We start from the raw sequence: 72,089 nt of genomic DNA on the forward strand, positions 1-72,089 counted from the left end.
AACCTGTAGCGAACAAGTGAATTAGGCATGATTGATCGAGCACCAAGGCAAGCCGACTAGAAGCAACGGACATTGCCGGACCCCTGCCAGGGAGACGTGGGGCTAAGGAGGACAACAGAGGACCAACGGTTCTTATCCCACAGTGGCTTGCCCTCAGGCAGGTGTCTCAAACCAAGGGGGAGGAGGGGCAGTGCAGGGGGAAGGGGAGTGGAGAGAAGCCTACTCGGTGCAGAATTGGGACTTGGAGGAGTGCATGGAGGCCCCTTAAAGCCAGAGGTGAGCGGACGGAGAGACATGGTGATTCCTGAGGGCAATTCCTGAGAAAGGGGGCCGGGTCGAGATCCTTAAGCTAGGTACACTGAATGTTAAAGGCCTCAACTCACCCCCAAAATGCTCTCTTTTGTGGAAGGAGATGAGAAACTCAGGGTTGGATGTCCTCCTGGTGCAAGAAACTAGAACGGTGGCGGGAGAAGAGGCAGATCCGTGTGGGCCAGGTATTCTGGGCTTCTGGCCCCTCCAAGAAAAGGGGGAGTTGGGATCTTAATCCACAGAAAACGCAGGCTCTCGGAGCCGACAGTATGGAGCAGAGCAGATGGAAGGGTCTTAGTGGTCTCAGGGAACCTGGACAATAACAGGATAACAATAGTGACTCCCTACTGCCCAAATGGGGGCCACATACAATTCTTAAAGGAGGCAATGAGTGAGATCCTGGACAGAGTGAAAGGGCTCCTTATTCTGGGAGGGGACTTTAACATTTGGACGGACTGGGGAATGGACCACAGCAGTGACCCCAACCCCACAAATAGTAGGCAGCCGAACTGTGGGTTCATGGACTATATGTAGGACCAAGGGCTGGTTGACATTTGGAGGGAAGCACACCCGGCAATATGGGGTAACACGTTCCATTCAGCAGTCCATGGTTCTAGGACAAGGATAGATTACATTTTCATGGAAAATCAACATGCCAGTAGAGTAGACAACTGTGAGCATCGCCCTATCAGCTGGTTGGACCACGACTTGGTTGGTGTTGGGCAGAATCCTGTGCAGTTCCCTTGGGGACCACTGCAAGAAGATTAAGACTACATGAGTAAGCAGTAAACCCAATTGGTAGCAGTCTGTACCACCCAGATTTACCTTGTAGCTGTAGCTGAGCAGTCAGACTTCTCTCGGGTATAGTAGGGCAGTATAAAGAGGATACATAATAGGGCTAAAAACACAGTAGAGCGAGCAAACACTGACCAGAGCTTGGTATCAAAAGTATATCATTATTTAACACACACTTAAGGAAATACACTAGCACTATAAATCAAAGCAAGTTCAAACGCAATCAGAAAAGTATACACACCTCCCTTAAGAATTATTAGACAAGTCTAAGTCAAAGCCCCACTATTTGTAAAAACAGATGTGAGCGCGTAACTTAGATGGCACTCCAATAATTAAGTTAAAGGGAGAGAACAAGGCAGGTGTCATGATCTCTGCTTCCAAAAGGTCAGGGTTTTCCCAACTCCCTTGGAAGCAGATCCATAACCCAGGTTCCGAGTGCCAACCAGTCCCAATTGGGACCTTTTGGACCCAGTCCTGGCGCCAGTGGCACCAGGCTCATAAATATGCCCAGTCCCAGCGCTGGAAGCGCTGGGCTCATAATGCTTGGGTGGACTTACCTTCAGCAGACCATGCTGCTTACTTGCCTGCCAGTTGAGCCTCTGATCCTCTTCTGTTTGGAACTACTTTTCCTGTTGGGTGGGGCTGGAGCCACTCCCTAGATTCAGAACACGAACTCTTCTGGAAGGCAGGAACTCTTTTCTTACCAGGAACTCTTTTCTTACTTAGGCGTGGCTGTGGAAGGAGACACCTAAGCACTACAGGAGGCTATTTAAACCACACCCGGTGGATGAATCTTGCTTTGCGTTATTCTGCAACCTCTGCAGCAGAACGCTCATCGTGTCTTCTGCATCCGGTCCTGGGCCTAAGGAAAAAGGCTTACCATCCTGAATCCAGTCTTCAGCAACACCTATAAAGACATGAAAGAACAGGTTAGCATTCCGGCATCTGAAAGGCAAAGGCTTACCTACTCTTCGTGCGCTCCGGAGGTCTTCACACTGCATTCCGGCATCTGAAAGACAAAAGTTTACCAACTCTTCGCACGCTCCGGAGGCCTTCGGCGCTGCATCCCGCATCTGAAAGACAAAACAAGGTGCGTTTAAAGACATTGGGGAACTTTAATACTCACGTGCCATTACTCCTTTCCACATCTAATCCAGTGGGTATTCCGGCACCCTGCAGCCGCTCCGAACTCGTACCTGCAAAATAAAAAGACAGAGCGCATAGTGAAGCAGGCAACAAGCGCTTACTTAAGTGCTTCCAGGCGCTTCTATTCATCACACGGGCTCCATCTTCAACTCACTTCAGCCCGTCATCCGCCATCGCCGGAACCCTGCAAAACAAGAGACATCATTACTAAAGACTTTAAAGACATTTGAATGACTCGAAACTTACCGTTCGTGCAGTAAACGACGGACAGCAGTCCTCTGAAGTCAAGAGGCCTGCGCTACCTATCCAGTGAAGAAAGTGGTTACAGCACCCTGCCCCGAGGCAGATGGAGAGCTCGGCATTCACTTACCTAAGGTGAGAGCGTTAACCTTTGGGGGTCTACAGGAGAGGAGAAGAGGAAAGAGATAGGGACACCCCAATAACCCCAGTTCATTAACCCCATATTTTCTATCTGCAGACATCTTACTCTACACGTCAGGCATACAGTGCACAGAGGTCCAGCCCAAAGAGCCAACCGGGTGCTACACATCACCTTCGAAGATACGGTAGTCGCCCAGTCAAGACCGGCGCCTCTGCGAGAATCAGGTGAGTGTTACAGCAGGTCATGAAAATACAACAGTTCCCCACACTTTTCTAAGACCAAAACAAGTTAGTGAAGGCAGAGTCTACTGTAGAGCCGAAGTTCATTGGCCAGGCCCACATTAAATGGAGCAAGGTGAAATGTGCCCAAGATCACACAGTTTAGAAATGCATTCAAGTCTTTGTAAAAATGTTCAAAAGAGGCTGGGTTAATTCAGAAGGTAAAGTTAGAAGGTCTGGGGGTCAACCCAGTTGGAAAGCCAAGGATTTAAGTGTCACCTTTAGCAAACCATAGAAAGGGAAGCCAGGTGGAACACAGTACCTTTAAAGTTGAGGAAGCTCCAGCGGTGGCAGTTGTTCCTGGCAGCGGGTGCAGTTCGTGGTTTCGACCAGGGGAAGAGAAGATCTCGTCGAGCAGGAAACTTGGCCAAAGCGGCTCACCACTGGGCCAATCAGAACAGAGTGCGACTTGAGTTGCTAAGGCAACGCAGTCCAGGGTTCCAATACCCCCACCCACACATCCTGTGGAACCCAGACAGAGTGGCACCAGTTGGAGGGCTTCTGTGGAGAAGCCCGCCAAAAAGTGAAACAAAGGGCCCGACCTTGGTTGGAGTTACAGAGACGGACACAAACGGCATTTTTGAAAAGAGTTCTGGTGAAAAGACCCAACTGGTGATTTTTTATTAAACAAATAAACCGGCGGTATCTTTAACATTGCACCAAAAAGTGGTGCGTTTAAAATCAATGGGAAAATCCCATAGGAAATATTCTGGTGGAATATTTTGCATGGTAACCACTGCCACCAGCCAGAAACTCGACAAGGTGGGACTGGACAGTGCCCCCTTGGAAACAGACCCAGGGGCAATCTAATTAACCCCTTCCAGTACTGCCACAATATGATGGTTTGTACTGGTTCTGTTCACAATTTTGGACTAGTAAAGTCAATAGTGACTTTACATGCCCTGGGAGACAGTAGTCAGTCCCAGGGTATGGAGTCTATGTTTGGGGGGTCACTATGACGCCCCTGTGTTACTGCACTGAGGGTGCTTTATAACACATACACTAAAATAGATGATACCCTTTGGAGTAAAAGAGCCCATAAGCACACAATAAGTCAAAGACATACCTCAAATCATGCCTAAGAGTGGGAGGAAAAAGAGTCTCGCTCTTAGCAGGAGAAAAAAACAAACCCCAAAAATCCAGCAAAGCTGCTGGGGGACTCACTAGGTTTGGGAAATTAGCCTTATAAGAGAATTCTCCCTAACAGTGGGAGCGGACATTACTATGTTCGGGCTCAAACCTAGGGAATCCTTGTGGCGTTGTAATGACCTGCTTCTGAGGGATGTGTTTTTTAGAGAAGAAATGAGAGAGGCCATCAAGGAATATTTTGAAATAAATGATATGGGCGAAGTAGGACTGGGGATGATATGGGACGCAGCTGAAGCAACCTGGATGGACACGCTGATCAGGGAGGGGGCAGCGAAGAAGAGAACCAGGGCCCTCCTGGCCTGGAACCTTGGGGGAGAGATATGCCTCCTGGAGAGGGTGGAGGGGAAAGGGGAGAAAGTGAAGGAAAGGGACCTGGGGATAGCTAGGGAAAAGCGACAGGAATTGAAAGAAATCGAGATGGGCAAAGTTATATCCAGTCTCCAATATTTGAGACAAAAATACTGTGAAAAAGGGGATAAGGCGGATGCCATGCTGGCGGCTAAGTTTCAGGTCCAAAGGGCGGAGAGGTTGGTGGACAGGGTTAATGGGGAGGGGAATAGTATTAAATCAGAACCAGGGGCAATAGCATGGGAATTTGCCAACTTCTACGAGACCCTATATGGGAACGAGGGGGTTCTAGACAGGGTGGCAATGGACTCCTACCTTGAGGGGGTGACCCTACTGACACTTAGATATAGCAAGGCCTCCACGTTAGATGGGCCTATTACGAAAGAAGAGAGCCTCATAGCAATATCTGGCCTGAAACTGGGGAAGGCCCCGGGAGAAGACGGATTTACAGCAGGCTTTTACAAGACCTTTGCAGGCCCACTGGCTGGGTTCCTGGCATGACTATTCTCGAACATCATGGCAACTGGGAGAGCTCCCCAGTCTTTCGGAAGGGCATTAATCACAGTAATTCCCAAGGAAGGGAAGGACCCGGGAGATTGCCGGTCCTATAGGCCCATCTCCCTACTTTACGTTGACGTGAAGTTGTTCACTAGGAGACTGGAAAGTCTTGCCGAAACTCATCCACTCTGATCAGGTGGGATTTATACAAGGGAGACGGGGAGCGGACACCATGAGAAAGACCCTACACCTCATGAGGGAGGCAGTAGCCGCAGGGGGCAACTCGGTCCTAGTGGCCATAGATGCCGAAAAGGCATTTGACCGGGTTGACTGGGGGTTCCTAAACCGGGTACTAGAGAAATTTGGTTTGGGCGAAGGACTCAGCGAGCCATCCAGGCCCTATATGCGAACCCACCAGCCAGGGTCAAGCAATTAACGACAATACTGAAATTTCATACCAGATTAAAAAACTTTTTTTTAATGTTTAACACAGATACCATATATTTTTCAAAAAGGCTGTTGCACGTATAATCAAAGTTATTGAATTCTCATGCATCATTCTGTACCAAATTAATTCTCTATTAACGGAGCAAGTTGATCTTACAAATTGTGCAAAATAGAGATTGAAGGCCACATTCATATCTTATAAGTTCAATTGGGATGCATTTGGGGAGAAAAAACAAAATACTTCTCCATATTCTACCCTCCAACACCTTCAAATGATCCATGAAATCGGAAGCAAAGAATTCCAAACCATATAACAGCCTTGGCAAAACTTTCATAGTGTAAAATTCCCTCACTGGTGTCATAGAGAACTTTCCACATTTTTTATCAATAGAGCACAATTGCCGAATTGCAACTTCCGCTTTTAACTTCAGTTGGTTTTTAATTAAAACAATGAAACCCATACCAGAGAAGCAGGAGCCCAAATATTTGAGGGCACTTTGATATTTAAAATGTTTGCCCTCGCAATACCACGTATAGGCACTTTGTTGCTTGTTAGGTTTGCCCAACCAGATGATGATTGTTTTTGTGGGATTCATTTTTAAATGTAGCTCAGGAATGAATTTTTCGAATTCATTAATCAAGCGTTGTAAACCCACCTTAGTATTGTCCAATAACAAAAATTCATCCGCGCATGTGAGCCACGCAATGTGGACATTACGTTTGTGAGAAACTAAGCCTTTATTAGCCAGAGCTCCTTTGGCTCTGCTAACGAAGAGATTGAAAATCGTGGGAGCTAACATACAAACTTGACGTAGGCCATTGGTAAGTAATATCTCAGATGATACCCGCCCCTCGGAATTTAAGCGAACCTTTAATCTTGTGTCAATATATAAGGCTATTACGATCTCCAATACATGTTTTGGCATACCAAGATAACTCGACTTTCTCCATAAAATGGACCTATCAACAAGGTCGAAAGCCATACTGAGGTCCATTGATGCAATGAAGGTAGGCCTCGCTCCCTTTTTCATAGCTTTATCTTGAAGACTTTGTAAAATCAAACCCCCACAGTCGGTGCCAACATTTCTTTTAAAACTGATTTGTTTTAAGTCCAGAATTTGCTTAGCAATAATCCATTTCTGAATATCCACTAGCACCATAGACACAAACATGTTGGACTCTGGGTCAGCGATTGCGATTGGTCTATAACTCGCAGGGCTTAAACAAGAACCTTTTTTGATAATTGGTAAAACAATAGACACCCTCCCGGAGTGAGTAAAGGTCTTGGTTGTCAAAACATTATTGAAAAGAATGTGCAGTATCTTAGCCCAAAACCCGGGATTTAAATTCAGAATTTTATTGGACAGATTGTTAGGTCCTGGGGCTCCAGAAATTTTTGATCTCTTAATTAGACCCTCTGCCGTTTCAACTGTGTTGTCCAGTGCACATTCTGCTTTGGCGTCGAAGACTATATTGTTGGACTGCACTCCTACTTTGTAGATGCTAGCGAAGTGTCCCGACCATACGTCTTCAGAAATCGGATTTAAGCTCAAGTCTTTCTGTGACCGATCTATGTCATTAATAATATTCCAGAAATTCGATGAGTTGAAGCCCTTCAAGGCTTTCAACATCCCTTCACCATCCCTTCACCATTGCTCCATTTCACTGGAACCGCCTCCCCCTACCCATCCGCTATTCTACACCTACCCTTCCTTACGCTCTTCTCTAAAATCTTATCTTTTCCATTCCCCCCTAACACCTCTCACTTCCTCTTCTACTTCTCTCCGCCCATACCACACCTCCCACTTCTCCTCCTCTACACCCTCTCCTCCTCTCTACTCCCATTTTAACCTACCTCCTGCTCTTACTTAGTCTTATTCTTCCCTCTCTTCTTCCTCACACCCTCTTGCCTCCCTTCTTACTTCCGCTAAAAGCTCCTCTCATCCCTCCTATTCCTTGTCCCTCTACACTCCCTCCTCATCTCAGCAATAATGTAAATTGTTCCTTATTCCGTTGAGTTGTGATTCAATCACCATCTTATATTTGTTGTATCTCCCACTCCCTCTTATTCCTTTGTCCCTCTCCACTCCCTCCTCACCAATAATGTTAATTGTTCCTTATACTGTTTTCGATTTGTTTCATTTATCATCTTCTGCTTATTGTATCTCCCCTCCCCCTTATTCCTTTGTCCCTCTCCACTCACTCCTTACCTCAGCAATAATGTAAATTGTTCCTTATACTGTTTCTAGTTGTGATTCAATGAGTGATACTTTCTGGAGGGACATTGACCGCTATTTCCTACTATGATCACTGAAGGAAGAATCTTTAACCTCAAACTTCTGAAGACATTTACTCAATTCTCCAGAAAGAAAAATATAGTCGATTATTAATACGTTGCCCCTTGCTTTCCAGGTATGTAGCTCATTTCGAACAAATTCAAGTCCCCATAGATCCCCAAAGTGTATCCATAAAATGCCTCTTAGTTTCGGGGTTCCCCCCACTGTAATAGAAGAATCCGTATTAGCTTGTAAAACATCCCAACAACCCAATCAACGGAACAGTCTGCATTCAGGTCCCCCGCTATAATAATTTGCCCTCCCAAGTTGTCGTAGAGCCACATATTAATTTTAACCCCAAGATTGATTAACTCGGTCTCCATCTGGTGGTCTGTGTGCACCCTATGGTTCCAATATACGTTCACTATTAGTAAGGGAAAACCTCCATCTCCAGCCCCGACCCTAAAGGTTACGGCCAGAAATGATTGTAGAATGCACCAGTCCCCTGTTTTAACAATTTGCCTTGAATCCTTAAATGCCTCAATCAATCCTCCCTTGGGGCATCCCTTTAAACCACCCAATGCACAAATTTCAGACATTGAATAACCGTCCCAGCCCAAGTCTCTTGAATTAGGACATAAGTTACCAACTCCTCCGTAAGGCTCTCATTATTCAGTAAATGGTAGCAGCCACAAGAGTTCTAACTAGCTTCAATTTATTCAGAATGCTAGAGAGGCTTTCCCATCTGTTTTAGGGTGTTAATTGATTCTCTTAAGGAGAGGGCTAACCACCTCCAGTCTTGTTTTTCCGGATTGCCACCTTGACTATGATTCGATACTACCTCTTTAGAATCCTGAGTCCCCCAATCACCATTCCTTGGCCCGCCTTCATATATATCCCCTAAAGGTGTCAATATTTTATAAGGAAAAATATTGAAACCTCTACACTGCAGTGCTTCAGCTTTTTTCAATAACAAGGACCTCACCAAAGGAGATGGTATAACCAAACGCACAAAATCATATCTATGTTTTTGAATGAAGTCTACCAGATGTACATCTGCTGAGGCAATTGGACTCAATTCAGGGATTGTTTCAAATAGTGACAAAATGTATGATCTATTCAGTGATAATACCCACCGTCATTAAATAGTGATCAAAGTAGTAAACCAGGTAGTTCAGGTTAAGCAGGCTTTCTTTAATCATAATCAGAATTCACATTCCCTACCTGCGTCTCAGCACCCATTACGTAATTCGTTTAACAATGCAGATGAGGGTTGTTGTACATAAAATCAACTTGCCCTTTCTCATTTATTAGGTGACCTTTATTCGATATCTTTTGATAATCATTTTGAGTCCCAACTGGTTCGTTCTCAGTTGATAGTTGGCTTTCAGCCAAAACCTTTTGTACAATGCGTAACAATACATCTTTGCTGCATTGGGGAATCACTTTGGCCTTTTCTGCTAGGTCATTATTACCTGTAATTGTCATATTGGCCTGACCATTAGGATCGTAGTGTGGCTCTGATTCCGGAGCCACACTGTAGTTAATATAGGGGACAGTGAAAACCTTTTTCGGATCCTTGTCCTAAACCTGTATTCACTGATTGAACCACACCTCTCGTATTGAGGCTTGTTGGTTCAATAGTTGTGGAGGGGACTTGCTCCATCATGGCTTCAGCTACAGGAACAAAAAATGATGCTTTTGTACCAGATGCCCCTCTGTCATTGATCGAGTCCAAAGTATGACCGGTCCTTAAGGTCATTACCGGATTTTTAAAAATCTCAAATATGTCATTCGATCCAGACTCTAATGATTTCATTTGTTTTTCAGGGATGGCTAGGTCTTTATTTTTTCATGGCATCTGACAGGGCATCTTCCCCTTCCAGGTATTCACTCTGTGTAGTCTGGTCATTCGTATGTGGTGCCATCAGGGACCCCACAGACTTTGTACTCGCCTTAGAGGATTTTGAAGGGGGAGCATTCTGTAGCGCCATTTCCCTACTTTCTTCTTCAATTAAATGTTTAAAATCCGAATCCCTAAGAAATTTCATAGATGAATTATTTTTTAAATCAATTTTTCTTTTATGTTTTACCAATTTGTTTCTTTTTTTGGGAAATGTTTGTGTTACCGTTTACCCCCGAGTCAGCAGGCGCCACAGAGCCCCCCTCAATATCATCATTGGTCCAATCCTCCTTATTCCCTTCGTTCCCTGAGCCCTCAGGCCTATCTGCCCCACTTAAAGAATCAGGGATTGTAATTACCTCCCTAGTTTACTAACGATGCACTAGTGGAGTTAGAATTAACAGCAACTAACCCTGACATCATTGTTAGCAGGCTGTCTCTCCAAATCGACCATTTCTAACATGGGCTGGAGTACATCACCGATTTTAGATGGTAGTACCTCAAAATCATTTGAAATTTTTAAGAGCACATCAGTCAAGCAGGATTAATCTGGTGAAAATGCTCAGCGTAGTTGAAAGATCAGACCCCCGGCTGGTGGAATGCACCTCATCTGTTATTGAGTCAGTATTACTGTCTAAGTGAAGATCTTCAGTCAGAAATGTTTTTGGAGTATCAATAAACGAATCATCATGCGGAAAAAAGCAACATACAGGTTTGTCTTTTGTCAGACCAGTATAGAGACCCTCCATAAACAGGGATTGGGAAACGTCAACAGTGCCAATACTATTTTTTAGTGCGTTCGAGCAGTCCTGGGGCACTGTAAAAATTCCTCCTCCTCTGCACCAGGTAAAGGAAGAGTGAGTGCGGCAGCCCGCGCCAGACTCACACGTCTAGTATTTAATGCAGCAAAGAAGTCTGGCCCAGGCTCCTTCCTAAATGGCAGAATTGTATTCCTCCTCATTGTGAAAGGAAGATTTAGCACGGCTGATACAATAATAACAGGCAAACACTATCTTGCTCGCACAACGTTCAAAAAGAGACTGCTGACCTTCAATTTCTGTTAATCAAGAGAGTGTTCCCAAAAAGCTCCACCCACAAACACAACCAGCAAGCATACGTGTGTTGATATTTACCGGCCAGTCCCAATCCCGAGCCACCCGAACAGCCTAACAGCCAACACACTTGCGGTGCACACTTCCAGTCAGGTTTTGTCATGTATTTTCAAGGGTCCTTCATAAAGGGGCTATGGAGCTAATGTGAAAATCCCTTGCTGGCCTGTGCTGAAGGGGAGGGCCAGGACGTTCTCCCCATACCGCTCTCGGGTACATATCATATAACATATACTGAGTTATTCCCAGAAAGGCAGCTAGCGCTGGGCAGGGGGCATAGGACCTAGTTACGAGTTTGGTGGTAATTCCGTGGTAAATCTGCTGGATTACCGACAAACCTATTTACCAATACTGCCACTTAGTCCTGTAGGTTTACCAAAGGATTACACAATGTGGTAGGGCAGTGTAAATCCCCATTTTTGGAGTCCATAGGACTCCATGGGACTTTGGCAGAATAACTAGGAGATAATTCTCTACAGTAATTTCGCCGCTTTTTTTGGTTTCTTTTGTCCATGAAAGTGGCTGATTTAACTCCAGTATGATGCTGGGGGAAAATGTTGCACTTCAAAGTCAAACGTAATGTTTGGCAGTAACTGCACAACTGTGGTAATTCCGTTGCTGCCAAAAAAAGTGGCAGTAACAGAATGACCACCCATTTTTCCCCACACCACCGAACTGTAAGGCCCATAGTCCAACCCCTGAAATAGATGGTGCTGGATGTCTTTGTTTATAATATTTTATAGTGATTCATCAACCTTGGGACATTCTGTGTTTGCCAGAAGCTTTTTCAGGAATGGCTAAGCCAAGAATGTAAAAAGGAGAATGTGTATGGTGCAGCACCAACGAAAATTGCAAGGTCCCCCAGATTTCCAAGATCACTGGTACTTTGGGGATGCTGAGATCTACCCCAAAGTAACAGTGACCTTGGAAATCCGGGGGGGATTAATCTCTGCGGAAAGTAGCAATAGTCCCCGGACCTCCAGAGGAGGTATGCATCGGTACTGACTTCTCTAAATTTAGTCTGCTTCAGTCGGGAGGTCTACTCCCCAATATCCCCCTGGGAGGAGTTCCTGGAAGAACGCTTATGTTCTGAATGGGTTTGTCAGGAAGGCATCCTAACGAGAATTGCTGATCCACCAGAGGAGGGCCTGAATCAAACAGTAGAGAATCCAAGGCATTTGTTACCTCTCCCCAAAAGGGAACCTCCCCCTTTGGGACTAGGGAGGTGGGCCTGCCATGCTTAACACCTCCTAGGGGAAACAGTGAGTGGGATCCCTTTGAAGGGGACTCCTGTTTAGGGAACCAGAAAAGACCAGAGAGGGATTTAAGTCACCATCCATTTTCCCTAAACACTAACGCTGTTGTAAGGTATATTGGGGGTAAGGGCTATGATAATCCTAGGGCTCCTTTAATGGCTAGCATGGCTTCTGACCTTATACTTTGTTCAATCCTTATGGGAAGCCAAAGAAAAGTGGGAAGAACAGTCTCCTGGAAAAACGTTAGTGAAGGGACCAATCAAAGCAAATAATCTGCCAAACCCGCAGAGTTCAAAAAGCTGCAGTGCACTGAGGGGTGTGGCCAATAGGATATGGCGAACGCCAGATGAGGCTCCACAGGCCGCGTTAAGCACCTGGCGAGTGCAGCAGGGCCTCAGAGTGGTGGTAGGTGGCCTACATCGCAAGATGAGTGAGAACTTTGAGTACTGGAGGGCAGAGGAAAGGGCCCGCAGAGGTCCTGATCCGTGGTCCTGATGCAAATGCCAGACAGGAGGCAATGCCGACTCCAGCAGGGGAGGTGCATACACAGCTCCACAGAGAGAGGAGCACTGCTGAGCACAAACAGGTAGGCCCGGGCTACCCGGAACAGAAGGTGGGCGATACTGCTAAAGTGATTGAGAGAAGCCCCAGAGTGGGGAGAAGAGCAACAAGCCCCAGAGTGGGGAGAGAGGATGAGAAAAGCCACAGAGCAGGAAGAGAGCCGAGAAGCCCCAGAGCGGGGAAGAAGAGTGAGAGAAACCCTGGAGAGGGGAAAACACAGAGAGTCCTCAAAGAGGGGAGAGAAAGTGCGAAAACCCCACAACAGGGAGAAACCAGAGAAACACCAGGGTGGTGAGGAAAGCACAGACAGAATAAAGTCCTGTATCGGGGAGAGATTAGAGAAACCCCAGAGTGACAAAAGAGAAACAAACCCTGAACCAAGTAAAGAACTGAGAAACCTCAGGTTGGGGAGAAAGACAGAGAGAGAAAACCCCGAGTGGGGAGAATAACAAGATGCCCCAGAGAGAGAAGAGAGGAAGAGGAAAGCCCCCAATTAGGGAAAACACGAGGATCGAGAGTGGCAACCAGGAAAGAGACAATCCCTTGTATTGGGGAAGCACCAAGCGTTAGGGAGAATTCTCATCTATGGCTAATTTCCCTCACCTGGTGAGTCCCCCAGCAGCTTTGCTGGACTTCTGGAGTTTATTTTTTTCCACTTGGTAAGAGTGAGAGCTTTTTCCCCCCACTCATAGCTGTGTTTTGCTATGTGTTTCTATCTGTTTTTGTGATTGTGGACTCTGAAGTACACCACTTCACTAGCCCCCTTCTTTTTGTGTGTCACACAGCACCGTCAGTGCCGTGGCACAGGGTTGTCTTTAAGACTTCCCTCGACTCCATTTCTGAGGCGACTACCGTCCCCCGAAAAGGGTAAAGTTACCATTAACTTTACTTAGTCTATCTACCACAGATCCAGTACACCCCATCTTCCATGGAGTACTGGAAAGGGTTAACTCGTATCCCTTTTTATCTGTACCTCCTAGAGCATTGTTTCGCTCTTTTAACATTTAGACTTGGCTGGTGGGAATGGTATCTACCCTAACCTTTCTACCGCGATTATATTAGATAAACGTGGTACTGTTCTTGGCTATTATATTAGTCTAGAACATAAACCTGCTTTACCAAATCATCTTTCTTTTGGCTCCGGTTGGGTTTATTCGCCATTTCTTTTTGTTAAAGTCCTTCTTGTGTTTTACTTTGCGCTGCAAATTAGGTTTGCCTTCTTTGTTCACCGTCTTTTTGGTGGGCTTCTGCAGAGAAGCCCTCCTCAAGGCGCCTGGGTGTCTAGGTGGGCTGAATGTGGGGGAGGGGCGTAGTCACCCCCTGCACAGGGTATCCTAGGAAACCCAAGTCACACTTTGTCATGATTGGCCAGGGTAGTTGTCCGGGCTGGACAACCCCCCTGCTGGGTGATTGACAGCCAGTCAGTGTGAATGGGGTTTTTTCGCATAAAAGGCAGGTCTCTTGGGCTAGAAGTCAGAGAGTTGCCACTGGAACTACAAGGAACCAAAGAGAAGCGGAGAGAACGACAGCTGCTGCAACTACCCTGTCCCGGTGAAGCCCTGCTGCAGTCCTGAGCTATCTTCCCTTTAACGACTTAGAGAAGATCCAATCCGGAGTCGTCTTCCCTTGAGCTTTGTGGGGATATCCAGCTCATCTTCTACAGCCAGAGGATCCTCTTCCTTGGTCGAAATCGCTGCACGCTGCTGTAGTGGTCCGGATAGCCACCTGAAGAGCCTCTCCTAGTTTTAAGGAGTGCACCTTTCATTCCTCGTCGCTGCTGCCGGCTTCATCCCTATGTGGTGCAGACCCCCTTCAGACATCCTCCTTCAAAACGAAGCTCTAGGAATCGTGGGTCTGCGGGAAAACAGGAACAACTACCAGGGCACCAGCTGCACCATTGGAACAAGGTACTGTGTTCTGCTTGAGGAAACTGGGTGAATCCCTTTTTCTTCATTTCCAAGGCTTGCCCTTGTCTTCCCTCCTTCTTATAACTTTTGCTTCCGAACATTGACAATATCGAAGTACTTTTGGCTACGTTGAATCGTGAACTGTCTGACTGTGTGATCTTTGGCAACAGGCCCCGGTGTCTTTTGACCCTGGCTCCGGCCCTTTGACTTTTGAACTCCTGTCTCTGAGTGTTTCTTGATTCTACCTGCCTAACCAAAATATTGCCTGTGATTTTTGCCTCCAACTCCCTCTAGGTATCTCAGGTGCTAAGTGTGTTTTTGCCCCGGTAGCATTTCATGTCATCGATACGCGTTTATTTAGTAGACCGAACTGTCAAAAAGTCATCACAATTGTATTCGCGGTAACGTGTTTTGTTCATAACACCGGTTCATTCAAACACAGGGTACTTACCTTGAGACTTACTGTACAAAGTGAATTGGTTAGTTGTAGTATATTTAACATGTGGTTTTTATTGAAGTTTAATAGAAGTGTTGTGTTTATAACGAATGGTTTAAAAATAAATGTACTTATATTTTTCTACCTGAAACCTTGAGTCAGTGTTTGCTCGAGTCACAGTAATCATGGTCCCTTTGTGTAATCTCTGCTACTGCTCACATACTCTTGAGATAAGCCTGGCTGCTCCGCCACTGCTACCACTCTGACATAGTAGTACAGGCTTGTACCAAAGGTAAAACTTGTATTGCCACCTGTAGTCTTAATTGTGTGTAGTGGTCCCTCAGGGCACTGCACAGGATTCTGGCTAACACCAAGGAACCTCAGAGTGGGGAGAGAGACTGAGACAATTCCCGGTGCAGGGGGAGTACAATGGAACACCAGAGTGTGGAGAGAGACACACCCTAGTGTGGGGGAAAAAAAACAAGGAATCCCAGAGTGGAGAGAGAGACTGTGGACTTTAAACATAGACAAGGACCTGTGGTAAAGACACACAGGGATAGGTGGTTGGACTCAGACTCAGAAGTATGTTTTGGTTGTTTTGTGGGGTTTTTTCTTTTGAAGAGTAGGGAGAGAAAGGAGGTTAGAATAGGATTTCAGGACATAGGACCTAATTTATGTTATGACATCTTGACAAGTACCCTTTTGACCTTTCCTTGTATAGAGTAGGACTATATAGTACAGGTTTAGAGAAGGATTAGGTCTTTAGAGTCTGAAGAGAGAATAAAGTGTATGAAAATCATGCCTCCTTGTTTGTATCCTGATTCTGATCTACCACAATTGGTGTTAGGGGTGGGATGTTCATGACCAAATCCAGAGTCAGAGCCATCACTTTGATCAATTACCCCAAATAGGTCAGTGGGACATAAAACCCTCTTTAACTACCTAAAGGAAGTCTGTATTACCCTGGTATGAATCGGCCAGCAACCAGGCCCTACAGTCTTGTCCCTGACTTGCATGTTACGTAGTGGCTCAGACAAGGAGGAAGAGCTCGGATGTCCTGAGCCCCAATTTGTTTCACCTACCACTGAACTGTTTGTGGAAGCCTTAGAACAGGGTTTTTAAAAATTAAAATGACTATTTCCCCATCCTTTGAGACCCTCCTGGAGAGTATCATTGATAGCCAGGAGAAGGCTAATGGGGGAGTTATCAAGAGACTTTAGATAGGATAGGTGGATTTCCTGGTGGTTGTCATCTCCCACACAGGGTGCTGCAGCCCTACTGTAGGCGATTTTCTGGGAACGTTTTACATTTATTTTGAACACCTGGCCACCCAGTTTTATTGGGATATCATGCTGAAAACCGATTTCCTAGTGCCAGTACTTAAGGGGGAGCTGCAATTGGCTTGCTAAACCAATAATGCCAATGGAACAACACCTTTTCATGAGATTATGAAGTCCCTCTTAAGTAAGATGGGTCAGACAATATCTTTTTTCCAACATAGATTACGGGCAACCCATTTACTCCCCAACGAAAATGGAGTTAGCTGGAAGGATTCAAAATCTCAAAATCTCACACACAAATGGCTGGGGAAAAGAGTCTATCAGAGGGTTTTGAGAAATTGGCACTTGAGCAGATTGTAAACTCACTCCCAACCCCCTCTCCAGAGAGCGATCTTAGAGATTTTTCAACTGACCCTGGAGACAGCAATTCAAATTGCTCAAGCACAATCCGAAACCTTTCAGTTTTTTAAACATAATATACTGAAGGCTTCTAAGCCCAGGAAAAAGGCTCAACCTTTTTCAAAAGAAACCCTTCCCTCAAAATGCAGGGACATTCCACCATTCATTCCCTTGCCCATTGGCAAACCACATGGGATAAGGAATCAAGTGGAATTAGGGGGAAAACCCTTCCACCTATCCCACCCTCCTGTTTTTTCATGCATAGAAAAGGGACATTTTGTCCAGGTTTGTCCAAATAACCAAATGGGAAGAACCCATGGAGAATAGGGTGTTTGGACATGGACGAATGGAGAGAATGGGAGGAAAGAGACTTGGAACCATCTAATGGAAAGAATGTCTTTGTATATAAAACGGACTCCTATAAGGCCCAAGAAGAGGTTAAAGTCAACCAGACCTTGGCCAACGCCTTAACTCGGACAGTATGCAGACTGATGTCTGACTGGGCCTTGTCTACCCTAACGTCCTAGACTTGAGGGAGGCCGTACAGATCCCATGCACACACAGGGATGTTCAGATCTACCACAAAGGACTAGTGACCTTGGAAGTCGTGAGATTCAACTCTGCTAAAAGTAGCATTAGTCCCCAGACTCCCAGAGAAGGTAATAATCGGTACTGAGTTCCCCAATGTTCACAGTCTGCTTCAGTCCTCTGCCAGGATACAGAGAGTAGGGATGTCTACTCCCCACCATTATCATGGCAGGAGTTCCCAGAGGATTGCTTAACTTCAGAATGGGTTTGGTCGGAAGGCATCCTAACCGAAATAGCTGACCTACCAGAGGAGGGCCTGACTCAAACTGTAGAGTTATGTGACAAATTTAAGGAGTTTGATGTTCCTCAAGGTCCTGTCCTCAGTCCTTTACATTGAAACGTTATAATATTACTCTTGCATCTCTTATTCAGTAATTTAGGTTTCAAATTCACTTTTATGCTGAGGATACACATTTTCTGTTCATTCCCGACTTTCTCTGGTTCCTTTACATCAGCAATTTTCTCAGGGTCTTTCTGCTGTCGAAACTTGGATGGCATCTCCGTTTCTATGATTAACAGGGACGTCATTTCACTAAAATGCCAGGGGTAGCGGAAGTGACATCACAAGACCCTTGACCCCCCAGATGACATTGCAGGAAGTGATGTCATTTGATCCCACCCAGAAGTGATATCGCGGGAAGCGATTCAACACAACCTTTCACCCATTAACAAAACAGGAAGTGGCATCACATAGCATTGGTCCTAAGTACAGTATGAACAATATGGTTACAATATCACAACAATGTGATGTACACTTCATACAAGAATGGATCACCATATGTATCATTAAGATCAGTGTGTATAGGCCCATATTACCAAATTACTGTGAATGCAAGCAGACGTCCATGACCAAATGATAATGATGTGTTATTATATAGCACATACGCTTAAGCGCTTTATATAGAAAAAATATACACCCAATATCACCCAACCTGTGTTGATACTCATTTATCGACCTCAGAAGGATGAAAGGCTGAGTTAATGCATTTAAGAACAGACTAAATCAGTGACTCACCCCCTGAAGTGTGCCTGAAACAAACCTTTAATGAGTCTAGCAATTATTGTATAGAATTCCAGAAAGACACATTATTTGGTATTCCTATTCTTTCTTATTTAGGGTCAGTGCTGAAAGTGTTACAAATGGTGGCACTCCTGTTCATATTTTTCTTTTCTTTTTAAGGGGCCTGAACAAGAAAGCCAGCCACCACAGAAGTAAAGAGCCACATGGGCTGGCTACAGCCCCAGAAGATTGCATTACAAAAAAAATAGAGGTCGCAAGGGAGACCGCAGAGGTCGCAAGGGAGATCTCAGAGGTCGCAATTGTGACCTCTGGCGACCCCTAAATGACATTCCTGATGATTAAACCCCAAAAAACAGAGATCTTGTTTTTTCCACCTATCCCAAATATTGCATGCCCTGTACGGTGGATCAGAAGGAGGACACTGACTCTTTGAGGACTTTTCAAAGATGTATTCATTAAAGAATAAATATAACACCTAGCTATCCCTATCTCTATGGGTTGTGCCCTCCCTATTAAACTAAGATGCTCTTCAGTTGTCTTGTGATGGTCCACATCTAAACTAAGTCTAACTGACCCTACCACTATTCTAACAACTAAAGATAGGATAATACCTCCCTTCTCCTTGCGTCCTGCGGGTTTCATCTTCTTAGTTTTCTTTATTACAATATTTTCAGGTGGTCTCTTGTGACTCCTCTAATCAGTTCATATTGTGTCTTCAAGACTTTATTACACTCCTTTCCCTTCTCCGAGGATGGCTTCTTGAGCCTTGAACAACTACTTTGCTCATATAGGGTTGCTTTCTCCTTTTCCGGGTTAGAAATAATGCACAGTCTTTGTAAATTTCTCATTTTATATCCCCTTCCCTTTTCCTTAGGTCACAGTATTCTTTCTCTTTAGGTTCTCTGTCTTTTGACAGATATTCCAGTTTGCCGTTTTCCTCAGGTGTGGCTCTCTCACTCTTAGTGTGCCTTAAAGTTTTTTTTGCGTTGGTATTTCTCTACATTAAATACTCTGCTTTTCTCCTCCGGTGGTTTGTTTCTTAACTTCAGTGTCTCTTTCCAGGTTTATTATATTAAGACTTCTCTTGTCATTCCATGTTCTTACTCTCATATATACCTCACTGGGACAGGTAGGAACAGTCCCATAATGATTACTCTTAATGTATTCAGTGTTTCTTTCACAGTTTATTGGATTCAGGCTTCTCTTGTCACAATCATTTTATTTTCTTACTTTTTCATGTATATCACTGGGACGAGTATGAATAGTCCAATAACGATTCCCCTTAGGCCTCCTGGGTCTCTGGTTTTTCTCCTTTACCTTGGCTTGCCTGGGATAATGTTACTGGGGCGTTTGAATGTTTGGGGTTTGCTGCTTTTGTCGTTTTCTCTACCTCTTGTTCCTCTCTGGTATCGCAAGCTCTGTATTCTCCCTCGTTACGGACTGACAGCTCCACAGGTAACTGGATGGTAGTCAGTCAGTGCCACCTAGTGGTCTGAGCATAGTTCGAGGGACCACCCGTCCACCACAGGATCTCTGTTGTCATGCCACCTCTCTTCTTTGTTCTTGCTGGATGCTTGGAATCCCGTGCCCAGCTCTCGGCTTCAGTTAATTTTTCATAATCATGGGCTTTGCCATTGGCAGAGTCTCCTCCCCGCTCAGGTGCTGCATTGGCCTGGGGCTTCCCTGGACGACGTACATGTCTCTCAGCCTTCGCTTGCTGCAGCGTCTCCTTCCACTTCAGTTTCTTCATCCCAGTGAAATGGGAATTCCTACTTAAAGGGAAGAAAAAGCTATTTACCAAATGTAACGTTCTTTCGATTGGATGTTCCTCCCACGTATTCTTCATCTTATATATTCGTATCATCAGCTTTGCTGCTTCAGAAAAAAAAATTCCACACCAGAGGGCGCTGTGCTCGATGTAATGGCGTTGATGCCCCTCGAGGGCTGCCATACAGTGTCGACGTCATCCGTAGTATAAATGGCTCGAGCCACGCCCGTTGGCTTCAGTTCTGTTTTTTCAATATTTTCAACTGATGAGTTGATAAGGCATACCCTTAGACCGTAAGCTCTCAAGGAACATTGAGTGTAAAATACGTAAACTGTACGGTGGGGTAGGTTGGGAGGTTCGATGAGGAATACGTGGGAGGAACATCCAATCGAAAAAACGTTACAGTTGGTAAGTAACTTGTTCTTCGAATGGATTGTGTCCTCCAACGTATTTCTCATCTTAGGTAGACTCCCAAAGCAGTGAAAATTTGGAGGCGGGAGTGCTAATTAATTCTACTCATGGACAAATGCAAAAAGACCCTTTTGGGATGAGGTGGAATCTAAACAATAGTGTTTCACAAAAGTGTGCATTGACGACCAGGTGGCTGCTGCACAAACATCTTGCACCGGGACACCCCTCTGAAGAGCTGTCGAAGTCGCCATGCCCTTAGTAGAATGAGCCCTTAGCCCATCTGGGGGTTCTTTACCTGCCAGCTTGTAACACTCTCCAATTGATAGAATTATCCATCTGGATAAGGTCTGTTTTGTTAATGCCAGGCCCTACTTTTGGCAGGTGTATCCAATGAAAAGTTAGTCACTTTGCCGAAATGTTGCCAGTCTAGAAATGTAAAAGCTGAGAGCTCTTTTTGGGTACAGCCTGTGGAGCCTTTCTTCCTCCTTACTTACATGAGGGGGAGGATAGAAAGATGGCAATGCGATCTTCTGAGACAAGTGAAAGTCAGAAACAAATCCCTGGGCACTGATGGTTACCCATCTGCCTTTTACCAAAAGTTCCGAACAAAATTGAGCCCCATATTGGCAAGACTCTACAACACATTCATCAACTATGGCAGAGTGACCCCACTCATTATCAGAGGCTAAAGTTATTGTGCTGAGCAAACCCAATAAAGACTTGATGCTGTGTGGATTGAATCGTCCCATAGCACTATTAATCCTAGACATCAAGATTTACAAGGGGGTGTTAACGGCGCGATTGGCGCCTCTCTTACCAGGCCTAGTCGGAATGGACCAGGCCAATTTTATAAGGGGAAGGCACACAATCGGGGAACTCTATACAATTATCCTGGGGACAAGACAGGGTGCCCCTTGTCGCCCCTTGTTAGGGAGAATTCTCTGTAAGGCTAATTTCCCAAACCTTCTGAGTCCCCCAGCAGCTTTGCTGGAGTTTTGGGGTTTATTTTTTTCTCTCCTGCTAAGAGTGAGATTCTTTTTGCTCCCACTCTTAGACATGATTTGAGGTGTTCCTTTAACTTTCCATGTGTTTTATGGGCTATGGGGTCTTTTACTCCATAGGGTCTCATGTGTTTTTTTGATGTGGGTTACACAGCACCCTCCATGCCGTAAACCAGGGGTGTCGTAGCGACCCCCCCAACATAGACTCCATACCCTGGGACGGACTGACTGTCTCCCAGGGCATGTAAAGTCACCATTGGCTTTGCTAGTCCCAAATTATGAACAGAAGCCAGTACAAACCATCCTATTGTGGACGTACTGGTCGGGGCAAATCGATTGCCCTGGGGTCTGTTGTTCGAGGGGCATGTCTCCGTCCCCCCTGATCAGGTTTTGGCTGGTGGCAGTGGATACTACTTTTTATATTCGACCGTGAATATATTCCTATGGGATTTTCCCATTGTTCGAGGCTACCAACTTTAATTATTTAATTCTTATAGCCTCGAACATACCGCCGGTTTATTTATTTAATATGAATTCGCCGGTTGGTATTTTTTGCCAGAACTCGATTCGAAAATGGCGTTTGTGTTCTCTTCTGTGACTCCAACCCAAGTCGAGCCCTTTGTTCCACTTTTTGGTGGGCTTCTCCACCGAAGCCTCCAAATGTGGTGCCACTCTGTCTGGGTACCACAGGGAGTGTGGGAAGGGGTTTAGGCACCCTGGACTGAGTTACCTTGGCAACTCAAGTCGCACTCTTGTGTGATTGGCCCAAGTGGTGAGCCGGCCGGCTCACCACTTAGCATGTTTGAATGCCAGCTAGGCTGAGTGAATGGGGGTGTGCTGCATAAAAGCAGGGCTTTGGGGACTGGAACTTCAGAAGTCGCCACAGGACCTAAGAATCCGAGGAGGGAGAAGCTGAGCCAGCCTGCAACGACGACACCACCGGTGGAGCCCTGCTGAACCGTCTCAACACTTTTCCCAACGACAGAGGAGATCTCCAGCCCGGAGAGTCTTCTTCCTTCGACTGGCGGGGATAACCAGTCTACCTTCTTTTCGCCTTCCTGGAGCATCTCATGGCTGCCTTGCCTGTGCCAAGCACCCCTGCAACCGGGATACCACGTTTTCACCACTACCGCGAACCGAAAGGGTAGTACCTTTGTACCGGAGAACTCTGCGGCTGGTTTCTTCCCTGGCAGTGCAACGACCTTCATCTTTCCTCCCTGACGAGATCTTCTCTTCCTCTGGACGACGCTGTGACTTGCACCCGCTGCCAGGAACAACTGCCCCCGCTGGAGGATCCTCTCCATTTAAGGTACCGTGTTCCGCCTGGCTTCCCTTGCAACCGATTGAACGGGGTGTATTAAATCCTCATCTTTCGAACCTGGGATAGCCTGGGACACCCTAGCTAACTTTTCTGAACTGAACTAAACCTTTTTCGAACTACCTCCACAAACTTCGAAGACTCTGTGTAACTGTCTGATCTTGGGCATCTTCCAGACCTAACTTGCTGTGGTTCTTTAAAAAGTGTTTAGTGTGTATGCTTCCATAATTCTGCTTTTCCCTCCCTTTTTATTTAACTTGTTGGAGTGCCATCGAATGTTAAGCGCTCACCTCTGTCTAGAAATATGTGGTGTTAACTAAGACTTTTCCAACAAGTAATCAGGGATGTACATATGATAATAGTGATTGTGTTTTGAACTGATCTTACCAATTTAGTGCTAGTGTGTTAAATAAATAATTATATACTTTTACAACCAAGCCCTGGCCAGTGTTCGCTTGTGCTACTGTACTTCTGTACCTATTTTGTATGCTCTGTATACTGTCTAACTCTTCTTGAGGGAAGTCTGACTGCTCAGCCACAGCTACCAAGTGAATCTGTGTGGTACAGACTGCTACCAAGTGGGTTTACTGCCAAACACCTGTAGTGTTACATCTTTTGCAGTGGTCCCTAAGGGAACTGCACAGGTTTCTGCCTAACACCCCTATGATATGCTATATATCTGGAACCATTCCTCAGATTCATTAGACTAAACCAGGACATACAGGGAATTCCCTTTGGGACGGAGGAACACAGAGTCTCTGCCTTCGCGGATGACATGCTAAAAACATCGATCCACGCATTAATGCAGGAACTGACGGAAATGGAGAAGGTCTCTGGTCTAAAAGTTAACATGGCCAAATCGGAAAACATAAATTTAGGGCTGACAAGGAACCAGATGTCAATAGTGGAGAAGACCACCCCGTTTAAAATGGCAACAAACTCAATTCCTTACTTAGGAGTGAAATTAACAAGGCCATTCTCAACAATATATGAAGCAAATTTCCCAGATATTCTCTCTTCAATTAAAGCAGATCTAAATATATGGACACCACTCCGTATATCCTGGCTAGTGAGGATAGCCTCAGCCTCAATAAAATGAGTGGTTCTCCCCAAGTTGCTATATCTCTTTCAAGCGCTTCCCGTAAGGATCCCACACTCATTTTTCAAGACCCTGAATACAATAATCTCACAGTACATCTGGCAGAGGAAAGCTCAGAGAATAGCGATGGCCACCTTGAGGGCTCCTAGGAAAAAGGGAGGGTTCAACCTTCCTAACTTCGGAAACTACTATGCTGCAGCCCAGCTAAGGGTCCTAAAGAAATGGTGCTCCAAGGAGGACACCAATCCATGGGTTCGAATGGACCAGGCGGTGGTCCCCCTGGTCCGGTTGTTATGGCTGGAAAAGGTAGCTAGGCCTAAAAATGTAGGTTTGAGCCACATACTGATGGTGGTGTGTGATATCTGGGATAGGTGGATTAGGAAAGGACACCTCTCCACCATTCCATCATAAAGTTCGGAGAAAATTGCGATTATAATGCGATGGTATGTCACTTTTATATTGAAATGCCAATAAAAATAAAAAAAATTAAAAGTATATGAAAATACTGAAGCGAACACAGCGAGGCTAAAATGCTTGCATTTCTTAAATAGCTTTTTTTTTTTGTATATATCTGCCCCGCTCCCTATGTTTGCCATTATTGGATTCAGAATGTTCTACTACCCCGAATGCTGCACAGACGTGCATGCGTAATGCGTATTTTTTTTCTCAATCATTTCTTCCGAAACAAGAGCAAATGTCAATTTTGTACCTGATAGCAGCTATCGGTACAGATTTCGGGACCCTTAAGCCTCTCCTCCAGATCAGTGCCTCCAAATAGGGCATACCATATACAATTTTGGGGACAATTTTGCCCTCATAACATTTTAGGATAGGAACCATATTTGGCATCTAACCAGTTTAACTGGTTAGACAAGGATGTTGCAAGATTTTTCAACCACTCCTTAATTTGAGATTTCTGTGGTTTGGAAGTGATTGGGAACTCAAAGTAAATAATGCTGTCAACCAACACTTCAGACCCATCTCGCCATTGAAACAAGGTACTTTTCCTCTTCTTTGTGCAGTGCATTATTTTAGTTTTAGCAGAATTTATTTTAAGCGAATGGGACAAAGCAACATTTGAAAAGGCTGTAATTAAATGTTGCAGGCCTATCTGGGTGCAGTCGAAGATTAAGAAATCATTGGCATAAGCCATCGATATAGGTTTCAAATTACATATTTTAGGAGTCGTAAAAGCAGCTGGTTCCAAATAATCTCCTATGTCTGATATGTAGAGATTAAAAAGGCAAGGTGCAAGAATGCAGTCCTGCCCCCTGCCTGACCCCTCTAAAAGTGGAGATTTTGACAGCAAAGATACCCATTTTGATTTAGCCGAACCTGGACATTAGAGTTTTCGTGTAAACCAGTTATCAAGCACAGACGTCCATATGGGATTCCCCAATTGTTCAATTTAGGTCACAAAAGACCTCCATCAACCGCATCAAAAGCGGCCGAGAGGTCAATTGTCGCCAAGAAGATCCCGACCAGGTCAGGCTTTGGATGCATTTCAACATAAAACCATTCATGGATTTTCCCAAGTGTCTCCGGAGCCCCGTCTGCCATTTCTTTATCCTGCCGGATTATTTTTCCCAGCATTGAAGGTGCTGCAGCAAAATTGACACACACACCTTGCTATTGGCGTCAAGTATGGCAATAAGCTGATAGATTGTGGGCTCTGATCATGCTCCTTTCTTATATATCGGCACTATGTGTGCATTAGACCAGGACTTTGGAAAAATATAAGAATCAGCCACATGCTTAAACAAGAAAGTCAGTGCCGGGGCCCATGCAGCAGAATCACCCTTTAAATAAAAAAAATGGAACAACTTTATTGGGGCCCGATGCACATGAGGTACTGATTTTCTTAAGCGCTTCCAGTACCAAATCACAGACCACAGTCCAAAGTACAGCCATCTTCTCTAACAGCTACTTCAAAACAGGATATAACTGCTAATGCTTCCGGTACAGAATACAGTACCTTGAAGTGAGACACCCAATCTTGCTCGGGTGCAGAATTTAGCTGTTGAACAGGCTCTATGGCATTCATGTCAATGATCAGCCTCCAAAAGACCTGAGAATTTGTATTGTGCTAGGTCAACAATATACATTCGGCATCCCTTTGGCTCCTTTTAGCCCGATTTTCCCGCAACCAGTTCTTCCAACTTTACTTTTTTATAATAAGACTAATTTCAATGGTGGATAAACCCCCACCCCTTACATTTTAGGGATCTCATCTGGGGTCTCATCTCTTTTTTGTTAATGGCAACTTCAACATCAAAAGCATGAAGTTGTTTCTTTGTTCTACCTCGAGTGCAGAATTTAGCAGCAGTCAGACTAAAATCGAACACCTCCAAAAAACTCTCAGAATAATCCACTGTGAACGTCTCATACTTTCAGTATAATTAGGTTGATCTAAGACGAGAAGCCAAGGTCTCACTGATCTGGCTCACACAACCCAAGTTCCAGGTCACACTATTCCCAGCTACAATTAGGTCACAAGGGCCAAAGTCCTCCTCATGGCCATAAATAACTCATAACTGAAACGTTACTGATAATGTACATTGATCACTGTATTCTGTTGGTTCGATTTTAAGAGATTTGCATTTGTCAGAAAGCCATTTCCCTGTAAGAAATATAGTCTATTGTTGAAAAAGCGGCTCTGTTAGACCATGTATAATTACTAGGGATGTCATCCGAAATGGAACCATTCAAAAAGGCTACCCTAACCCACCAAGACACTTTAACCAGTGCCATCCGTAATGTTGCTTTGTGGCTTGCAACGCTAAATCAGGGATCAAGCCCTGTGAAGATTCTATATTTATACATGCAGCATTTATGTCTCCATAAAAAATAATCTGACCTCTTAAATGCTTATCATTCCAGTCATTAGCATACAAAAAAATGTTATCTAGAAAAACGCCTTGATAGCTAATTCCAGCATCCCAATAGACATTTAGTATCAAGGGGTCCAGTACATGCTGCAACTTGTTTTTACTGTTTCTTTAAAGTCTGGCCAGCTAACGGGATAGATCTTTGCCCAGAATTTGAGGGACACAATGCTCCTGATAACCAAGACCAGTCTTTTGTCTGCTCAGACACTTGAAGGCTACTCTTAAACACCTGGATCTCTTTCACATGCCTCCCGCGCTCTAATGAAATCAGTCTCCTTCAGCAAGGGCATACTCATTTCATCATCCTTTAACAAACAACTTCAACCCATCACTATATTAAGGAATAGGTCAAAACCAAATGCTTGCAGGGATTGTTGTTCTTTCATAATAGAATCTAAAACTATTTTCAATTTAACATAAATTACAGCTCGATCCGTCCTATGTAAATCTACAAAATCCACTCGCTCAATATCTCTCGTGAAGATTGCTCGCAAATTCAGAATTTCACCCAAAAGACAAAGGATATATGAGCGATTTAACACCAAATGCTTGTTATCTGGCAAGACACATTCTATTAACATTTTTAAAATGTGTACACCATTACTCTCTTTATAACCCGCCTGACTACCTGGGTTACCAAAGTTCAAAACTGTGCTAGGACCAACCGGAAAGCGTTAAATGGGGACACTAATTTGGATTTCCACTCTTCTAGAACCTTTTAGAACACTATAGACTTGATTTGTTGACATCACTCTACACCCCTCATCCTTTTGCCAAGTATTATGGTTAATATCGCTTTATGGCTGTATGCAAATATGTGTGCGGGCATTCAAATAGAACTTGTCACATGCCAAAGGGTGCGGGGGTATGATTGAGAACATTGGGTCCCTGTTGACACTGTCTTGCCCTGTTTAAAAGTATCAACATTCAAACACTTCCTCGGATTGAGCAATCGGCTTTGTGGCAAAGGGAACAAAATTCACCAATGAGGGGGGAGGATCTGCCATAACAGCATAATAAACATTTGTCTTATACACAACTATGGGTGATGGTTCTATAACAATAACAGGAACTTCCTCCCTTGAGGAGCATTCTTCAGCTCTCACGGTACCCATTGTATCTATTGGACATTTGGTAGCTGCCCGCTCCAAAACCGCTTTCACAGTCGGTTGGTCGACAATGGACACACTTTCTAGAAGCTTGCTTATAATACTGAGGGAGTTTATTTTTGCCAGATTACCCAGTGTTTTCTTCAAATTCAAGTTTGTATAACTCTTTATCCCTTTTGTTTTTGCCTGTGTCTTTATTACCCACTTGATTAGGGCTGAGTGGGACTTCCAAAGTTGATACATTACTTGGGAGAACTGAATTATCCCAACTGGCAATTTCCACCCCTACACATACTGCATGATTAGCAGAAGTGAGAGGGCTCTTTCCCAATTGGGCTAACACAGGCCACCGAGACATGTCAACTTCTACAGCGAAAACTAGGCGAAAACTTGTCTAGCACATCATAAATTAGAAATGTTTTATTTCCAGTCTTCTTTCCAGAATTCCACCCCCGTTGTAGACCCAATGGCAAGCCTAGCCCAATGGCATTGTTCACCATAACGACATCCCTGATTGTAGCCGTTCTGGCCCGCTGATTAAACAGAAATTCCTTCACATTAGTATGCACATTCATATTTTCAAATTTGAACAGCAGTGTAGAATGCATTTCGGTCTCTTTCTTAATACCTTCATATAAGGAGACCAAAATGCACAATACATGGTTAATTTTCAACAGAATGCCATCCTGTGACTCCCCCAATCTATGGTCCAAATGCCTTTGTGCTGTTGAGTCTCCTGGGGGGGGGGACCGGTGTCGGTGTTGAGGTGTAAGATGAAATAGGTGATTCTGAGTCATGCAAAACCATCATAGACAGATCATGAGGAGTGTCTAAAAGACACATCCATTAGTCTGCCTTCCAATCAAATAAGGAAATACTACATCCACACAATAAGTCCCTAGGGCAATTGGAATAGTTAATAACGTTTTGTCTGGAATAGATGTATTTAGATGGTCCCCCGGATCACTTACTTTTTTGAAAATCCCACTTCTTTTGACGCGGATGGAGTAATCAAAGTAAAGAATAAAGTGATTTTTAAAAGTTGCGTTGGATGTGAGGACTTCAGATGTGGATTTAAGACCGCCCCAACTTGCAATGAGGGGTGATTGTTAGAAGTTTGCACAAAGTCGGTGCCACCAGACCAGCGTGACGTACTTTCCCCCAGTGATGGCGGGAAAGGCAGATTTGCTACTATTGGCAAGTCTTGATCTCAGATTGGGTCTTAGTTGGGAGCCCTAGGCATTTTAGAGGAACTCCTCAAATAGTACATGTACTACAGGCTCAAAGGAGGCTGGGCCAATACTCTGGTACAGAGTAAATGAACTTAGCAGCCCACTCACCAACTTCTAGTAGTCACAAACATACCAAGTTGAACTCTCTCACAGGATTCCAAAGGAGAGGCCCAACGTGGCAAGAACTTCCGATGTTACTCCTTCACTGCTGATCTGCAGAACTGCTCATATACCACACGCATACTGCACTGTGTGTTTTAAAGGTAAAGACTGCCTCCTCCCATAGAAATAGCACAACGAGAATCCAATGGTACCTCTGCAGAACTGCTCAGACACTGCTTGCACACAAGTGACATAAACCTCCCCCCCCCTTATTTAATGTAGGGACAGAGAGACATCATGTGAAAATCAGATGTGCCGTATGTACAGTAGCTGACATGTTGCCCATCATGTTATGACTACTTGTTACACTTGCTGATTGTTCCAACACCTATCCCCATTGCATTGGCAGGTAACTATGGCTATTGTAAGGGTGCACAAGTAAGACCTTGACACGGAGTGGTCATTGAGGTTGGCATAAACATTCATTCAAGTGAGAAATCGAAAAGAAAACTCTATCTTGCCCTACCTCTAAGAGGGGTTTCCCTGATTCATTCAATATTACTAATGTCACAATCTGGATGTCAAAAGCAAGAGTTCACAGTCCTATGTCAGAATCCTAGCTCTGTCCCTCACACTCTGTTAAACTAAATGAGGGAAGTTCCCTAGCTAGCAGAACTAAAGCTAAGGGTGCACGTCAAAGTGCAAAGTAAAAAAGTCCTCTGTCCGAATCCTAAACAAATAATGGGGCCTACCACTTTGGAAAACACCTAACTAAAAGGAAAAAGGGGTGGCTTGCACAATAGACTCAGTGTGGGCTTCTGCCTGGCTCAACTCACAGATTACTTGTATTCAGTCTCAAAGGTCCTTTACAATATAATGGTATAGTCTTCACAATTTCTGTATAGAGTTTCCAGATCTACAAAACCACCATCTACTTCCCACTTGGCCTAGAGATTGGAGAGTTCTTTGGTAGCAAAAGAGTTCATAGTCTGGTATAGTGTGGGGGTAACCTTTTGAGTTGATTCGTTCCGGTAGAACGTTCATCTCTAGTGGGGAACAGGGTGGGATCTCCCGAAAGTCCCTTATTTGCGCATGGTCCCTTATTTGTGCATGCAGGACATATGTAAGTTGTACATAGTGGTACCACTATCAGGCAGACTGTGTGTGTTGAAGCTCAGGAAAGGAAATAAGACTCCCCTCGCATAACATATCCTTCAGAGCAAGGATATTACATATGGCCCATATCATAAACATGTCTTTTTGTCCTGCTGGCCAGGGTAAACCTGCCCATGTAGGGTCCGATCTCGGTTGTATCACCAGTGGTTTGTTGGCTAAGGTGAACAGAAGGAAAGTGGTCATCCCTGCCTAGTTCCACGTCCCAGGGGGAAACATCTCAAAGTCATCCCATTTACTCTGACTTCTGTGACTGGTGATTTGTAAAGAAAAGGGTCCAGCTGAGGAAGTTACCTCCAAAGCCCACTTGTGTCAGTTTAGCAGTCCCGAACTAGTGAATCAAACACCTGCTCGAAATCAACAGAGAGAAGAGCCAGCAGTTCCCGAAGCGTAAAGGCCTGATCGATCGCCAAGTGCAAAGGTTGAATGTGAATGCAAGTAGATTAGTCCTATAGGAACCCACACTGGTCTCGGTGGACCAATGAAGAAATTACTTTTAGTAAGCAGTTGGCAAGTACCTTGGCCAGTATCTTAGCTTCCCTGTTATTGAGAGAAATGGGTTAGTAAGAAGAGCATAGGTCTGGTAATTTGCCTTTCTTTGGAAGGACAACAATGCTGGGTTTGCAAAAGAGACAGTTTCATTTATTCCTGTGATGTGTATAAGAGACTCCTACAGCGGGGGGTGGGGAAGGGGGGGAATGGGTCTGTAGAGGCGAGCCTCTGCAGCATCCATGTTCTGGAGAGGGAAGCCAAAGCCATGCTGGGCCGTAGAGCCAGTTGTAGAAAAGAGGGTGAGCGAAACGCTGGCTGAACGCATGTAGGTTGGTGCTCTGCTTGATGGAGGTACCGAGGTAGGACAGGGAGCAGAGAAGGGAGCACATCTATCCCATCTGGTGGCACGACCACAAAGCAGTGGTGGTGGGCCAGTAGCGGACACCGAGACAGACGATCTGAGGGAGCCCATGTCCCCAACCTTTGCACAAGTCGGACCGTAGCTACAGAGACAAGTAGCCACAGAGAAAGCCGACAAGGTCAGAAGAGTCTGAGAAACCCGACGGATAGCATACTGAAGAGAGGTACGAAAACATTGAATGAAAGCCTCAAAGGTCAATGAGGTTATGGGAGCCTGAGAAACTTGAAGGAGAATAAGTGCTGGGAAAGCTATCCAGGTTCCGGGAACCTGAGTATACAACTACTCTATGAAAGGGGCAAAGAAAGAGACGTGAACATTTTGAATTAGGGCTCAGAAAGCCACAGACATTACAGAACTCTGACAGAACAGGGTGGGCAGCCGCCCTATGTAAAATAAGTTGGATCACAGAACACAACCTGTCTGAGGATTACTGGACTTTAGGGGGAAGTCCAAAGTAATAGGGCCAGTTAGGTATGTTCGTTCTTTTATTGATTTTTTTTATAAAACTCCTTGAATATGACCTATAATCGTTCGAGTCCTCCTCCTGGTTCACCACACACCCCATTGGTGGTTCGTGTGGTATTAGAGTGCTCAAAGGTCTCCACAGAGTCCTGCAGGCTGGACGTTTTGGAGTAGGTGTGTCAGCAGTGTTGGTTGTGGTGGCAACTGGGGGTAGTGCAGCATTGGCTGCAGTGTTGGTAGCTGTGTCTTGGCAGGGGTCATCCCAGGGCGCAGCGGTTGTGGCTGAGTGTTAACGCTTGATGTCGGCCCCTTTGTGCTCTTGGCAGCCTGTCCTGTTGACTCCGATGTACTAGGCTCTGCTTCATCTCGCTACGAGGCCTGTGAACTTGTTGGGTGATTAATGATTTGCAGTCACTCATCTAACAGACTGTTACTTGGGATAGCAAGACACTTAAGCATTTTGGAGGATGCTGACAGATGCTAATAGGGGTAGGGTGGTTTCACGTGCAGTAGGATGACTACCTAAACATTGTTACACATGGTCCTTGAGGTGCACAGCCTTTGCAGGATGAGAGAGTTGATTTGTTGATTTGTGTTGTGGTCTTTGTATTGATATCCACCTTGTGGAATTCTCTGTGGATTCTACTTCGTACTGTACCATCATGGACATAGTATTTTGTAAGGGCCCACACACAGCAAAATTGGACTATGGTAGGGAGACATGAGTACTTGGCCTGTCATTTATGCAGGCACTCATTGGCCAATGCATTGCTAAAGAGACTTTTACATGGACCAGGCCAGTTAATAGCAATGGTATTTTCAATGTGGGTTGATTGGATTTTGAGTGTTTTAGGGATGAATGTGGGCAGAAGGGGTTTCAGTTGAGAGCATGGCTTTGGCTTCTCTGGCGGTGCCTCTCCAAATTGCATGAGGTCACATGTTCATATATACAATGCTAATATTCAAAATTTAAAGTCATGTGGACATAGTACGCCAGTATTGGTCCATTTACTTTTTTAGCAGGGCCATGGCTTCGCCATTAAGGCCATCTGATACCACAGCAGGGTACATGCCTAGGCCAGGGAGTCAGATCATGCATTTACATTAGAGAGTTGGCATTCTTAATCACAAGCCTTGGGTTGACAGGCTGCTTCAACCTCTGCTCCTCCAATCCCCTCCATGCCAGCCATGTGGAAGACACTGCTGGCCTTTTCCTTCCAGGGCATTAGGATAAATGGCTCGACTGTGCTACCTCTTGTAGCAGATGTCCCCCGCTGGTGGATGGGGAATAGGCTCCGTACCCTGGTCTGCAGCTCATTCCACCACTTTTGAACAGGTTTATTGTCCTGGTGTACAGTGCCAACTACTACAAATTTCTCCCGTATCTCTTTCCTGGTGGCATTCTTACTTTGGACAGAGGTTTGTCGCTGTTCTGCCCCAAATAGCTCGCCAACAGGGCTGCCTTTCTCACGCACAAGATCCTGCAGCCCTGCCTCACTGAATTTTGTTTTACTAACCCACATTTCAGACCGCTTTCCTTTGCCGCGAGGCATTTTTGGCACTGTGTTTGTGCGGTTGGATGGCACCAAGAAATAGGTGGTTCAGAATGGGTGGACTTTTTAAAGATGGACACGGATGAGCTGCCCTTTTGCGGCTTCACACTGTTTCCGCTCTGTGCTAATTCCACTTGAGGAATTACCATTCTGACGAAAAATTGGGATTTAACAAACATTCATGCCTTTTTGCTCCATGTTCATTAGATGGAATTACTGTTACTACTAATGGTTGTGGTGTTCAAACGTGCACTCATAATTGTGCACTAATTCAGCCAGACGCCATGGTGGTAACGTTAATTCTGTATGGCAGAATTAGCACCAAATGAACTGCTGTACTCTTAATGAGGCCCACTGTGTTCTATCTTACCCAAGACACCAAGCACATCCCTTTATCTTCAAACACCGCCTCCATCAGGACTTGGAAATGTCCGTTATATATAATTTGACAGTCTAATAATGAGGCAACCACAGAGAACATTCTCAATTTATTACAACAATACACCTATTTGTGTTCTTTTTTTCCCAATTTCTCATTTTCCAAAACAGACTATACAGGCATGTTAAGTGACAATCAATAAAATACTCAACCAAGGTTAGTACTTTGTTGCAATAAACCCATTAATCGTCATTTACAAACATAAGTAAGGTATGTTTGTATTACCGGTATAGAGTATTTAATATACACTGAGCTATTCACATATTTTTATGTGCCTAATTTACCTTTTTTGTATGTGTTGTACTTATATTCATAGTCTTCACCATATGTATGACCACCGCTCTCGCCTAAAACATATATTCTCAGCACAGTGTGTTTCAGCCTATGCAGGACAACTAGAACAGCATTATATTTTCAACCATGGCTTCCATTGGGACATTAAAAACACTTTCTCACTAAATAAATTAATGAACATGTGCCACTTTCAGCTCTCTTTTCTTATAATTCTTTTGCAATAAAATATTGTGTCCTCCATAAGCTATGTAATTCACGATCTGCATTATTTTCTATCTAAGTCACATAATTATTGCACATCCCATTACCTAATGAGGTACTAATGTTGTACTTCTGTGCCGCATTAGAAAGATCATAAGCCTGTTCCTGTATTTCATTCCTTTAGATGGCCCTTACTGGTTTTGCATCAATTTTGACAGTCAATGGGGGTCATTATGAGTTGCGTGGTAAGGGATACCGGGCACCGGTAAGGAGACTGGTGCCGGTAATCCCTTACCGCCCAATTCCGAGGTCCCTTAGTGGGAACCGTAAAGGACGTGTGGTCTGACCACACGTCCTTTACGGGTCCCACTAAGGGACCTGGGCGCTAATAACGGGCCTGCTATTCGCGGGCCCGTTATTAGCGCCTTCCCCATTCCCATTGAGCCCTATGAGGGCTCAGATGGGAATGGGGAATGGTTTGGTGAATGGGGACTTACCGGTCCTCCAGGGTCGGAATGACCCGGTAAGTCCCCATTGCACCAGACCGGACCGGTATTGAAGGCAGCCATGGCGCTAATAGCGCCATGGCTACCTCCAATCTCGGAATGAGCCCCAATGACCTTGGATCAAAAAAGAATAGGGTGTCTCTAAGCTACATCACTATTTCAAGAGAACCCATAATTGTTTCCTTCTTTGGCATCTCCTCTTCAACATCATGAATATAGAAGTTGGAGTGTGTTGGGACCACAGCATACCCATTCCTAACTCTCAGGTTTATCAGAAACCTCTGTCACACATCCAAACATTACTTCCCTTAAAGATAACATACATCAGGTCACAATCCATTCCAGCCTTTCTCAGGGATTCCCACAGAGAGAGGAACTACTAAAACCAGGGCATCAAATGCTACTTTTAAAAAAGAATATGTATTTTAGGCTGAGAGAACTCAACCTTTAATAATCCAAAAATATTTAATGAAGGCATGGCATCAATAGTAAGACAGACACAAGTGACCACAGTTCAAGGGTGTTTATTGAACTTTAACAAGGGTTATGACAAACGGCTATCTAATTCTAAATCTACAGATGGGAGCAAGCAACAACCAAATAGTAATAATGCAGTCCTAGTAGAATCTCATCAAAATAAAAGGGCCTATACCCGGGGTCTCCAACCTTTACATTAGCTAGAGCTACTTGTAGTGGAGGCCAACAGTGGAGAGCTACCAGCGGGCGATATCGGGATGGGGATATTTATAAACCTCAGAATTTTTGCCAATATTTTTTGGGCCTGATTATTTCCCCTCTATAAATAGATGGAATAACATATGCCTTCACGATTATATTAAGAACTTCATAAACCTCTTTGTTGCATTATTATTTATTAGTAGCTGTCTCATAAAAAGACAGATATTTGTTGGACTACCACACAAATATCCTGTAATTTATGTGCCCCTTCTTTTGCGTGCTATGCAGGCTCTCTACATGCTGGGCACGCTATTGTTTTCCAAATGCGCATTTCACACTTCCATAAAAAAACAAAAGTAATTTCCAAACTGAAAAATGCTGCTTGCGTTCACTAGTTTTCTTTGAAATGCTTTTTTGTCAGACACCACACATACTCTGTTTTTTGTGTACCCCTCTGTGTTTTAGCACAGGTTATATTTATAAAGATGTTATATGCTTGTCAAACTGGTTTATCACAGCCTTAAGAGAGGTGAACATGTCACTGCTACCAGGCCTTCTCTTAATTGGTTATCTGAAACTCAATATCATGTGCCCGCTACAGAAATAACTCTGTAAAGCGTCCCCCAAATATTTCAACCATTGAGACCTACCTTATAGGTCTGGGGGGGATCATCTGGTACACTTTAACCAACCTCCTTTCCATCTGCAAATTCCAATATAAAGCTATGCTATTGCTGGCACACTAGTTTACATGTTTTGTACCCAGCAGGGGAGCTGTAGTCCAAGCAACCTGAGAAGCCAGCCATCCAATGTTTGCATCCTCAAAGCCCTCACATCTTCTAACATATGCCACCTCTTTAATCCATGTGGTGAGGGTGTGACCCCACCATTCTGTTCTTTTCAATTCATGCTATGCTCACGGAGCGGCATGAGAAACATTTTGCTGCTCTTTTCAGTTTGTGTTAGGTTCGTGCAGCGTCCCAAGAAACTTTGTGCCGCTCTTTTAGATTTATGCTAGGTTCGCCCAGTGGCACGAGATACATTGTGCTGCTCATTTCGTTCTGTGCTAGGTACACAGAGCCGCATGAGAAACTTTGCACAGCTTTTTTCAGTTCATGAGATGGTACAACAAACATTGTGCTGCTCCTTTTGAGATGCAGCGGTGGTGGAACTGTGGATTGCGGTGAAACAAATCGAAATCTTACCGATTTTGCTTACGCAGCTGGTGGAACAGAATTTCACAATCTTACCAAGCCTATTCCTGGGCAGAGTTCCCTCTATGAATCAGGGGACTTGCATGCAGTAGTGCACAGGATATGAATGTGAGATGCAAAGAGCACAATGATTAGGTTGAGTATAAAGCAATAATTGTTTGGGAGCAGAAAATCAGTGTTTGGTTGGATTGATAAACAGGTATTACTTTTTTGGGCGTGGGAGTAGAAAATCAGCTACTGTCTTGAGTGTAATTCACACATGTGACTTTTATGGGTCGAGGAGAACCGAGTCCCAGTGGGTCACTTGCATGCGATACCCATATGGCGTTTTTGGTCTGTGGAAGCAGAAAATCACATTGTCTGGATTTAGGATACAGGTGCAGAAAATCACAGTGACCTGCTTAAGTGTGATACACATAACTATTTGGGTGAGCAAGTATACAATCACAGAGCGTGTCTTCAATGTGATGCACATGTGATTTCTTAGGGTATTAATGCAAAAAATAAGTGACTGACATGAGTTTGATGCACACCAGACATAACCTTTATAAGAGTGTGGTACGCCCGCTTGGCATTTTGGATGAGGGAGTCATAGAAAGGAGGGCCATTTTATAGAGCCCAGAACCTTCCTCAGAGTTTTGAGGGTCATATTAGCTCCCTGGAATCACAAAGCATTCACAGGGGCACAGGATTCAAGAGGGATTCTGTGCCACCAACTAGTCTTGCCGCTGCATGTTCGGGTCAGGGGGTATGGTGGCAAGCAGGCTTGTTTTTCTGATGCATAAACAGAGGAGAAGATGACGTCTATTTACCTTGCAGGGCCTGCCATCCACAGTCTGTTCCTCAAATTCCTGGTTGACTTTGAAGTTGATTTCGGTAGTGTGGACAGTTGTGTAGGTTTTTATGTAGAAATTCTCACCATTTTGCTTGATCTCCACTGCCGGTTTAGAACCGCGGCCACAGCAATCTTTCGCAGCATGACTTGTAAACCTTGTAAATCTAGATGTCTCGTCCTTAATGGATTCCATCTAGCTGACACTGTGTGGCTCACACTGATCCTGCCCCAGCCCATCGGACATCTCTGCAAACAAGAGTGAGCTCGCTCAATCAACACAGTGTCGAGGGGGCGCACAAGGCCATCTGTGGTACTACAGGCGGCCACAGTAGCAGAATGTGATACTGACATCCGTCAGTGAATTCACAAGCAGCTCCAGTGGCACAGCAGGCAAGCTTCTCGCCTGCAAGTGGGGAGGACCAGGGTTCGGATCCCGAGCATGGGCAGTAACTGCAAAACACACCAGAAAACAATTGCAATTCAGATAGTGTTTATTTTTCAGAATCTCCAGCGCGGGCGACTGAAGAGGCTCAGGCGAGCTACTGGTAGCTCGCGATCGACTGTTTGGCGACCTCTGGCCTATACTAAAAAAAACTATTGCCAATCCTTACTTATAAATACAAATAGTGTGGGTAGTGTTCGTGAGAAAAAATGATGTCAGGATGTTCTGGCCATTGGCCTACCTTCCCTGTGTTTTTGGAATGGGACAAGGTGGTTCAGTCGAGCATAGCACACTCTCAGGCTTCTTCGGGATGAGGACACAGTTCCATTACCAGCATCAGGGCCTTCTGTGCCCATGTCTCTTAAATTATCAAAGTCTCTTGATTCAGAGAGCCTGATGTACCAAAACAAACACAATGTTCCTTTCCTCTTACAAGTTCTCAAGTTAGGTGATTTACACTTCACCCGGGATCCCCCTCAGCCGGGCTCAGATCCCTTTTATACCACAATCGTTACTTTGGATCCTCCTCTTCTGGGCTCAGATCCCCTTCTCCACTATTCAGAGAATGTTTTCTCGGGTAACTCACGAATCACCCTGGATCCCCCTCAGATCCTTCCTCTTAAACAACCAGTCTCCCTCAGCCGGGCTCGGACCAATTGCAGTACGTATTAGCTATCGAAGACTTTCGAATGTGCACAGGATTTAGCCTGACCCGTTGCAGGACCACTTCAATTTCACAATTCACAGTTCACATTTGCCACCTCTCAGTTGGATACATAAAAGACCCTTGAATGAGCACCCACGTGGTGCCGGACCACTCTGTATATGGTATTTATCTTGGCTTCAAAAGTTCAGTCACTTCTTGGATGTTCAATTATATTCACGTCGCTCATCACATATGCTTCATACACTGTTTCTTCAGATTGCTTTCTACAAAGTTTCCGCTTACAACCTTGTTTCTAACACAGACTGGTCTTCTGTCAGTCTCTGCGACTCACAGGCAGTGCTGACTTTAGTGGTGCTGCTTTGTTGTAGGAGCCAAGGACAATACCACAGTGGCAATCGCTCCTCCCCACCTTGGCTATCGATGCAGGAGAGCCCTAGGTACCTCTGACACACAATGCACTTTTCTTCAGCTTCAATTCCAGGTCTTATGTTTCTTACTCTCAAGGGCTCGTGAAAGTAGCATTTTTTCTCAGAAAAGGTCAAGGGCACTTCCCTCCTTGCAACACTCTCTGGTCTTGCCGTCTTTCTCCTCGTATTAAACTGCCATCTTGGAACTGATGCTTCCTCGTGTGTTTTGCCTTGCTCGTTCAACATCTTCTCTCTCCTCCTTCACAGCCCCCTATCTTTATGCACCTGAGCCATGTTAAAAAGCTGCAGGTGTGTGTAATTATCAGTAATTGCCTGACTCTTCCTGACCGTTGTGTTGGGACATGTCGGGTATTCGGCTCGGGTGTTAGTCTGTTTTCTCTCACAGTGAGCTGTCCGTGAGAAAGTGTGTGTGTTGGGAAAGGGGGAGGGGTTGAATTCCTAAGTATCCTACCTTGTAGGATGGGGAAAAGGTGTTAAAGCGAAGGGGATACTGCGTGTCACCATCCCGTGTCCCAGTCCCACTCCCCGAAGAACCCCCATCCAGGTGATCCTCCCGCACTGGTCCGCACCCAGGAACTGGATCCAAAAGCATTGACCGTGTCCTGGACTCCTGGATGATAGATGCCCGGGGATTAGCAGGTGAGACACCTTCTGGTTTCTCACAAATACATCGAAATACAGTTCCTAAAATTACAATTTCTTCTTAAAAACACAATATTCCCAATACAAAAATCCTAAAAAGAGATTACAAAAGAGAAAAACACTAGTACTTCAACTGCATACATCTTAGAATTAGTGCTACATCTTAAAATCAGTGCTGCACACGTAAATAATCCTTCAGACTCTTCTAGGTTCAGTGCTTTAATAAAATATGTGATTCCTATTATTGTAGAAGTGGTTCATCCAGCCAAGCAGCTGTGCCAGATCACATCCTCCTACATTCCTAAAAATGGAAGGAACAGCTTTTCCAAATGAATCCTTCACACATTGCCTAATGCAGAACAGCACATCACCTAGTGTTTAGAGGTTTCCAATATGCATGCCTGTTTACAAAACCGACAGAATCCTTGATCCGGATGAATCTTACTGTTTTATGATTCGTTTAGAATAAAGTAGATTCCAACGGAAACGCAAAAAAATTGCTCTAATCAATTTATCCGGGTAGATATTAAGGAACGTCTCTCCTTTTATAGTCCACTCTCAAATATATCAGGGATGGGTAAGAATGTAATAGGTCCAACGTCCTCATCCAGTCATATTGAAATAACAATAACCTTACTCTAGCTGGATGGTCTAGCAGAGCCTGAATCGACCAATTTATCGTATTTAAAGTCGTGTTACTTAAGTCCTGTAGAGCTCTCATCCTAGGGCAGCACTGTTTGGCATAGAAAATGTTAAAATCTACAAATAACAAATACTCCACAGGAGATAAAATCTTATGTAAAAGCGATACAATTCTCCAGTGGGCTCTGGACTTAAGTGAGACCAAATCCAATTCATATCTTATTGCCGCCCATGGAGATTTGGCAAGTTCAGTATTAATTTCCAAATTCTTCCCTCAGAGATCACTTTAGCCTCATAGTGCCTAATGACTGGTTTCAATAAAAACTTTCCAAATTTTATATCGATCATTTTCAATTGTGTAGTTAACTTGGAAGTACGCTCATTTAGCCAGACAATACTGTTATTCAAAAAGGGACTTACATTCACAAGAAAATTCAAACAGATCAATGAATCAATGCTAGTAAGAGCTGTATTTCCTATGTATCATTTCAAGTTACACCTCTTTCTACGCTTTATAAATTACATTATTTTAGATTTAGCAACATTGACCCTAAGAGTGTGATCTTCCATACGTTATACAAATATATTAATCGGGCGTTGAAGTCCGATTCTTTATTTATTTATTTGTAGCCTCAACCAGGTAGAAATCGTCTACATAGGAAAGCCAACGGTAACGCAGATTTTGTAATTTAGGGGAAATAAGTGAAGCTGAGCACAGGGCGTATTCAATATCGGCAAGGTATAAGTTAAAAAGACAGGGAGCAAGAATGCATCCCTGTCTTATACTCCGAGAGGTTGGTATTTTCCGTGACAAGTCCCCACCATTATTTAGTCGGAATTGAATCACTGTTCTGGAGTGTAAACAGATGATTCATTTGAGTAAGTCTACAGGAATGCCCCAATCATTTCACCCAACGCCACCCTCTGTCCAGAGCATCAAAAGCGGCCATCAAATCAAGAGACTCTCCATTTATTGCTTTGTATTTTGTGCACCCAGGCCAATTGCTGGACTGAATTGATCACTAGCCGGTTTAATGAAGTCCCCATCTGATGCCTAAAGCCTGTCTACCATTTTTAAATTCTACCCGACTCTACTGCCCAGGTCTCAAGGTGCCTTAGTACTATCGACACAAATATCTTACTATCTGTGTTGACTAGGGCTATCGGGCAGTAACTGACTGGGTTTGCTCTATCCCCCCTTTTAAAAATGGGGACAATATAGGCGCTAGACCACATGGAGGGAAGAATTCCTGTAGCAAACATGTTGGCAAAAAGTATAGCTAATGTCTTCGCCCAAACTCTCCTGTCTGCTTTATATATATTGTTAGCTAATCCGTTAGGACCCGGCGGGCGCGACAAACAAATAGAATTCATTACCTTAAAAATTGTCTTTTAAACACATTAACATTGCTTCCCCGTCTAGTTGCACTCTAGTTGATTTAGATTGTCTCACCCAATTTGTATACACTTGACGGATTTTCCTTATACAATCACTCTTTTCAACAATACCCATGTTACCGGACCTTTTCATCTGTGCGATCCTTTGTCGCATCTCCCACTTGCGTATGACCACCTCTTTATTGTATACGTTTACATGATTCACGCTAGACCTATTCATGTGACCCTTACACACCACTCCCCATGGTAAAAGGGTTCCAATAAAGTTTTCAAACTCACATGGTTTAAAAGTTTTGAATCTCCAGGACTGGTCCGTAGATTTTAAGTATGCGTCCTATAGATGATTTACTGGAGTTATTTTTGTTAAATTCCCAAAAATTCGAGTCCCAGCTGTATTGGTTATCAAATTCGTGGGGGCTTGCATTTCATAATCATTTGCTTGTGAGATCTTACTGTCATTCCATAGAATGTCTAGTCCTACCTCGATCAAGGCGTGTTCACTCTAAGATGTATAATTCTCCTCAAACTTTGAACAGGCTGCTACCAATCCATCATCAACAAAGACATAATCCAGTGTCGATCTAGAGAGACTGTTTGTAATGTTGAGTAGACCGAGGCATCTGAGCAAAGGGTCTCATTCAGTGACCACAACCCTTAGCCACCCAGGGTCAAACCCCATTTTCGTCCATTCTCCCTCTCGTTCTTATTCAGCACCCCCCTTTCTCTCTGTATCTACCCAATTTTCAATATTTATGCAGTCAGAGTTTAAATCTCCAACTAGCTTGATATGTCTCACGGAGGCTACCTCGCAACATTCTAGCAGGGATTTTGAGATGTCCCTCAATAGATCATCCAGTCCTTTTTTGGATAAGATTATGGAAACAGGCAGGGTGGGAGAAGCCCTGCAAGGCCTTGTGCCATCTTATGTCCCTGTATGGTGGGAAATCAGTAGAAATCAAAAGTGACTTTGCCATGTTAAAAAGTCCCTCCACAGCCTTGGAAGCACTATTATATGGGATGCCCCACAGAATATGCCTAGTGACACAAAGCTGGCAATTAAGGCACAGGCAGAACTGAGATCGCATGACCAACTGAAGGCGGATGTGCTAACGTTATAAAAAGAGGCTCTAGTTATATGAAATGTGGTAAGGATTATTTGGATATAATTTTTCCGGCATTTGAAAAATCCTTGTACCTGCATCTGAGAATAGGGATTCTTCCTAGCTGTATTCACGCATTCTTGGAAAGGAGGAAAAAAAATGATCTGTGCCCCACGTGTGGTTTAGCAAAAGAGACTCTATCACACTTCTTATGGTTTTGTGTGAAGACAATGCATTTTAGATACAAATACCTGATTCCATTGTGAAAGGAGGCAGGGATAAGGGACACTTGTGCAGCGATCCAGTTACTGAGACAGAATCTTCATCCGACTGTAGTATTTGCCATGGCTTGTTTTGTTCACAGGTCATGGCTTCTAAGAACAAAGTATATTGATCAACTAATTACCATCTCATTTTATTAGCAAGTAATTGTTAATTTGAGGTTATGAGAAATTCTTTTAAACATGTCTTTTATGGTTTCTCTTTTTCTTCTCCTTTTTTCTAATCAAATGAATTATGTCATTTTAAAATGTATGTACTGACTTAAAGGTATGAAAAACCGAATAAAGGTCTGGAAGATCATCCAGACAGTATATCCCTTTGTGCCAATAAACATTCAGAAGTAGCAGTTCAGTGGGTTTGACCGACCCCACACGAATGTGCGTGGCCAGCACCCCTCTAATTATATTAAATGAGTTAACAAATTCCAGTTCACTGGAGGACCTAATTAGGGTCAGAAGGCCTCCAGAAGGGCGCCCCAATGTGCCTTGCATTGCTGGTTGAGGCCTAACCACAAATCCATCCAGTATGGGGTGCTGCGTCAACCACGTCTCTTGAAGTGCTATTACATGAGTCGACTGGAGGTTACATCCTAGATCCGGGGCAGTAAACAAATGTAGCCTCCGCAGTACTTTGGGAGGCACAAGCGCCAGAATCTGCCCTTCGCACCATGTTGCCCAATTGACATGGCACTGTGGGGATTAGCCAATCAGGTACTGTCAGTGTGGTTAAGAGAAAGGGGCGAGGAAACTGTTGTACATTATACTCTGCGTACTGAGGGTGGCTGACATGGCGAAACGCATTGTGTTGCCTGTAGGTGATCCCTTTGTCATAGATCTGCACAACTATGCCCTGGAAAGACACTTTGACAGCAATTTTGGTTTGGAAGGAGTGAATGCATTGTGGAACACTGTGTATGAGTGCAATTTCGCCGATATGCATGCACTTTGCGAAGCCCTAGTCACTTTTGCAACGGTAGATGTCATTGCCATCCACTACGGCGGCATGCATGTGGGTTACCTGGCATGCTTACATTTGTTCCGTAGACTGAGGAGATTGCTGGATATCGTGAAGATGCTTTTCCCCCACCACCATTGTGCTTTTCTCATCCATATTACCACGAAGAGTATGGGCCACTGGTCATGGATGTTCCGAGCCAGATGCAGGAAGGTGTCTCATCAACAGAAACATGTATACTTTTTTGTCCACCCGTGGAATGTTCTTCTGCAACAATTATCTCATTAGTTGTGGAAATGCAGAGTTCTTCCAAGAAAATGGCATTTTGTTGTCACCCATTGGCAATGCAGTTTTGTTTGCCCGTCTACAGGATGCAGTGAAGAGTTTACTGTATTAATGTGAGCACAAGAAAACACAAAAGCAAATAAAAACGAACAAAAAAGGTGTTTCTATAGAAGCATCTAAAAAAAAGGCTCTTTTTAAGAGCCGCCCCTACCCTGATTGCAAGTTATTCCCCCACGCCCATACGCAGCACGAAAGCAACATCCAGGGATTTTGCAGGTGGTGGTCACGTAAATGGGAATGTGGGGAGTGTCCAATCAGGTGCTTAGGGTGTGCACAATAGGAAGGACGACTCCTGCTTCTCTCTGGCCCGGCCATCACCGTACCTGGGGAACCGCACGTGCCACATTCTGTGCTTCTCACCATGCTGGCCTATGGAAATGGGACTGTAGGGATTGTCCTATCAGGTGCTCAGGGTGTGCGTCAAAGGAAAGCGTGCTAATAGGAAGGACTCCTCCTGCTTCACTGGGGTGTGGCCCTCGAGCTAATTGGGAAAAGGCATGTGCAACATTCTGCACTTCTCACCATGGTGGCCAATGGAAATGGGAATATGGCCTATAGCCAATCAGGTGCTCAGGGTGTACGTCACAGGAAAGGGCAGCAATCATTTCTTCTATTACTTTGTGTAGTGCGGCTCGCAAGCATGGCAGGACACACAGTTTTCGTCGTGGGTGATGCCTTTGTGGAAGATCTGGTCGTGTATGCCCTCCAAGCAGGCTTTTTTGGCAATTTCGGTTTGGAGGGAGTGGAGGCTTTGTGGCGCAGTGTAGAAGCATGCTGTTTCGGCGGAGTGCTTGTAGAATGTCAACATATGGCCACTTCCGGACCTGAACATGTTGTGGTTGTGCACTTTGGAGCCTTCTTTTTGGTTTCCATGCCTTGTTACTGTCAACTGAAGAAGATGATGAAAGCAGTGCTGCACATTTTTCCCACTGCCTAGGTGCTTTTCTCATGTATACCCCCGAGAATAGTGTGGAACTATTCCAATGATTCCTGTCGCCAGCCTGAGGTCGGAAGGGATCTCACCAACAGAAGCATGTGTGACTTCTTGAGTGCTGCTGGGATGTTCTCATGTGAGAATGACATTTGTTCTTGATTTATACACCTTTTCAAAGGAAATGGCATGTTTTTGTCGACCAGTGGCAATGACATTTTCTTTCACACTCTACAGGCTGCAGTGAAGACCCTGTTGTAAGAATGTGAGCTGATGTAGAAAACACAGAAATACTTATAAAAACCACACAAAAAGGTGTTTTTATGGAAGGACCTTTAAAAAATAAAAAAAACACAAAAAAAGGTTATTTTAAGAGCGGCCACAACTAACAAGGTCCCCTACCCTGGTTGAAAGTTATACCCCCACTCGCGCGCACAGCATGAAAAGACTGCGAATATCTCGATAGTTGCAGGGTGGCACGTATTAGATATGCCCCTTTTGCAGATGACGGCCATAAAAATGGGCCTGTAGAGGCTAGGAGATTGGTCAGTAAGGTTTCTGGGTGTGGTGTGCAGGCACAGCCTGGTACACAGTGTATTTGTGGACAGAAATGCAGAGGGTGCAGTTATGGCTTTGTGTTTCACAAGCCACAGCGTGCAGGTTTTATGGGAGTTTGAAATACATTGAATGAAAGTGAATGGAAAATACTGTGCAGTGGCTGCTCATTTTGGAATCCATCATGTGGATGTGTAGTGCTATGGAGTACCTACAATGAAGAGACTGATTTTGGTTTGTCTGTGTGACACTTTGGTAGCACGCAATCATGACAATATTATTATTGTTCATTGTGGAGGGAAAATTGCACAGCATGTTACATGTGTTTCCGTGCCAAATGCGATGAAGGCGGCACTTGCCCAGGTCGTGTTTGTTTTCAATCTTTTGCATTACTTTCTATCGCATTATGCAGACACCGTTGTGGCTGCGTAATTTTTTATTTGGTACGAAATGAAGAAAGCGCGTTACATTGCGAAGAAGTGTATTTGTGCCTTTGTAGGACATGTTCCAATGGCGTACTTCACACATGGGAAAAATGACGTTTCACAGCTAGAACAGTTTTCCCTAGCTATAACGTTCATCTTACTATGCATGCCATCCCGATTTCTGCGCACACCCCATCCAAATTGCCTTGGTGCCCTTCTTGAAAGTAGTGGAAAAATATTTGTAGTGCATGTTGTGCACTGACACTCTTCAAAACGCTGTGCAACACGTAAAGAAACCACTTTCTACAGCGACTCCCTTTCCAACCGATTGAACTTGCACATTGCCACACTTCCCACCCTGCATCCGTTCATTAGCAATTCTATTGTTCATCTCTGAAAGGTGCTTTTTTTATTTCCCTTTTTTCCTTTCCCATTTAATTTCCCTTTATTATGGTCTTCTGACACACTCCACAGAAGGAACAGCAGGAAAAACCTGGTACAGAGGGGGCAGCACCTGCATGGATACCATAGGGGACGTGCTGAGAGAAGGAATTATTGGGTGGCGCTCAACTACATACCGCCAGTCATTGTTTTGCTCCCGGTCGCACCCTCTCCACCCACTTCCAAGTACCTTCCCTCTGTAGAGTAGTGCGTTGCAGTACATGCACAATATCATGCCCTTTGTCGGATAAGGGTCTGTAGCGCAGCATATGGTTTGCAAGGATGTTTGGAGCTCCGCTGCCCTACAGGAGTGTCCCTTTTGTTGCCCAAAGCAGATGTGGCAAATACTGTACATGAAATTACCCTACGTAACTGTTGAAAGGGCGGTAGACTGCCCACTGGTCCCTTGTGCTTTCATTCCAGTTGTCGTTACATGCCGTACAAACACTTCATGCTACGCCATTAGTCTTAGGAGTAGCATTCACGGAGATGCATACATTCTGGAATACAAGAATGTTTACAACAATGCGAAACACAGCTTCATTACGTGGCAGAGGAAGGCATTTATTCTGTGCAACCCATGCAGCTACAGTATTTTTCTAAGCACCACTAAGATTGTTTGCGCTCTGCTTATTGCACTGTTTGCTTACTTGCCTTTACATGCACTAGTATCTGCTTGACCAAGCTGCACCGGCTTTGCCATTTTGCAGACTGACTACAAACTGTCCCTCCTGCAGTTACAGGTTTTCTTCAACTGTATGACCCGCAGGTGACCTCTTGACACTTTCCGTCACACTGCTCAGTGCAGACACAATGTCTGTTTCATGGGTCATGGAAAGGCAAGCAGCACATCAATCAAATGTATGCAACATTTAACACGCCCACGTTACACTGCAGGTTGCTGTTCCTTGTTTACCAGTGGGCGTCATACGGTCAGGCATGCTTTAGCATGCATTGGTAGGTTTGCAGAGCCAGCCACGTAGTTGGCAGGAGTACTTGAAATGCAATAGCCTACTGTATGAATCCGTAGTGCTGGTGACAGAGGCAGTGTTACCACCACACAGTGGATGACCTATGCATGGGTATAGGTGTGGAACAGATACACGTGCACTTCCACATCTACTTAAAAGTGCATTCGAAGATGCGGACATGCAGATACTAATGGAGTCCTATGGATACTTGCAGTGTGATTGCACATACGCCGGCCAGGTGCAGTCTCCCTAGGAAATAAACATGTTCCTCATCTATAGCCATCTCGGCCAGTACTGTGCATTACAGATACACCATACAATGTTAACACAAAAAGAGAAACTACTGAAACACTCACCAACATTTACCACGTACATCTGTAATTGCTAAGATACACCAACACTAATCGGAAAAGGAAGGCGTAGTGCAAATTGATACATACACCACATAACTTGGCCTTTCCACATGTTTATCATAAGGGCAACCAAGGAATCAGTAACAAACCGTTGTTAACGGGACATTATGGTTCCGTTGCAGTACCAAACGGCTATCATCTTTACAGAAAACAGTATGCTAAGGAAAAGTTTGTGTTACAGTGCCCTACTAAAAACCTATGAAATTCAATGGCAAAACGTTGTTACAAGAACGTTATGGTTACAGGTAAAACCAAAAAAAAAAGAAATTTGCCAGTTATGGTAAACTAAGCAACCATAACTCGCCCCACCAGTGTGCACGGCAGGGACTAACACCCATGACATCAATATACCATCACAAATCTCATTGATGACATCACTGATGACATCACATGTGCATTTAGTGCTCATGGAAAGCCTCCACAAGGGATTGTTATTGTAATGGTGGCAGACAACTATCAAAGATCATTGGAAGAACTATCATGAGATAAGTAGTTCATTGCCCAATGCATTGCTATACACATCATTGTATTGCATACTTCCTTGCACTACATAAACCAACTCATGTGGACACATAGCCATTGTCTGCACCATGCCCCATAGAAGTGTAATCTTGAAAATATTCCCCTGTTACATAGTGAAATGATGAATGCTTTAGTTTTAGAGTTTCGGGTACTGTGAAACATGTAAGAGGTAGCTACCATTTCCTTAATAACTACATAATTGCGCTACTGCATAGAAAACATAAAGACACCACAATGCATACAAATATGAGCATGTACAGGGAAATTACAGTAGGCAAACAAGTAGCAGTATTACCAGAAAGTGTTCATAACATAACTGATTATCGTCATGCACAGAAATGATTGCTGTGTTTTACGCTTTCTTCTTTCCTTATATGTATATGTATCATATGATGTGAGTGACCCCTGAGGAAAGTAGTGCAAGAACATCTGAGAAGGGTGCCTTACACAAAGATAGAACCTTTTCAATTGTTACTTCCTAACTGGTAGTGTAGAAACGCACCTGTCCTACTTATGTCATTGAACAAAAAAGGGGCAGCCACACATGTGATGTCATCAATGAGATTTGTGATGGCATATTTGATGTCTTGGATGTTAGTCCTTGCTGTGCACACTGGTGGCGCGAGTTATGTTTGCTTAGCTTACCATAACTGTCGATTTCGTTTTTTTCCCGGTTTTACCTGTAACCATAACGTCGCTGTAACAACGTTTTGCCATTGAATTTCATAGGATTCTGCTAGTGCAACTTCACCATAATGTCCCTTTAATATATATATTCACTGAAAAAGCTTTGCTAAAGGGACATCATGGTGAAGTTGCACTAATAAAAACCTATGAAATTGTAAAAGAAAATTGTTAAAGGGACAAGTAAAATAGTACAAAACAAAAATCCATTACCACTAATGCCTTGATGGACTTTTCACAATTGTATGCTGTTGCCGCTTTGCAACATGGGGTAGGCACCATGTATTCGCATTGCTGGACCTTCCGCATTTGTGTGATGCTGCCGCCCTGCAACATGGGGTAGGCACCATGTATTTGCCTTGTTGGACCTTTCGCATTTGTGTGCTGTTGCGCCTTGCAATATGGGACAGGCACCATGTATTTGCCTTGCTGGACTTTCCACCTTTGTGTGATGCTGCCGCCCTGCAAAATGGGGTAGGCACCATTTATCTGCCTTGTTGGACCTTTCACATTTGTGTGCTGTTGCGCCCTGCAATATGGGACAGGCACCATGTATTTGCCTTGCTGAACTTTTCGCATTTGTGTGCTGTTGCCGCCCTGTAACTGGGGGTAGGCAGCATGTATTTGCCTTGATCTACCGGATGTAGATCCCCCCCATAACAAGAGGTGAGCTCCCCTGAGTATATTCTATGCCCCATTACGATATCATATCTACCTATTGTAGTTCTCTGCAGAATATGCAATACATTCCAAGAATGTTTTCCCCTGCATTACCCAGGCCTAATGTATGCCCACTATGTATCTGTTGTACTGCACTTATTGCAACCATATTCTTAAGCTAAGCGCCTAGATGCCCCTGGGCTTTGTGCGCTATACTAATAAAAAAACAAACCAAACTAGGCTACAGTTTCCATATTCTTTAAAAACACAGCTCCACATGACAAATACAGCCATGAACACACTTTCTATTCCCATCTAAACATTGCTCTTTACTCAATGCACCACCAATTCCTTACTGCCTAACAACACATCTCTCATAAACTTCTATACCACAATTTAATTTCCTTACTCTTCCATACCGCTATCGAATACACATTATCACACATACACACACTTCCTCACCCCTTTTCTATTACACCCACACAACCCTCATACCTATGCACTAAATCACACTATTATACCAACCACTGTTTTCCTCAAAACATCATAATGTTCCTACTTATTTGATCACACCACCACTCCTTTACTCACTAACACCAGTACTGCTCAACACATTCTACTATCAATAGTTTATTACGCTTTCCCATCACCTAAATATACTTATTTTATACATCACAATTATTGTTAGTGCAATACTTCTTATAAAATCCAAAATACTTAGTATACGCCAACAGGTATCTAACTACTTTAAGCATACCCTTAATTACAACACACTTCAAACAAACATCCTATCACACTTACACTCACATCCTATATCTATGCTATCACACACATGTATTCTGTAACATGTATATTCTTTAAAACCATGTAAATGACAAAAACTGTATGTAAATACAGTAGGGTTTTTTAATCCACTATGGGGGTTTTTCCCCAATGACCAAATTATTATTTCATTTTAGTACAACAGTGTACCACACACTAATATTGTACCAAACATAGTACATCAAATGTAATATTCACAAGGGTCAAAAAAGTAAATCTACATGTACAATCGTATGCAATTAAGGTTTTAGACTACCTTGTTTAATACATTATACTGGGGTTTTTCTCACAGAAAGAGAACCAGACATTCCAGCTTTATTACCATATGCAACTAAGTAATTATACCCAGTATTATTCTATTTTTTTTCATCACAAAGAAACAACTACAGATTCCATAAGCAGTATCCTCAATTGTACTACAATTATAAATACCATATACACTTCAATTTTATTCTTGGGGGCCAAGGCCAGGCCCCCAAGAATCTGCCCACTGGCCACAACCACCACAATAGAATTAAACCATATAACAAGTATGTACAATACACCTTCAAATAACCACCCAGAACCCCCTCCCCAATCCCATTGATGTCCGCGAACAGAAAAACTGACCGTGGACTCAGCAGCACCTACACAGTTTTTTTCACCAATAAAAATGTGCTCCCTATCTCCATATTTTATTCCACTCCCCACCCTTTGCAGGCCCTCTTTCATCCACAAAATAACCCCAAATGTATTTTCTAGACTTTTTCACTTGACTGCGCTGTTCATGGACAAAGGCAGTGGTTCACGAATCCAATAGGGCAACCGTTTCAAAAATTATGACGCACCTCATGTTATTGAACCTCCAATTGGCATGCGTCTTTGATGTCCGTGGACACCAAGCCACCCCCTGATTAGTACAGGGGTATCTGCGGACTCCTGATCTAGAAATGGTTTCTGGCCCAGACCCAGACATCATACATATTTTTTTACCTACTTTTTGGCCATTTTTGAAAAACTGTTGGACGGATTTACACCAAATTTGCAAAATCACAGTTTCGGGACCAATCCACCGTCCTCACGCAAGTTTGGTGAAATGTAGAGCAAACATGTTTTTCCTTTATGTCTACAAGGATTTCAAACATTTTGGGAACCCCACTATAACTTTGCCCCCCACACCCCAAGGAAACCGCGTCAAACTCCTTCTGAGGTGGCTATATATTTTTTTTGCCAGGTTTGGAGAGGATTCTTCAAACGCTGCTAAGGTTATAAGCCACCCAAAAAGTGCTCTTTCTATGAGTTGAGCAACTTAACCATAACTACATGCCTGCTAGCGCAGACCGTGTCATATATATATATATATATATATTCAATGAAAAAACTTTGTTAAAGGGACGTTATGGTTAAGTTGCACTAATAAAAACCTATGAAATTCTGTAAAAAAACAGCTTTGTTAAAAGGACGATGTCAATGATATTTGTGATGTCATCTTTGATGTCCTGGGTGTTAGTCTTAGCAGTGCACGGTGGTGGTGCGAGTTATGGTTGCTTAGCTTACCCATAACTGGCGAATTTCAGTTTTTTTTTTATTTTACTTGTAACCATAACGTCCTTTTAACAGCGTTTTTTTCATTGAATTTCATAGGTTTTTATTAGTCCAACTTAACCATAATGTCCCCTTAACAAAGTTTTTCATTGAATTTCATAGGTTTTTATTAGTACAGTTAGGCGGAATCCTGTGCAGTACCCTTTGGGAACACCACACACAATTAAGACTACAAGTGCAAGTACAGTTTCACCTTTGGTACAAGCCTGTACTACAGAATAAAGTGGTAGCTATGGCTGAGCAGCCAGACTTATCGCAAGAGTAAAGTGAGCAGTATCAAGAGTTACACAAGGGACAACAATTACAGTGATTCAAACAAACACCAACTCAACATTTCTTGGTAAAAGAATATACATTTATTTACTCAGTCAGTTAGAAAACAGTTCACAATCATAAAGCAGCAGAAAATCACAGTCATAATACACTACAACACCACCCAATCACTTCTGGGCAAGTTAAGCTTAAAATGAAGTGTGAGCAAAATGGCACCCCAGCAGTTTAAAAAGGGGAGGAAAGACAAGGTTATCAAAAATCAATAGCACCAACAACTTATAGGCAGGGCAATCTAGAAAAGGCTACTACAACTAGGATTCAAGTCAATAGGCCTGTCCCAATGTCAATGGTTCAGAGTCTTCACAGAGGATCACACAGTTCAATGTAGTTTGCGGTTAAGTCTTTGCCAAGTGTTTAAAACGAAGTTGTTCGGAAGAAAAGTTATATGAAAAGGAAGAGAAGGACAAGCCTTCGCAGAGGCGAAAGATTTCAAACACTTTCAAACACTTTCACCGCAGCCGGACGGAAAGAACGGCTGAATTTCGCACAGTACCTTAAAGATGAAGAAGGCTCTAGCTGAGGCACTTGTTCCTGGCAGTTCCTGCAGTCTCACTGTTCTGGGAGCTTCAGTCAAGGTGACAAAAAGGAGGACATTTGGAGGTTCCTGCACTGCCCAGGGAAGAGGCCAACAGCAGAGCAAAGCGATGAATAAAAGCTGCGTGACTTAAAAGCACAAATGGACTCTCGCCCACTGGCTATCCGGTTTCCTGAAGCACAGCACAGCAAATTCGACCAGTCTGGAGAGGAGGTCCAGGGGCTTTGTGAGCTGGTTGGGCCCACCAGGCTCAAGGGAAGAAGTCTCCTAGTAGGTCCTCTCTGTCTTTCGAAGTTTCAGGCAATTCGGACCTGCAGCAAGGCTTCTCCGGGGCTTCCATTTGTTGTAGCAGTCTTCTTCCTTCAGCTTCCTTCGGTTCTCTCGTTCCAGTGGCGACTCTGCCTTCCAGTCTCAGTGGCCTGCCTTTTAAGCAGTATTCCCCCATTCACACTAGCCTAGCTGTCAATCACTCATCAGGGTGGCTGTCCTGGCGGGACAGTCACCACAGCCAATCAGAGTGCGACATGGGTCTCCAAGGAGACCCTGTGCAGGGAGTCTCAAACCTCTCCCTCACATCCTGTCCACCCCAGACTCCCAGGTGCAGAAGCCCGTCAAAGGACGGCGAACGAAGGAACCAAACCTGGTTTGGCACGCAGAGAAAAACACGAGACGGACCTTTACAAAAAGAAATGGCGATAATAGCGGAACTGAGTTAAACTAAAAGTGGTTTACCGGGTTTAGTTTGAGGCTACCACCATAGCCTCCAATGGTACCAGAGACTATTTTCATAGTCCGCAGTAAAATAAAAAGGGTAGATACCACTGCCACCAGCCAAATCTTAGAGAAAGGGTAACCAAAAAATGTTACATGAGAATCCGACAAAAGGGGATTAGTATTAATCCCTCCAGCACTCGATTGTAAGATAGTGTGTGCTGGGTCTGTGAATTTAAAAAGACTAATAAAGTCAATGGCAACTGTACATGTTCTGGGAGACAGAAGTCAGTCCCTGAAAATGGAGTTTCAAGTGGGAAGTCTGAAAAAAGACAACCCTGTGTCAATGCACTAAAGGTGCTTTGTGACACACAGTAAAAAGATGATGCCTATGGAGTTGGTGAGACTCCATATCCATGAACACAAAAAGTGAAAAACACAGCAAAATACATGAAAGAGTGGGACAAAAGGTTCACAATCTTACCAGGTAAAAAAATAAAACCCTAGAAAACCAGCAAAGCTGCTGAGGGACTTAAAAGGTAAGGACAATTAGCCATTCTGGAGAATTATCCCTAACACCAACTTAACCATGATGTCCCTTTAACAATGTTTTTTCATTGAATTTCATAGGTTTTAATTAGTGCAACTTAACCATAACGTCCCTTTAACAATGTTTTTTCAGTGAATTTCATGGGTTTTAACCATGCATGCATTTTTCCTACAATTTACTAATATCATACTTACCAAATATAACAATATTTGTGTCCAATTTACAAAGTGTCACCTTAAAACTCTGCCATTTACCACCTTCTAGAATAATTTTTAACACTTCTATCCACTTTTTGCAACTATTTCAACTAGTTTTGCATCCATAAACGTCTACGAACATCTGACTTCATTGCGGACCTTCCGGACAGTGCCACATGACCATACGCTGGCGTACGGCATGATGACGTGTCCGAGAACCCATCCGCACTATACGATAAGATCCATGCTTCATGGACAGTTCGGAACTGCATTTTCTACTGATCTAGGAACTTTCAAATAAAAAATGTCCCTTGCACACCTCCTACACCTTTTCGTACTCATTGTCCATTACCAATCTAGTACACAGTACATACTTTTATCACAACTGATATTTATCTTACAAATTGCATCAGTTATTGCCATCCCTCCTCCCCAAGAGCCACCACCACTGCCAGCTGGAGGACATTCACACCAAAAAAAGCGCTGTACTTTTAAAGAAAATGAAGAGGATCAAGAAGATTAGGTAGAGGAAGTGCCTACTTCTAGCACCAAAATCGAATCATCGGTGTGCCAGTTCTTTGCTATTGTTGGGAGAGTACCAAAGGCTAAAGCTATCAAAGTGAAATGCACTGAGTGCAATTTTGTACTCAGTCGCAGGCTACCTGGACAGTACTCCTACGGGACCACCTCCATACCAAATCCAATGACCGCAATGCTCTCAGAAAGGTTGTTCCTTTCTCCGCAAGTAGTAAGATGTCTTCCTCCACCTCATCTTCCTCAACAAATACTGTAACCACATAGCCAGATGTCTGCGGGCATTGGTGCGTTATAAATAAATAAATAAATAAGGAGTGCTATGGACCGGTTGATAGTCATAAAATCTAAAACAAAAAAGACAAAAGTCAAAATATCGAAAAAAAATCTTGAAAAAAAAAAGTCGAATTTCTTTTTTATTACGTTTTTTATGCGAAATGGGGGGGTTCCCCCCAAATCCCTTTTTAAATTTTTTTACCTTTTTTTTTTACACGCGAGAGCCAAAAAAAGTAATATAAATAAAAAAATTAAAAAAGCAACTTTTTTTCTGCATTTTTTCGATTTTTTTGACTTTCGACATTTTTTTTCTCGATATTTTGACTGCACACCCTATGGACCATTATCGTCTATTGTAGCCCCTGAAATGGGGGCTAAAGGCCATTGACACCCCTGGTTCCCAAAGCGGGAACCATGGGTGCGGTGACCCACTGTAAGAAGGAAGGATTATTCTCCCCACAGCGGGACGCCGCAGCCTGCAAAACCCTATGAACATATTACTACAAGCACTTTTTTCTTTTCAAACCTATCCTACCTTTGAATAACTTTACCACATAGCTGGTCCCAGGTAGACGTAGCCGCTTCAACACAATTTTTCATCCCTAGTGGTCATGGGCATTAGCCAGATTGTCCATGTCATGACCTTATGCCATGATCCAGAAAATCTGGCTACTGCCAATGGCCACCAAAGATATATGACTATTTTTTGTACCTACATTATTACACTTGTCAAAAAATAAAACACGGGCACATTTGCAAAACCATGCTTTAATGTCCTTGCCAATGCTCCTCACAAGTTTGCTCGAAACCCGCCCATGTTTTATTTTTTAAAAAGTGTCAAAATATGTGTACATACAATAGTCATACAACTTAGCCCCCACTTGTCAAAATCCATTCAGTCTTTACACAAACATTGAAGGTTGGGTCTATAATCTTTCTGAAAACCTTTTTCCACATTTGTCAAAAAGCAACAAAGTTATAAGCCATCTAAAAATGTTGAGACCCCCCTCTAATTTCGCCCCCTGTTGAGAAAATCCCACCAAACTTTAGTAAACCATTTATATCTAGATCCAAAATTGTTTTGCGAAATGTTGTGCAGATTCGTCAAATTACACCACATTTATATGCCTTTACAATATTTTGGGACCTCCCCCTCTAATTTTGCCCTTCTTGACAGAATCCCAAAAAACTTTGCAAAATCATTCAGGATTAGTTCTAGAATAAAATTGCAAAATTACATGCAATTTTATTGAGTGGCGCAAAAGTTATAAGCCATCCAAAAACTGCTTTTCCCCAACCCTGTAATGCAGGAATAGGTACAGATGTCCTAGAACATCTGAAGTGTCTGCGAACACCACAGGACTGCCCTAGGACATCTGGAGTGTTTGCTGATTTACGGGGGGTGAAACAACCCATTTTTTGGCTTCTTATGGCCATATCCAATCCAATCCTAATCCCCCCCACATCCCCAGAGATTGTTGAGTTTGACAAGTGCAATGTTGCTTTTTTTAAATGTTTTCACTGCGCTGTCCGCGGACCCCAAAAAAGTCTGCGAATCCAAGATGGTGTACGTTTCAGGAAAACCGACGCATTTCACGTTTTCTCATTGCGCAATCAGCAGCTGCGTCCCGATGTCTGCGGACCACGCAAAAGTCTGCACATTTTCTGGCCAATCAGAGGCCAGTCTGCAGACAGAACAGCCAATCTGAGGCCAATCCGCAGACAGAACAGGGAAGTGAGCCTGCGTAGTGGACATAAATATCACTAATTTTTTTGCCTTACATTTTGGTTGTTTAAAAAAAAAACTACTGGAAAAATTTACACCAAATTAACAAAAGCACGCTTTCCGGACCAAGCCATCGCTCCTGCCGCAAATTTGGTGAAAATCCATCCAGCGGTTTGGGCTGTAGGCGCGACAGAATTTTTTTTCCATTATGTCTATGGGGAAAAAATACATGTTGGTACCCCCCCTATAACTTTGCCCCACCTGGACCAAACCTCACCAAACTTTGCAAACTCAGAGTGGGCCATATACTTTTTTTGCAAAGTTTGGTGAGGATTCGTCCAGTGAGAGCGAAGTTATAAGCCGCACAAAAAGTGCTCTTCCTATGGAAACAGCAACTTAACCATAACTACACGGCCATCACTGTGGCCGTGTAATATATACATATATATATATATATATATATAAAAAAAAACTTTGTTAAAGGGATGTAATGGTTACAAGTAAAACAGAAATAAAAACTGAAATTCGCCAGTTATGGTAAATTAAGCAACCATAACTCTCGCCACCACTGTGCACTGCTAAGACTAACACCCAGGACATCAAAGATGACATCATAAGTGTTTTTGGGGGGGTTATGTACTGAACTAACAAATGTTCTACTGAACTTAATTATTTTCTCAAACTTTCACAAAAAACTGCTTCTAATTTTCTTTTGGTTTTGGTTTTGCTTTTTATTTACTACAAGTACTAAAAAATACTCCCCTACATATTTCACCTGTTCACAAAAACAGTTTCAATGCATTTTCGATATTCAAAAGAATAATCTGATTTCCGACATCAGTTAAATGCACTCCATCGCCTCAAAAAATATTCACAATATCAAACTTGAAATGTTCATTGTAAAAAGATGTAATTCCAACTCCTACAAAAACGTACATACAGCTTTGTTTACATTGTACCTTGCTTTCTCGATTTGTGGACAACATAAATTTGAGCGTTTCCACATTTGTCTTTGAGCTATCCGATAAAAACAATCTTCGAATGTGGAAACAGTTCCATTAACTTTGCAAATGTGTCCTTCATGGCAAACTGTATGGAAATTCCGGTAACCTAGCCCAACTTGTTGCTTCCACAGTGAGCTACAATGATGTCCGGATTATTCAAAGTAACCATACTCTCGCAAAACGGGAGCATGTCCAACCACTTCATTTCTTGAACTCCATACCAGGAAACTTCAAATTCTTCAAATCCAAGATTCACAGGTAATCCACACTGCTCACAGTATATCTTCAACCAATGGATCTAAGAATCGCCCACCATCCAGACACTCCTCAAAGCCATAGCCGTACCCACCTTCACTGAACACAATAAAGATAACTCTTGCTTCACAGTCTTCCTGTAGACCACAACCACAAAACCTGATGGGCTAATCCCCCGACGGCTGTGGCTGTCTGCGGTCTCAGCAGTCCACTTTTCGTGGCATCCTTAAAGGAGCCTGATGGCACGTGCGACGCCCGCTGACTACCACCCTTTTTACATTTATGTTTGTAACATTCCCTTATTGGCTTCTTTCAAACAGTCGCACATCATCCTCCAATCACATCCAGCAACTGCACATGTAACCCTGTCATCTCAGTTCAACATTTCAGATGTACTCTTGAACTCTGAGTACATGTCTCCTGTCACTCACAGCCACCTGCAGCAAAAACAATTGTGAAATTCTCCAAGATTCCTATTTGCAGGTTCAACAGCATCTGAATCTAACAAGACATAGTACAGGTGTGCTTATATTTTTTATGTATTTTTTTCAACACTTTTACAAATATATATATACAGGGTTGCTGCAACTTACCCTGTAATAAGCTTCTCATTTAGCAATTCTCTTTTTAATCACATCAAGTGGTAGTTTTAAATGTTCTGCACATCTTTTACATCTGCTTTTCCTATCTTTTAGAAAAAAAGTTACACATAGTGCTGCTGTAAATGCACATATGCATTTTCTAACTTTCAACAAAATGCTCCAAAAAAGATTTTTTTTTAACGCACAGCATTTTCAATTTTTTCATTTTTCATTCCATATAAACTTCATACTTGCCAACCTTTTTCATTACATCCCTTTTAGTGCCACCATTCTCCACCTGCTCACATATCTCTATACTGAAAAAGTATCTATATACAACACTTCACCTTGCAAATAAAGTACTCTTCTTTTCCAGCCACTGCTATCCTAAACCAAACACTGCTCCAACTACAGTCTGCCATTGCATTACCACTAGGCCATAGTTTTCCTATTCTCTAGTAACCCTGCAACACATTACAAATACATTGCACCACAAACACAGCACTTCTCTTGTTAAAATCACCAGCAAAAAACTAACCTAGATATGCATTTTTTTCACACTCCCAGTTTTGCCCTGTTCCTCATAATGTCCCAAACAGCACTAGTCACAGTCCAATTCTTCTAACAACATAGTTAACATACTTCACTGCACCACCCATAACACAACTTTATTAACTCTTTTTCCCAACAACTCCCCCACCTTAATAAATAACAACCTCCCTTAATAAAATGACTTCACTATTACCACATATACCCACTAACTTTCTTTTACAATTACAGGAAAAAAAAAAATTGACACAGCCCGCTACCGAAGAAAGTGTTAAACTGTAATGTAATTACACAGCCCGAATGTCACGTTATGTATGTTGGCCATAAGCACATTGCATCATGCAACGAACACTGTAAACCATGAAGCCTAAATGTGGCCAGTGGGAATCCATTTTGTAATTGTCCACCATTTTCTTTTCTTTTTCTTGTACCGCTTTGCAAATTATATTCTGTGCTTCAGACTCACACATAGTGCAAGGCCATAGCTTGAACTCTGAATCCTGTTTAGACAGGAATGTGAAACCCAGCAGAAATACATTGTTGTATTATTTGGTAAAGCCTTGAAGCTGTACAAGAGCTGCGGCTAATCGGAGGCCCAGGTGCCAGCTTCTCTTGCAAGCGCTGTCATTGAGGGCAGTTAACTGATAATGATATGCAACTAGCGGTGCTCCTTCACAAAGGATGGTATTTCTTTGCTTTAGAACTGTCTGACCCTTAGCCTGTGAGCAATTAGATAACATTGTTGGAATGTCTCTCAGCTAGAACATGATATCCTTCCTTGTGCCAGTACCCTGCGTTCCCCAAAACAGTAAGCTGTCTCTGCAAACCTTGGCTATAAATACCGAATGTTTAGACTGAATTCAGTTACATGTCTAACTGTCAATTACTGAACCCTAGCACATCATGTATATGGGTGGTCCGAATAATGTTGTACAATGATCATGTATTATGTATATATATAACTGCTTCATCGACGGCTCTCTCTCTCTCTCCTCTCACGGTGTTTGTGAGCACGCGTCGTGAGGTGTTGATACCCGATCGGCCGATCGAGATACTCTGAATAAAACCAGACTTGTTTGGGAAACGAACCTCACGACTGGAATGTCATTTAGTATATGGTTATGGTGCCTTTATTCCATATATGGTCTAACAAAAGAACACTCTTCCACATCCTACAAAGTAAGTACATTAATATAACATGTATATCTCTCTAATTGTAACGATGTACGTTCACTATATATTAGCCTAGAGTATTTGTTTCTACTAAAAAAACATTGGATTTCACTCTTATCCATTATATGGCAACATTCACATTGTTTCTACTCCCATCTAAACATTGCTCTTTATTCAATACACCACCCATTCCTTACTGCCTAACAACATATCCATCTCCCATCAACTTCTATACCACAATTTAATTTCCTTACTATTCTAGAACCCTATCCACATGAGCGCCTAATTCCAACCCAACAACTTTCAAAACCTCATTGCATTTCAAATCACTAACAAACACTAGCACACATACACACACTTTTCACCTCTTTTCCATTATACCTACACAACCCTTATACCTATGCACTAAATTACATCATTATAACAACCACTGTTTTCCTCAAAACATTATAATGTCCCTACTTATTCAATCATACCACCAGTCCCTTACTCACTAACACAATCCATCACACCTGCACAGCCTCTTACTCTTACAACCTTCCCAACCACACTGTTCATCCCACTGCACAATCACACAATACTCTATTCATCTGTACAATCACACCCACGCTTAATGCATGTATAAACATTCCACATCTTTCAAACACAAACTTTATTTTTTCCCAACAGACAGAACATGCCTACTAAAAACCAACTCTGTAGAAAACAAAGAAAAAATCGAGTAGCTAAAAATAAAAACAAGCCATATAGTCATCCACCTCTAAAACAATGTATAAAAAACCTTAAAACAAAACAGCTAGTAACCTCACTCAGCAAAACTAAACCAGCCACCACTAAAAGAGTAAGGCCCCTCTTGCAAAAACTAAAAGTAGAAAAGATGTACAAACAAAAGCAGACCTACTAATGAACCTAACACTATATCGACCAATGTTATGTAGCCACAGTAAAGCAATCCAAAACATTAATTTTACAACACTAACAGCTAAAAGGTCACAATCTACCCTTAAAAACTAGCACAGAAAACTCATCTTCGAGGCTCTAATTGACAGGGCATTTATACTAAAGTGGTTTACATTAAATTTAAACAGAATGAAACCACTAACTATATGAATCAATAAATTACAAAAAGTTCTTCTAAACATGCACAATGTCAAAATATATATATCTTTTCAAACTGCTGTGAAGATGAATGGATTCACACAAGCAGCACAGAACCCTATTTCAATAAAGACGCTTATAAACAAGAACAAAAAAAATACAATTGCCATAGACAATAATGGCCGAGGGTATGAAATGGTAGGAGACGCCATTATGGCAAAAGAAACCCTTATGGAGAAAACATCCCCAACAAACTTTCAACCAAATGTTACTTTTGACCAAGCAAACCATCCAGTATACAAATGGACATGCAGCTCAATATGTAACATACACCAACAATCCTTCACATCTTTACAACGATTCCTCAATCACTATGTGAAACTAAAAGATAAAAGTAGAATAAAAACTTTTCAAACCATGCACTCCTGCCTAGATTGCATCCACACTGGACTGTGAGGACATTCATTAGCCTGCATTTCAGGAAGTTCTTGCAAAAGTACCTTCCACTACATCAAAATGTTAGCAACACACAATTCTGCTATAAGAAAGCTTGTACATAGACTGTGCTATACAAAAACTATTGCTCTAGAACTGCAAAATGTTAATAACTTCCTCCTACATGGAATAGCCCAATAACTCCTTCAAGAACTAGAGCACATCCAAAGTATAGATTTTTGGAACTAAAGTTGCCTTACAAAATTCAGTAACCTTAGAAAACATTAGGGAAAAGCTCACAACACCAACCTCCTTACACATGCATACAAAAAAAATAGATACGTTTCAAAACACATCTGCTGAAATACCACACCAATTATGTGTCTGTTGTCACAGAACTTTTTTGTAAAAAGAGCACACAAATAGTAGATATGGCCTACAAACTAGAAGACCATGTGGAATCCCAATTACCTTTATAGCTAACAGCAAAACATTAAACCAAAATAAATGACTCTCAATTGTTTGCACATACTGCAATACAAAGCTTGACAATAACCAAATGCCACCACATGCTATCACTAATAACTTATAAATATCCCCACTTCCAAAAGCTCTACAACAACGTAACTTGTATCAGAGCATTATAATCTGAACAGTACACCCATTTCAAGCTATAATCCGCCTTTAACCATAAACAACCAAATTGCCACCATCTGAGTTACTAAAAGACATTTGTGGCAAAGTAGTATATTTGCCATTAGATCATAAGGAAAATATAGAAACTCTAGGAGTACAACACCTAATAGATCCATCTTTAATTGTACTAGTTAATGGTGTATCAACAAAAGACAAACAAATGTGTCAACAACTAGCCGACTTAAACACAGTTAGACAAGCCCTACAATATCTCAAAGAAAACAATGAATACTACAAAGATATAAACATAGGGGAAACCTTAAGAGTAACCATCCAAATAATTCAAGATTCACTACAAACTGGCCAATTTGAGCGTTTAGATCCTGTTACTGCAGCCAACATTTTAGATCAGTATACAAGTCACCCACTACACTCCAAAGACACCATAGAAGATGCATTAGAAACATATCAAATGTGTCAAGCCAAAGGATCCCAATGAGCATATGGGAGAAAAGTGTAGAAGCACGTTATTTTCCTCTTCTCTTTCCTGCAGGAAAAGGAGGATGATGTGATGAAAGATCCACACACATTTCTGCATCAGAATATCGCTCTTTACTAATGCATACTGAAGACCCCAGATTCAGGCAAAACGTAGAATACATTTTCCACCTCCTGTTTGAAAGTGAGCTAACAACTCTGATATGGAGTTGCACACACATTAAAATCAGGCTCTAATTTTTTAAACATGTCTGCTACGTAACTGCATTAAAAGATAAAAGACAAAGATGACGATTTGCAGTCAAGTATCGCAAATCTCTTGGCAAACCTGCGTGGAACAAAAGAATACTGGTTCTGACATCACGCTTATGTACGTTGTATACTAAGGAACATAGGCCCACCACATGGTTTGCTACTTTGTTGTACAGAATACACATGGGATGACACTGCAAACCAAAATAAAGAGGGAATAGATGTAAAAGCACCAAGGGAACCCTGTTCTCTTGACCCTGTCAATATATCAATGTACTTTCACCATAGCTTCATTGCCATGCTGCACTTCACCTGCAATGCAACTACACTTTTTTTTAAAAAAGAATATCAATCCAGAGGAGCATCACACATCCATATGCTTTTGTAGATAAAAGACCATGACAGTAATGCTACTGTTTTACAATTTATTCAAAAATATATTCCCTGTGACATCCCTTCAGAAACCAAACATACTGACCTACAAATACAAATCTTTTGCTTCCAAAAACATAAGTGTGGCAAATACTGCCAATGTCGATATAAAAACAAAGGTAAATACTATACCAAATGTCACTTTGGCTTCCCTGACAAGTTTGCAAACAAAGGACAAGTAAATAGTTTGACTTTGTCTGTTAGATAGAGTGTAAAAGGCAAATCCCCTAAAAACACATACAACATTAAAGGGACTAAGCATCCAAGTACATCAATGATTACAATGCAATCATTGCCCTCTTGTGGAATGCAAATATAGACATACAATACATTGCAGACAATTCCACTGAAGTTGCAAGATGTGTCATAGCATCTCACCAAAGCTGAGAAAACCGAGCTAAAAGACCTCTGGGATGACATGTCATCTGAAAACACGGTCACAAAAATTGTACAGTTTCAGTATAAAATGCTCTCCTATAGAGAATGTGGGTGCTACAAAGCAGCAGACGTTCAACAGGTACACACTTATATGGAAAATCTGAAAAGATTTTGTGGCTAAACCTTGGTCCAGCTTCATCATGCAAAAGAGTGCTAAAATTCTACAAAGAGATGGAAACAATGGCCACAAACGATCCCAACTTCCAGGACATTTTAAAAAACAATGTAATTGACACATACTACCCAAACAGAAGTACTGCTTTGGAAAACATGTGCCTGTATGACATATCCCAAAACTACTTCTACAAAAACAATGTCACACCAGATGAGACAACTGGCAAGCATTCAGTCTCAACTTGTGAATGAAGCCTAGGAAGACTTACCAACCCCAGCCTAATTAATCATATAACATTATCATTTAAATCTTTGCAGCATAGAGAACTTTATTACATGGCCCTACTACAACTTTGTAAACCTTGGAGAAGAAAATCATTGTTAGGTGGCCATGACTCATTTGAAGCTGCATTCAATGCAAATGAAAGCAGTAAAACAAATGTCAATTTTAAACAATTCAAACAAATGTTGGACCATGAACGCCAAAAATACGAAGAAAGCGAAGCTTTAGTCGATAAAGACACTCCCGAAGGTAGTCAACCTTCTCTTACAGAAAGCCAAGAACCACATGGAGAACCACTAATTCTAAATGAAGCAGAAACAGCCATGGCTGAGTTAGAAAATACCATGCATCAATCTAAACAATCCGAACAAGACTTCTTCCCTTGGGTCGTGTGCTGGTCCCAAGACAGGTCTGAGGGGCAGGTGGTGAGACCCTAACCTCGATCTCATATGCCCGCAGCCACCGCTCACCAGCGCAATGCTACCCGGTGTGTTTCAAGTCAGAAAGCGGGAGAACATCAGGAGCATGCGGATAGCTGGAGCGGGAAGGGAAAAAGACAGATTATGCATGCAGCACTAATCAAAAAGGAAGAAAAATAGAAACTGAATAGAGCGTGGGAGAAAGGCGCTAATAGAGCAGAAAGGAAGCACAAGGCTTGAAGGTGAATAAGAAGGGTGTGACTGACCTGGAAGTGAAGGAAAGGTGCAAGAGTACACCATAGAGCGAAATAAGTGTGCAAGAGGCAGGATAAGGAAAAGAACAGGTGCAAGTGTGCACGGAAGTAAAGAAGTAAATGTGCAAGAGGCACAGGGAAGAGACAGTGAATCAAAGGAAGGTGTCAGGGGTACCACTAAGTGAAAGAAGAGAAGACAAAGAAGGTGTAAGTGTGCACAGCAAAGTGGAAGATAATAAAGGGGTGCAGGAAACACCTGAAGATGAAAGGATATAAGAAAGGTAAGTACAGAAAATACAGAGAGGGGCCAACGATCAGAGTGGTCACGCTTAGGAGGAGCAAGGAACCTAGCGTTTCCGAAGGTCTCTGGTTTTACCACATGTGAAGGTTGTGTGTGAAAGGAACTGTAAATAATGTGTGAAACCTGAAGGTGTCTTACCCGCTAGTCCCCAGGGATCTGTCATCCAGGTGGCCAGGACACGGCCATCACTTTTGAATCCAGTTCCTGGGGTTGGACCAGTGTTGGAGGATCACCTGGGTGAGGGGTCATCAGGGAGTGGGAGTGGGACACTGAATGGCGATACATGATATCACCTTCCCTGTAACACCTTTACCCCATCCTATCAGATAGGATACTTAAGAACTCAACCCCCACCTTTATAACACAAACACTTTCTCACAGACAGCTTGCCATGAGAGAAAATGGACTAACACCTGTTATGTATACCTGACATGTCCCAATACAATGGTCAGGCAGGGTCAGGAAATTACTGACCATCACACACACCTGACTTCCATTACACTTCCCCACACGGATAAAAGGCGAAGCACGAGAGCACACTCTGAGCAAGGCAAAGCACACAAGGAAGCAGCAGTTCCAAGATGGCAGTTTAACACCAGGAGAAAGATAGCAAAACAGAAGGGGATCACAAGGAGGGAAGTGCCCTTGACCTTCTCGACAAGGAACTGTTACTTTCACGAACCCTCGAGAATAGAAAGTGTAAGACCAGGAAACCAGGCTGAAGAATCCTGCATTGTGTGTTGGCGGTAACCGGGCCTCTCCTGCGCTGATAATCAAGGCCGGGAGAATCGCTTGCTGCCTTGGTATTGTCCTTGGCTCCTACAACAAAGCAGTGCCAGTGAAATCAACACAGCCGGTGAGTTGGGGAGACTGATACCAGACCGGTCTGTGTTGAAGCCAAGGTTGTAAGCGACAACATTGTATGGTGTGCACTGAAGCAAACAGTGTATGAAACGCATATGATAACCAACGCCAGTAAAAATTGAACAACACATGAGTGATTTAACTTTGAAACCAAGATACGATACCCTTGAGAGAGTGGTCTGGTACCGCGTGCATGCTCATTCGAAGGTCTCTGCAAGGTATCCAACTGAAAGTTGAGAAAATTGAAAGAGTGGCAAAGAACTGTATATCGGTTTTGCAGCAGGTCAAGCAAAATCCTATGCACAATCGAAAGACTTAGATGTTGATACTGCCAAACAAGTTGATGACGAAAAAGAGAAAGTTGGTCCTAGCCCGAACGAGGGAGATCAATTGAAAGCTTTTGGGATAATGCAAGTTTGTGTTAAAGTGAATTAAATCAGTCCGAGCCCGGCGGAGGGAGACTGATTGAACAATGTGTTAAAACGGATCTGAGCCCGGCTGATGGGCATCTGGGGTGAATCAACCAAGAAATTGGACCCATGAAAATCCTACAAAGTTTGTATTAAAGGGGAATTGAGTGCGGCAGAGGGGGATCCGGGGTGAATAGTGAATCACCTGAGAAATTGAGTGTGTGGGATTCCCAGAGAAAATGTTTGTTGCATTAGGCCCTCTGCAAGAAGCCATTTTGAAAGGCAAAGAGACTTGGGCACTAAAGGCCCTGATGCTGAATGTTTGAACTGCACCATCATGCCAGAGAAGCTAGAGACAGTGCTAAGCTTTGGTATACCGCTTTGTCCTCTGCTGTAAACGTGGGCATGGGAGGCCAACGGCCTGAATATCCTGACATATCATTTCTTGAACACTTCTTTCTATTACATAACATTGTTTCCCACACTATTTGTATTTAGAGGTAAGGATTGGCAATAGGTTTATTAATATAGGCCCTTTTATTTCAACAAGACACCACTAGGACTGCATTATTATAATTTGATCGTCGTAGCTTGCTCCCATCTGTAGATTTAGGATTAGATGGGTATTTTTCAAACCCTTTTTGAAGTTCAATAAACACCCTTGAATTGTGGTCACTTGTGTCTGTCTTATTGTTGATATCATGCCTTCCTTACAATAGGTAAAATGCACATTCTGGCCAGTTGAATTTTGTGTTTCAAACTAAAGGGGCCTAAGCTTGGGGAAGGGAACCCTGAGAGGCCTAAGAGAAACTGCATTGTTAAACTGAACTTGCTTTTGGAACGGAAGAGGCATGAGCTTGGGGAAGGGAACCGTAAGAGACCTCCCAAAGGTGAATACTTATATGGTGAAATAAGGAGGCATAGGCTTGGGGAAGAGAACCCTGAGAAGCCTGAGAGAAGCTGTTATATTTTTGTTTTGTCTGAAACTTTAAAGGATTGAAGCTTGGGAAGGGAATCCCCAGGAACTAAAGGCATTGGGAGTTGTTTGAACAGAGTGCAAGAACTTTGTGGAGAAGAGCTAATGAACAACCTCTTTTTGATTGTGCTGAACTTTGATGATACTGACCGAGCCACACCTGGTGAGAAGACCACCTGAAACCAGCCTTGGTATATATTTCTTTTTTAATCACTATTTTTCTTTAAAGAGACTTTCTACCACATTTTTATCAAAGAGTGAGGGCAAGCATAGGTTTAGACACAGACGGTTTTTGCTTTTGGACTTTCAGACATCAACAGCCCTTAGAAACATCAGTTGAGGGAACCATCCCTTTAGAGTTAGGGCCAGTTAGATATTACACCAACCCCAGCATTAAAGTAAATCAAGGTTTTGAAACTATAACACTTGAGTCTGTGTCTCACTTGACACCATGCCTGTCTCACAGATGATATCCACCATGCATTGAAAAGTAGCTGGAGCTCTGTGTAATCCGAAGGTGAGCGCTATGAACTGAAAGATGCCTTCTAATAAGGAAAAAAATTGTCTTTTTTTTAATATAAGGGCACCTGCCAATATCTATTGGTTAAGTTGACCGTAGAGATAAACTTCACACTTCCAAGGATTTTCACTAAATCTTCATTGCTTCACATCAGATATGCATTGAATTCCCATATGGCGTTTACCTGTCAAAATTTGATGCAGAACCGGCAGGTAGTATCAAGCTTAAGCACTAAAACGATTGTGAATGACCAGTCACTGTAGGATTTCTCAATTACCCTCAGTTCCAGCTTCTTTTTTAGTTCCTCTTTGAAAATCCACCAGTGAGCCTGTGGCAACAATTAAAGCTTCAGTCTAACCATTCGGCTGGGTGTAGGCAGTATGGATATGAACGAAAACCCCTTTTACCTGCCCGGGCTTGATGGAAAATACTTGGGGAAAGGATTTCATGAAGTCCACCAGATTTTCATGTTGACGTGAACTCAGTCCGAGTGGTATCATGACCCCATTAGTTTCTACAGGGCGAGGAGTGCCCCTGGCCTGTCCCATTCTGATGCAAGCATAGCAACATAGAGTTACTGTTCTCTTTCCTATGCTTCGGTTTGTTAATATGGTGAACCTGGGATGGATTTCACCTGTCCATCTGCCATACCTTTCACGTCAGACAGATGATCACATTGGTGCCCCTATAGGGACTATGCCAGGAGTTTTTTGTGGGTGGTTGGTAACAGCACCTTCACCTTATCTCCACTGGTGTATGATCTCACTTAGGCTACCTTATTAGCATTCTTCTCTTGCCGGGCTTGGTGCAGCCTGTAAATGGGGGTGGTGATCAGCTTTCTCACCAGTTCCATTTAGTCTTAAGTGTTCTGTATGATGGGGTGGACGCTGGTCTAGCTATTTTTGGGTCTTCCCGGCCTTACTTTAGGGTATTGCGCACTTCCTTGTGATTATGGCCGTAGACTAATTTATATGGTGAAAAGCCTTTGGATGACTGAGGGTGAGGGGGTCTTCCGAACTGAGATCAGGGCCCAGGGAATCAGCTCATAACAAACAGTTCCACCTATCTATGTCTACCAACTTTCACAACTGCTTCAGGGTTTGATTAAACCATTCTACCAGTCCATCATTCTGAGGGAGAAAGAGGTGCAGAGCATATTCATTAGCTTCTTAATTTCTGTTACCAGTTTTAACGTAAAACTGCTGCCTTGATGAGTCAGGATGTCTTTTGGGAACCCCACTCTGGCGAAGAATGGGACTAGGACCTTGTGTATGGCTTTGGTGGTGGTGTTCCCCAGCGTAAATGTCTCTGGATAACTGGTGGCGTAGTCCATGATTCTCAGGATATATTTATTGGTGGCTTAAGGTGCCCTATTATGTCCATCCCATTGCTCTGAACAGGGATTTCATTTATTAGTAGGGGTTGTATAGGTGCATTTAGCTCACCGGCAGGTGAGGTCTTCTGGCAGAAGGGACATGTCTTAAAGTACTTCCAGATTTTAGCATAGATGTCAATCCAGAGAAATGCCTCTGAATATGCTGTTAAGTCTTCTCGAGACCTAAGTGCCCTGCGGTCTGGTGTGAGTGGGCCATCTCCAAGACTGCCATCTGGAACTGTTTGTAACCTCGATCTTTTATCAATCCACTCCATCGCATTTCAAGCTTTCTGCCACTTGTACAGCAATCCCTTTTACTCTGTAAAGAAGGGTACATTCTGGATCCTCCCATCACCTTCTGATACTCAGTTCCTGCAGGCCTGTCCGAGAAACGGGTTCAGTGTTTGAGCCCCTACAAACTCCATGGACACTGGAGTTTTGGCTCCCTGGATCTCCTATCACTTCAGTCTTCTGCCTTCTTCTCCCCGAAACCAGATTCTCCCCATTCTGTCTGCTCCAGTTGTCCCACTTCTGCTATTGTCAGTATCATAATTCGTTCACCTATCAACTGGGTCATAGCCTGCCCCAGATAGGTCTGATATGAAGTGTTATTCAGGTTGAACAGGACCATGTTCACGCCCCCAATATAATCACTATCCACCACTCCAGACCTCAAGCCTAGGGAATGCTTATGTACCAGTCTTGATGTCATACTTCTATAACACTCTGATGGTATGGCAACCTTATTTATGTATTTGCTTATATAGCGCTGAAAGCCTGCAGTCATCTGTGCGCTACAACATAGAACAACTTACAAAACACATACTGAGAACAAGGCGGAACAAAAATCAGAAAACCATTAAAGGAAGACATTGCTACTATAACAACAAATCTTAATCAATTATAATCTTCAGTTTTATGGAACCTTGGGCAGATATTGGCAGATGCTAAGGAAATGTGGCAGATTACTAGTCCTACATCCTAGCAATACACAGTCTCTACTCTCCAGAGAACACCAAACGTCTATCTTAAGTCTGCGCAGGATCTTCAGATCAGAGCTTCTAACCACTCCTGTCCCAGTTCTTTGGCGACACCATGCCATTAATTTGTTCTGTAAAACATCTCTCGGCTCTTTAGCATGAAGTTTCTGAACATTTGTAATAACAAAGTTTCTATGTTCCATGACAAGATCTCTGGTATTCCTCTCCATAGATGACAGCATTAGAAATGTTCTTATCTGCAAACTTCTGGGCATCGTTAGACGTACACGAACATCTGCAGTACTATAAACCCCTGAAAAAACTGGCTTGGATTTATTTACAGCAGCTGTGGGTAGGATATTTGACACCAGCACTCGCTCACTTGGTACCAAAAATGCAGATGAACATGAGGCCGTAGGAAAGGAGACAATTTCAAAGCCTAGCTGATTAGATATGGTCTGTGTGAATTGTGGCAACTGGGTCACTGCCCCTAATTGACAGTCATTTTGAAAGCAACTGTCCACTTTATTTGGCTGTTAGACTTCCCCAGGCGGAGTTGAGAAATCAGTTTGGAAAGAGCTGTCTGTTTTAGCCGTACGTGATTCCTCAACACATTTACCCAGTGTATCCACCCATGAACAAAAATCACCAAAACTATTGCACATGTTCAGTTCTTTGGACATGTTAGCTTTTACTATTGACCACTGATCAGGAGTATAATGGGGTTGAGGACTAGCCTCAAGTTCAGATGGCAACTGCGTTGTTAAGGCGATAAATGGTTCAGGGTTAGCCCTAATCCCCATGTCATCAGTGGGAGGAGACGTACCATGTGCCATAAAGAGGTTAATTCCCTGCATCCTGCCCAAGCTCAGCACCGGAGCCTCAGCAGTGCAGTCCCTAGTAGAAAGTGGGGAAATGACCACAGGCGGAGTAGCTGGTGTTTTACAACAAGCTTAATAGAAATGGGGGCAGGTTTAATAATTTGGCTAGCCTATGACTTTTTATGCGTAACTTTTCTTTTGGAAGCAGGCATAGCGCCTCAGGGTCAGCGTACGCTGTATGCTATATGCAAGGCAATACAGTGCAGATTTTAACAGTGAAAACAACCCGCTATCCACGAAGGCGATACCTGACAGGCTCTGCTTTCCCCAACTGCCAGGATAGCCTTTCCAGACCAGAGATGCGTGA

This window comes from Ambystoma mexicanum, chromosome 12, assembly GCF_040938575.1.
Source record: "Ambystoma mexicanum isolate Mex_15411 chromosome 12, UKY_AmexF1_1, whole genome shotgun sequence".
Lineage (NCBI taxonomy): Eukaryota > Metazoa > Chordata > Amphibia > Caudata > Ambystomatidae > Ambystoma > Ambystoma mexicanum.